The 72089-nt window shown below is 41.2% G+C and overlaps 1 protein-coding gene across 1 annotated transcript; it reads right to left on the bottom strand.

The window, feature by feature from the left end:
* Nucleotides 1–44493: 44493 nt before the first annotated feature.
* Nucleotides 44494–65194, bottom strand: DMRT3 (doublesex and mab-3 related transcription factor 3). Its single transcript, XM_036737444.1, has 2 exons — nucleotides 64690–65194; nucleotides 44494–45461 (listed from the first exon to the last, which is right to left on the bottom strand). The coding sequence occupies exons 1-2, from the start codon at nucleotides 65192–65194 to the stop codon at nucleotides 44494–44496; spliced, it is 1473 nt and encodes a 490-aa protein (XP_036593339.1).
* Nucleotides 65195–72089: the final 6895 nt, after the last annotated feature.

Raw genomic sequence — 72089 nt, 5'->3', positions numbered from 1 at the left:
GGGGTGGGGACCCACGGCTCATAATCCTACTCAAACTGCTCCCAGGCCATGCCTACCTAAGATCCTGCCATCATAACATCCCTCTCACAAGGAATCACAACCCTTACCCCGAATTTTGCCAGACCACTCCTCTCCTGATATGGAGCAGACTGTTCTACACATTTGCCCACTGCCCCAACATCTTACTACTTATTGCCTTGAGTGATAGTAGTCCCTTTTATGGCTCTTCCAGAAGCTTCCTCACTAAATACATTTCTGCTGGTGGAATAAACCACTTCTCAATTCAGCAATTCCTGGTGTTACAGGGCATCTTCCATGTACAGCAATGAGGGGCTATCTGTATTCTCTCCTGACTCCAACACTGACTTATGTCCCTTGCTCTACTAACCACAATAAAAAAAGTTGCCTACCAATCAACCTTTTATTAAACACTGTGTGCCAGGCTAATTAGGATACAAAGATAAAAACAAAACAGGGCCCCTTGGCCTCAAGAGGCTTATATTATAGCAAGGGCAACAATGTATACATATATAAATATGATACAAAATACATACAAAGAAAATACAAGTACAGAAACAAAACCAGGCTCCCTGCCCTCAAGGGGTTTACATTATAGCAAGGGTAACAATCTATACATATATAAATAAGATACAAAATAAATACAAAGTAAATACAAGCAGCCAGTCAAATGGGAGAACTGGGAGAAAAAATTGTCATGAAAATTCAGAGAGAAGAAAGTATTCAGGAAGAGAGAGTGATCAGCAATATTAACTGTTGCAGAGAGGTCAAAAGAGATAAGGACCGAAAAAAAAACGGGGTCGTTGTCAGCTTTGGAGATGGGACAATACATGAGATCAGAAGGCAGAGCACAAGGGCTAGAAAAATGAGTAAAAAGAAAGGAAGTGGAATACTAAGTGTGCTAGTATTTTTAGGGGGTTGAGAAAGGGAAGGGAGATAGATGTAGGATGAATAAGAAGGTAATAGGATCTAGTGGAAATTTTTTTAAGGAAGGGGAAAACCTGAGTATATTTAGAGGCAGCAGGAAAGGAGGTTCCAGTAGATAGAAACTGAAGATTAGAAAGGGAAGATCCTTGGGGGAGCAATGTACTAGAAGAGATGAGAAGGGATAAGATAATGATACATGTAGGGGGGCAGGGGTGACCTCAGACAAGGAAAGACTTTTCATCAGGGACTAAAGGAAGAGTCAATAGGAAGGAGTGATAAAAGGTTTTGAGATATAGAGTAGGACCAAAGAGAGAGCTCATTAAGAATGGCTTCTATTTTCTCAGAAAATTTTGATTCAAGGTCCTCTGCTGAAAAGGAATGGGAAAGAGGGTGGTGTGGCAGGCTTCAGGAGAGAAGAGAAGGTTAGAAACAGTTGCCACAGGGAGCAAAAGAGTCGATTAGAAGAGTAATGGGATTGCCTTCTGGCAACGGAGGTCCAGTTAATATTAGATAACATACATTTGTAGTGGACCTAGTCAGCACAGCTGTGTGACTTCCTCCAGCCCTGTTCAGTTGCACTTAAATAAGTGTAGAGGAGGCAGATCATGGTGGTTTGGCAAAGTGTAACAGAAATAGGCCAAGAATACAAAAGATTTAATAGACAACTGAGTAAAATTGAGCTTGTCAACTATAGTATTGAGATTGGAAAAGAAAGAAAGTGATGCCAGAATTTTAAAGATAAGTTTATGTAGGACAATATCCATAGGGAATATTTATTGTTATATGCAGTATTGTAAAAGGTTCCACAGAGGGATAAAGATATGAAAGATGTCATCTCTATCTTCAAGAATCATATAATCTCTTATTTAGTGCCATTGCAATTAAAGTACCAAAAATTATTTTACTGACCTAGAAAAAAATAATAACAAAATTCATTTGGAAGTACAAAAAATCAAGAATATCAAAGGAATTAATGGAAAAAATGTAAAGGGAGGAGGTTTAGCAGTACCAAATTTTAAAGCTATAAAGCAGTAGTTGTTAAAACTTACTGGCTAAGAAATAGAAAGGTGGATCTATGGAACAAAATAGACATATAATACACAGTAGTAAATTATTATAGTAACTTTGTGTTTGACAAACATAAAGATTTAAGCTTTTAGAATAATAATTCATTAATTGGTTATATATATATACATGTATATGTATATATACATGTATATATATATATACATACTATATATAACAGGAAAACTGAAAAGCATTCTCGCAGAAATTGGGTATAGACCAATATTTTACACTATTTACCAAGATAAGTTCAAAATGGATACATGACCTAGATTTAAAGGGAGGCATCATTGGAAAATTAGAAGAACATGGAACATAGTACCTAACAAACTAATGAATAGGAAATGAATTTATTAATAAACAAGAGACAGAGAACATTGTACAATATAAAATGGATAATTTTGTTTATATTAAATTAAAAAGGGTTTGTACAAATAAAATAAATGTAGCCAAGCCTATAAGGAAAGCACAAAATTGGGGAGGGGGAGTGTTATAGACAGTTTCTCAGATAAAGGTCTTCTATCTCAACTATACAAACAACTCTGTCAGCTTTATAAGAATATGAGTCATTCCCCAATTGATAAATGATCAAAGGATATAAACAGTCAGTTTTTTTGATGAAGAAATCAAAGGTACATATATATAGTCATATAAAAAAATGCTCTAAATCTTATTGGTTAGAGAAATGCAAATTAGAACAACTTTGAGACATCTCACACCTATCAGATCGGCTAAAATGATTAAAGGGGAAAATGACAAATGTTGAGGGGTTATAAAAAAACTGGGACTGTGAGCTGATCTTACCATTTTTTGAGAGCAATCTGAAATTATGCCCAAAGAGTTATAAAACTGTGTATACCCTTTGACCCAGCAATGCCACTACTAGGTCTGTTTCCCAAGGTGATCATGGAAAAAGGGAAAAAATTTATATGTTCTAAAATATTTATGACAGTGCTCCTTGTGGTAGCAAAGAACTAGAAATTGAGGGGATCCCCGTCAACTGAGGAATGGCTAAATAAGTTGTGGTATATAATTGTGATGGAATACTACTGTGCTATGAGAAATGATGAGTTGGTTGATTTTAGAAAAAAAATGGAAAGATTTGCATGAAATAATGAAGAGTAAAGTGAGCAGAACCAAGGCAATGTTGTATACAGTAACAGCAATATTCTTCTAAGGATAACTATGAATGACTAAATTATTCTGAATATTATTAATATTCAAATCAACTACAAAGAACCCATGAAGGAAGATGCTATTCACTTCCAGAGAAAGAACTGATAAGTAGAAGTATGCATGGTTTTTACACATACATACACACACAAATTTAATAATTAGTAAACTAAACTAAAGATGACAACTTTATGAAGAAAAAAAATCACATAACATAATTGAGACCTGACATATTCATAAAATAAAAACCTAAAAGTTAGGTTAAAAAAGATTAGAAAATAATATATGATAAATAACACAGTAGTAGTACAGACAAAATAAGCAGCTGGGTGGCCCAGTAGATAGAGTGCTAGATATGGAGTCAGGAAGATCTGATTTCAAATCTGGTTTCAGATACTTACTAGCTGTGTGACCTGGAGCAAGTCACTTAACCTCTGTTTGCCTTAATCCACTGGAGGAGGAAATGGCAGAACATTCCAGTATCTTTTGCCAAGAAAACCCCATGGACAATATTGGCATGATATGATCCATGGGGTCAAATACAACTGAACACTAGTACAGATAAAATGTCCTATGATGACATTACCTTCCTCTTATTATAAATAGAATCTGTGAAACTGTGTTTTAGAGATTCCTGATACAGTAGAAAGAACACAGGGTATGGAGTTAGAGGAGGTGGTTTGAAATTCTGACTCTACTTATTTATTAATTACATGATATTGGATAAATCATTCAACTTCTCAAGGCCTCAATCTTCTTGTTTTTAAAATGAAGGGATTAAAGGAATTGGACTCTAAGTTCTCTACCAGACCTAATCCTGTAGTACTATGAAAACTATAAAAAGAGATTCTATAAACCATAAAATGAGGCCTCACTGAGTTGAGGATGGAACAATGATGGATGAGTTGGAAGTGGGTGAAGTTGATAGCTGGGCTTGGAAAGGTGATACATAGACCTAGGACTCATCTGTTATCCTAACAGTTCCAATGATCTGAGAGACAAGGCTCCCTGAGAGTATCAGAGGATCATAGATTTAGAGGCTAACTAGCTCAACTCCTTAATTTTATAGAGGAGAAAATGATGCCCAGAAAGATTAAATGATTTACCCACCATGCCATAGGTAGTAAGTTGCAGAATCAGTATTCAAACCCACATAACCTAAAAGGATGAATGAAAGATTTATTAAATGATTCCTATATGCAAGGCACTGCACTAAACAAAATCCAAATCCATCACTCTTTTCACTGTAGCACAATGCACACCTCATAGGGAAGAAGTCCAAAATTGAAGAGAGGTGGAACAGGTGCCAGGTACATGTATTAAGGGGGTTACACAGACTGGACCTGGATCAGGCTGAAGCACTAGCTTAGAGACAAAGAAACCAAGCTTGCTTCACCCAAAGGGAAAGCCAGTCTTAAAATGAACATGCAGCAAAAGGAGTCACATACTGGAAAGATAGGTTGAGGCTAGTTTGTGAGGGGCATCAAATACTAAACAGAGAATTGAGCATTTTATCCTAAAAATAATAAGAAGCCAATGGACTTTTCGTTGAGTAGAATGCTGGCATAATCAAACCTATGCATTAGAAAAATCACTTTGGGAGGCTGGAAAGGATGGAAAGGAAAGGGAAGAGAGTTGAGGCAGGGAGACCAATTAGGAGGCTATTGAAATAATCCAGGTGAGAAGTGATAAAGACCTGATCTAAGACAGTGGTCATATGAGTACACAGAAGGGGACAGATGGAACAAATGTTATAGAGGTTGAAAGAACTAAAAGAATGATGATGCTTCTTTTTGTATCCCCAGCACTTAGCACAGTGTCTGGTACACTGTGCTTATTGATTGGTAAAAATGTTTATTGACTGATACAAAATATACATTTTTTTAAATGATGCCCTAGACAGAACTGGAAAGTTCAGAAGAGGGTTGGGTAAGGGGTAGGTGGGAAGTATATAGAATGTAATGAAATTTACCTGTTGATATTTACTACCTGTGTGACCCTGAGGAAATCATTTAACCTTCTGTAATGGTAATATAAATGGGAATATCGTTCCCATCCATTAATAGGCCCATGTGACCTGCTTAAGTCACATGGAAGCCTAAGTCACAAGAAGCCTGTAGTGGAAGGAGCTTGCTGAAATGGTAGAACAGCAAGGGGTGGAGCAGGAAGGGCAGAGGAGGAAGGGTGGAGCAGAGCTGAGAGGTAGCAGTAAGAGCTGGGAGAGACACAGTGTGAGTTGCAGCTTGGAGAGAGAGGTAGTCAGAGAGCCGCAGTTAGCATGAGTGAGAGCCAGGGAGTGATTTTGCTTAAGGGAGTTTGTTTGTGGGAAGGCCCTAACAGAGGGAAGTCTTGCAGATGGTGGTGCCCCCTGCATTACTAATGTGCATAGATTTCTTTGTTGCTATGATGCATTTGGTTTTCTGGTGTTGGGATTCAGCTTTCTGGTGTCTGAATAAATGTTTTGGTCCTGTATTCCATGTGGAGAGTCTGTTATATTTTGCGACTCAGAACTACACCAGCATATTCATAGCTGCTGTAGGCACTGTTAGTATCTCATTGGTGCTACACCTTCCTATGCCTCAGTTCCTTGGAAATGGAAGATAGAGTAGTATCTTTGAGGACAAGTAAGAAGACCAGTTTGACTGGCCAGTAGAGCTTGTGAAGGAAAGTAAAGAGTAATACATCTGAAAGGTAGGTGGTTATGAGGCCTAGTTATAGAGGGCTTCTGATGCCAGGCAGAAGAACAAGTCAGTAAAATTGAGGCTCTAAATCCATAATACTATTATCATCTGAGATAGAGGAGGGGATTCAGCAGTCAAGCCTTTTCCTGCAGTTATCAAAGTCCTCCTCCCATGCCCCATTGTGACATGAACTGTCAAAAGCTAAAGCTGAGTCTAAATCCTGGCAAGTTCTACAATGTGAGAAAGATCTTAATTAGTATCTGACCCACAAACTATGTATCCTTTCTGAAGACCAGGCTACATACACTCATTCCTAAGAGGCTCTTTGGGACAGGCTTAGATTTTGCTTGGATAATAATAATGACAGTAATCAACTGTCTGTGTGTGCATATATATGTATACACACATACATACACACATATAGATAGATAGCTCACTTTAATGACTTCAAAGTGCTTTACATATAGGCTCTCATTTGAGTTTCACAACAATCCTCTGAGGTTGACATAGGATATACCCCCCTAATTCAGCCTAAAAGCTTCATAGTCACTGGATCAGAAATCCAATAACCCAGTTTCAAGTTCTGGGCTTCCTACTTATTTGTTCTTCTGCCTGGCATTAGAAGCTTTCTAGAGCCAGGCCTCATAACCCTCTACCTTTCAGACTTGTTACTCCTTACTTCCCTTCACAAATTCTACTGGCCAGTCAAATTGGTCTTCTTACTTGTGTTCAAAGATACCACTCCATCTTCCACCTCCGAGCCTTTGCTAGCTGTCCCCATGCCTCCACATTTCTGCTTTAAAATTCCTTATTTTCTTGAAGACTCAGCTTAAGAACTACCATCTACATGAAGCTTTTCCTGTTCCCTACAGCTCCCCAAGCCCTACCTTCCCAAAATTACCTGGCATTTCTTTTGGATACATTTTGTGTGGCCTTATTTATATAAGTGTGAATTCCCAGATAGAATGTAAGCTCCACAAGGGCAGACACAATTTCATTTTTATCTTTGTATCTACAGTGCCTAGCACAGGCAATAAATGTTTGCTGATTGATTCATCGATGTGTGACCTTGGAAAATTTACTTTGCTTCTCTGTGGCCTCAGTATACTCATTTGTAAAATGGGAGATTTAAACTAAATAATATCCATAGTCCCTTCCTGCTCTAAATCTCATGATCAGTTTCTCCATGACTGGAGAATAGTGCCCAGAGGTAAGTATTTTTTCTGTATTTTTTTACAATGTCTGCATTGTTTTCTTTCATGATATAATAGAGCACATGGAGAAAATGGAGCTGGATTTCTATTTGTAAAGCTCTGCTAAGCCACTAGTGAAAACAATAAAACTTGTTCAGAAAGTCTTCCCTCTAGTGGTTAAACATTCCAATAAAACTTGTTCAGAAAGTCTTCCCTCTAGTGGTTAAGCATTCCAATAAAACTTGTTCAGAAAGTCTTCCCTCTAGTGGTTAAGCATTCCTTCCTGAGTTCCTGATTCCCGTCTCTTTCTTTCCTTTTTTTTTCCGTTTACATCACTTTATACATGTGTAATTCTCATCAACACACTGGGTAGGGAGGCTGATGAGGTGTTCTGTGATTGCAAAGAGATTTGTAAATCTTCAGGACAGAAAAGCTACTTACAAATGAAAATGATCACTCAGAACATAGCCAGAAGAGACATTTGTGGGATCAGAATACTTTGAATTTGTAAATCCCATTCCATCCAGGCATTTCCAGAGACTTTTTAAATGCTATCTGGTGTTGAAGATTTGTTTTTCCTTCAATTTGGGGACCCCGTGGTATCTTGATGCTTGAAGGACTGGACGTAACACATTTCCATTTTTGCAGACAGAGAAAATGAAGTAGTCCACTCAAGCTACACAGATGTAGCTAGTGGGAGGGGAAGATAAAGTAGATAAAATGCTTGTCCTAGAATCAAGATGACCTGGGTTCAAATCCCACCTCAGACATTTATTAGCTGTGTAATTTTAGGTGAGTCACTTAAGTACTCTCTGGCTCCTCACCTATAACAGCACCTACCCAATGGGGATTTGGGGGTGATTAAAAGAGAGAACCCATGTGCTTCACAAACGTACTTTGTAAACCTTAAAGTATTATGTAAATTTGATTATCGCTAGTGGCAGCATCAAAATAATAACCTATCAGGCTCCTGACTTCTAGGTTTGGGGCAAGAGAAGAGATCAGAGAATACTCAAGCATTTTCTAGTGACCTGTGTAGGACAACTTAGCTTTTTTATATTATTCTAACAGTAGAAAGGAAGGATACAATGTGATACCATGGAAAGGGTGTCGAATTAGGAGTTAGAGAACCTGGATTTGAATGCTGACCCTGCCATTTATTATTACCAGTGGCACTGGGCTTCTGGGAGCTTCAGTTTCCTTAGCTGTAAGGAGGGTGGGCTTTTAAGGCTCTTAAGATTCTTTTTAGCTCTAAATCTATGTTCCTATGCTCGATCTTATATTAGCCAGTACTGGAAAATATATCTAGAAACCTGGCATCAAAGGGATTTTTTTGGTCTTCTTTGATTACCTTTGGTCTCCCCTGACTACCTACATAAGACAGACTAATGAGGTCGAAGCTGCCCTTCTTGCCATAATTCAGTTTATCACTGGTTGAACCAAGGAAAGAGCTCATGTCATTTGATGACTATCAGTCACTGTCTAATCCTTAGACCACCCAGGGTAATCCTCAATGACTGGAATTCACAGTGACCCTTCGGGAGAAATCCAAAGGTCATTTCATTTTAACGGTCATATATGACTAAGCAAATTGTGATCTATGCATGTATTGGAATATCATTTTACTAGAAGGAATGATGAATATAAAGGATTCAGAGAAACATGGGAAAATTCCTGTGAACTGATCCAAGGGGAAGTAATCAGAATAATAATGTTATACACACACACACAGACACACACACACACACACACACACACATGCAGCAATGGCTACAGTCATGCAAATAGAGGCAACATCAAAAGATAACCAAATTCAGGTTAAGTACCAGGACCAATGTTGATTCTAGATGACTAAGCTTAAAATACATCTTGCTTTCTGTGAAGAAATGGCAAACTATAAGAACAGAAAGTTACATGTTGATTGGTATTGAGTCATTTCAGTCGTGAGTCTTTGTGACCTTTCCTTCTCCAGTTCATTTTACAGATGAGAAAACTGAGGCCAGCAGGGTGAAGTGACCTGCCCAGGGTCACATAGCTTGTGTCTAAGGCCGAATTTGAACTCAGATCTGCCTGACTCCAAGGTCGGTGCTCTATCCACTGCACCTTCCAGGTGACATACATCGTCAGTTATAATTTCATCGAAGACTAGACAATTTTGTTTAACTTTTACTTTATGTAAAAGTCCTATGGGAGATTGTTTATTGTGAAGAGATTTATGTGTCAAAAACATGATATATCCACAAATAAATATAAATTGTAAAATGTATATAAAATGTCTATGTCTTGCACTGCCACAATCTGTCTCCATTTCAGACTTAATTAGAATTTGATCAATCAATCAGCATCTATTAAGTATCTGCTCTGTGCTTGTGCCAGGCCCTCTGCTGGGCACACAGGATGCAGAGTCTCGGATGGCAGGACTTGGATGCAGCACTGACCAAACCGTTAAGCTCACTTTCCTTACTGTCATCGCATAAGGATTGGGGGGGGGGGTCTTCTGCTCCATCTTTAGAAATATAGCATATCCTGCTCACTCAACCCAGTCTAAAGCTAGAGAGCGTCTAGAGGAAGGAAATTTGGGTTGGTAAAGGGCCTTCAATTAATGTCATGTGAACATCAGTTGAAGGAACTGGTTGTGTTTTTCCTACAGGAGAAAAGGCTAAGGGAGAACATGATAGCCATCCTCAAGTATCTGAATGGCTGCCATCCAGATGGTGGCATAGAGGACAGACCATTAAGTTTAGAACCTTGAAATTCTGAGTTCAAATATGGCCTCAGACACTTATTAGCTTTGTGACCCTGGGCAAGTCACTTAACCTCTATTTGCCTCATCTGCTGGAGAAAGAAATGCCAAACCACTCCAATATCTTTGCCAAGAAAACCCCATATGATGTCACAAAGAGCTGAACATGACTGAATGATTGGACAACAACAACAAATTTGGTGTCAGAGGTCAGAACCAGATAGAAGTCACAAAGAAATTGATTTATCTTTAATATAGCTTCCTAACAACTGGAGCTATCCCAAAGTACAATGGATGGACTGCCAATAGAGGTGTGTTCCCCCTCCTTGGGGTTCTCTAAGCAGAGGCTGCATGACTACTTGTCAGGAATGTCATGGTGGGGATTTCTTTGGTGGATGAGTTGGACTGAGTGGGTACTTAGGTCCATTCCACCTCTCAAATTCTTTGATTCTGTACTCCTCCTTGTAGTAAATCATGAAGGCGGCAATCTTCTTCAGTAAAAAAAAATTAACTAGAGGCAGGGATGCACAAACTATTTACAAGTGAGATAATAATAGGCATATGAAGAAGACACAAAGACCAAGATGCTACCATTCACTCACTCTGACCCACGAGAGTTTTCCAGAGAGCTAATAGGGGCTAAAGAATTCATGATTTCCTCCTTGGAGAATGCTCTTAGCCTGGGAGCTCCCTCTAATAGTGACAGAAACTCATCTATAATTTAGTAGCTAAGTCCTGGGGAGTTGCTTAAGGCACATAGATAGAGGTTTAGTGACTGGCCCAGTGTCACACAGCTCCTAAGTATGTGAAGCAGAATGTAATACTTCCTGAGAGATCTCACAATTCCAATATATGTAATTCACCATAACAGTAACTATTATTTATTATCTCTTTCCCAACTCTTATCTATCTCCCTACAGTTTCTATTTCCCTATCCAAGCTATCTCAAGAAAAGCAACATGAATAGTGACAGTAGATAGAAGTAGTAGATAGGCTGCCTCAGAATTAGGAGAACCTACATTCAAATCTCATCTCTTACATACACTAGTAGTGTGGCCATGGTGAGTCACTTAATTTTTCTATACCCAGGTAACTCTCTAAGACTAAAGGCTGCAGAAGATTTTTCTCACTAAGCATTCACTAAACAAATGTCCTAATCCCATACCCTCCCTCACCAAAAAAAAAATCTATCTCAGAGCTGAAGTTTGGGGAAAGAAGATAAATATACATGTATATTTATTATTATATATTTATTATATATTATACATTTATACATGTATATTTATACACATATGAGAGAGAAAGACAGAGAGAGAGACAGAGAGAGAGAGAGAGAGAGAGAGAGAGAGAGAGAGAGAGAAGAGGAGAGAGAGGGAAACAAACATTTATTAGATGCCTCCTATGTGTCAGGCACTGACATCTCAATTTTCCCCCTCACCAGATGACTTGCTCCTACCTCTGGATTGGCATCAGTGAGCAGATGTGGAAAGATATTCACATCTCTATCTGTGGCAAACCATAGATAGCTCTACCTATCAATCTCAAATCCCTTGATACAATATTTCAAGGTAAGGTGGCAGCTAGGAGAACGCTGCTGCCAGAATTCAAGTCATAACAGGAATCAGATGTGGGAGGGCCTAAATTACCTATTAGTCCATCAACAAGCCTTTATTAAGCACCTACTATGTGCCAGGAACTGTGCTAAGTGTTGGGAATAAAAAAAGGTAAAAGACATATAAACAACTTCGATAAGATATATATAAGATACACTGGAGAAAATCTAACAACAGCTGGCATTTTAACAATTTAAGGTTTGCGAAGAACTTTGCGTAGACTATACCACTGGAGCTTCACAATAACCTCATGAGATACATGCTATTGTTAGATCCAGTGCACAGAAGAGGAAATTAGAGCTGAGACATGTCCTAGCTAGGCTCACTGAGCTGGTAAATGTCTGGCACAGGATTCAAACTCAGGTCTTTGTGACTCCAGGGCCAGCATTTTGTCTTTCATGCCACAGTCACAAGGAGCAGAACGATACCTCTATCCCATCAGAAACTACATTTCCCTTGAAGCCCAGGCCCCAGGAATCAAATCTAGAAATAGGAAGCCAAGACCTCGGATTTCTGAAGAACACAATGCTGGCAGTGAGGGGAAGAGTAAGGCCTAGAGATGGGAAAGAAAGGTCACTGGATCGAGAAATCATGTAAATGCATGGAGGTTGAGGTATGACTGAAGAAATCACCACAGGTATGATCAATTTAATAGGGGAGATTTGGGAACTTGCAATATTAAAAGGTGAGTATTGAAAAGGCCACTGAAGAGACAGCAACAGCAGCAACAGGACAAGAAGAGGAACCTGAGAATGACTGAATACATAGCAGGGAGACTGAAAGTCTGTTTTATCACAAATAAGGCAATTAGAAGACTTTAGCTGAGCAGTTCCTGATTGGTGGAGAGAATTGACTTCGTCGGCCAAGACCTCCACGGGAAGCTATTGCTCTTTAGCTCCCTCTCGTGGCGGAAAGAGGTCTAGTTTTTCATAAGGATTTCTGTGCCCACCCCTGTCCCGAGAAGGAAAGGCAGAGGGAGATTTGTCTGCTTTGGTGTCCTGGTGAGCTAGCAGCTAGTTGCTGAGAGCTAGCTCCATTGTGATTGGACAGTCCAGCTTCCAGGTGAGGAAATAACTGGCTGGGTTGGGCCGATCTGCATAGTCCAGAGATAACCAATATGATGAGTTTTGATGTTCCCTTACTTAAAGAGAACTGCTATTCACATTAAGACCTGACACTTTGTAAACACCTTTTAAGGGTGATGATAAATTGAGAGAGCTTATAATGCCTATGTTCAGATGACCTGAAATGTGGTTAGGATCAAAAGCAGTAACCAGAGAAGCATCTGGTGCAGATGTTCCTGAATAGATCAATAGCACTGAAGCCTAATATGCAGAATTGTGGAGCCCTCCACAATCTTGCCCCAACCTATCTTTCCAGGCTTACGGTACATTCCCCCTCCTGGACTCTGATCCTGTCAAACTGGCATTTTCTTTGTTCCTCAGGCATAACATTCCATTTCCTGCCTCCATGTATTTGCATTAATCATTCTCCATTCATGCTCCCTCTTCATTTCTGCTTCAAAGAATCCCTCTCTCCCTTCAAGAGGTAGCTCAAGCACCAACTTCTACATGAAGCCTTTCCCTGTCCCCTCAGTTGCTAGTGCCCTCCCATTCAAACTATACTGTAGTTAACGACTTTGTATTTATTTGTATTTATCCTCTTTATTTTAATTCTATGAATAGTAATGCATGTTCTTGATGTTTTCCCTATTAGAATGGAAGCTCCTTGGGAATAGGAATTGTTTCATTCTTTGTACTTGTGTCCATCGACAATGCCTACCACATAGTAGGCACTTAATAAATGTTTGTTGATTAACCGACAGATCATTTGACAGGTGCATGTACAATATTTAGTCCTTCAGGGTTCCAGAGGATTGAAGAATGTGCAGAGCAAAAAAAGAATCACATTTAGAGTATACAGTGTTTATACTGTCAAATGACAGAGGGGAGAGAGAGACACAGAGAGAGAAAGACAGAGACAGAGAGAAAAGAGAGAGAGAACAGAGAAACAGAGACAGAGAGACAAAGAGAGAAGGAGGAAGAGAGAGAACAGAAAGAGAGGAGAGAGAGAAGGAGGGAGGAAGAGGGGGAGGGAGAGAGGGGAAAAGAGAGAGGGGGGAAGAGGGGGAAAGTAGGGAGGATAGGGGAAGGAGGGAGAGGGAGAGAGAAGAGAAGAGAAGGGAAGGGAAGGGAAGGGAAGGGAAGGGAAGGGAAGGGAAGGGAAGGGAAGGGAAGGGAAGGAAGGAAGGGAAGGGAAGGAAGGGAAGGGAAGGGAAGGGAAGAGAAGGGAAGGGAAGGGAAGGGAAGGGAAGGGAAGGGAAGGGAAGGGAAGGGAAGGGAAGGGAAGGGAAGGGAAGGGGAAGGAAGGGGAGGGGAGGGGAGGGGAGGGGAGGGGAGGGGAGGGGAGGGGAGGGGAGACAGAGAAAGCCAGAAACAGAGAGAGAGAGACACAAAGAGAGAGATAGAGAGACAGAGACAGATAGACAGAACAGGTATGAATAAGAATGGATTTTAAAAAAAAATAATAGACTCTATATATCCTCAGGTTAGTCAATTCCCATCCTCCTTGACCTTGGAGCAACTGTTGACACTTTGACTACCCCTGTCTTCTTCCTCTCTCTTCTCTTGGTTCCTCTTCGCCTCCGTCCTGTGTTCATCCTTCTCAATGTCTGACCGCTCCTCAATCTCTTTTGCTGGCTCATCATCCATCTCCTCCCCCTTAAGCTTGAGTATACCCCCAGGCGCTGATTTGGCACCTCTTCCCTTATCTCTCTACATTCTTCCTAGGTGACTTTATATGTTTCAAGAACCCGATGATTACTTTTACATAAATGACTCTACGTCCTATATAACCCTACCTTTTACTACTGAATTCCAGCCCCATATCTCAACTGCTTCCTGGACTTCTCCATCTGGGCATCCTACTGATACCTCAAGCTTATCATGTCCAAAATAGATCTGATCACTGTTTTTCCTGAACCTATCTCCCCTTCAAATTCTCTATTTCTGTTGAGGACACCACCAGATTCCCAAGCACAGTCACCCAGATTTGTAACCTCTAAGTCATATGATGTCACATATTAATCACTTATCAAGTATTGCTGCTTCCACATGTCCAATATGTCTTGCATGCATTTCCATCCACTTTGTTCAAATTGCCACATGCCTCACCACCTCCAGTTCAGGCAATGGGTGATAGAGGTGAGGGAGAAGGGAAAAGGAGGAGGGAAAGAAACAAGCATTTATTAATCACCTACTATGTGCCAGGCACCGTGCTAGGGATTTTACATATATCATCTCATTTTTATCCTCACAAGAACCCTACAAGACAGGGGCTCTTATTATCTCCATTTTACAGTTGAGGAAACTAAGGCAAACTGAGATTTAAGAGACACAGCAAGTAGGTGTCTGAGGCCAAATTTGAACTCAGGTCTTCTTGACTCACCCAGTGTTCTATCCACCGAGTCAGCTAACTGCCCCATCACAACTCCTGACTATCATAATAACCTCTTAATGAGTGTCTCTGCCTTCAGCCTCTTTCCTCTCAAATCTATTATTCACAAAACTGCCAAAGTACTGAGGCAAAGGTCTGGCCTGGTTATCCCTGTGCTAAAAAACCTTAACTAGCTTCTAGGATAAAATATAAACTCCTGAACTTAGTCAGGAGCAGATAAGTTCATCTGGAATAAGAACTGTGGTCTTTTATTCAGTGACCTATATACAATAGTTAATGTTTATTCAACCAAAATCGAATGGATTTGGTACCTGAGATCTTCCACAGTCTGGCTCCAGCTTACATTTACAGCTTTATTTCATCTCATTCCCTTTCACATGTTCCTTGTAGTCCAACTGGAACATTAGCTGTTGCCCAAACTCTACATGCCATGTCCTCTATGAGAAGTTCCCAACCTTCTTCTGTCCTTGTACCCCTTGGCTTTCAATAAATTTTCCCATGCCCCTCATATAACATGAAAGAAAATTAATTCTAGGGCTTACTGTACATATGTGCATAAGAAATAGGTTAATTTTCATGAAGAAATTTTTATTCAATATGTAGCAACATTTTAGAATCATAAAGTTGTCTAATGTTTGTCAGAACACAGCCAAATAGATTAGTGAGTAAGACTCTTGTTTCTGATTCTTGTAAATCTACAGCTTTATTCTTGGAATAGTTTTAAGGGGTTTTTTTGTTGGGGGTGGGGTTTGAGGCAATGGGGGTTAAGTGACTTGCCCAGGGTGACACAGCTACTAAGAGTCTGAGGCCAGATTTGAAGTCAAGTCCTGCTAACTACAGGGCTGGTGCTCTATCCACTCCGATATCTGGCTGCCCCTTATTCTCAGTATAGTTTTTGAAAGAGATACCCACATAGCAGGTCAGCCTCTAATTTGTTTCTTGCTTTGTACTTGATTGAGAACAGGACTGATTCACAAGAGAAGTTGTTATAAATGAAATTCATGATATGTGAGAATATCCCCATAGGATGATGCTTCTCCAAACGTACAGCAAATATACTATAAAAAATTAGCTGGGAATCAATTTCAAAATAATAATCAAATATCTAACGAATAATGGCTAACTTTTATATAGAATTTTAAGGGTTTGAAAAGCACTTCACAGATACTATCTCACTTGATCATCCAACAGCCCCAGGAGGCACTATTATCCTCCTTTTAAAGAAGGGGAAACTGAGACAGACGGAAGCTGTGTGACTTACCCAGGTCCAAACAGCTAGCAAGTGTCTGAGACTCACTTTGAATTCAGGTCTGATCTGAATCTAAGTTTAGCACTCTATAGTAGCCTTGTATATACTACATGTATATATACATATACATACATATATACACACACACACACATACACACACATACATATATACATACATACTAGTGTGTGTATATATACATATATACACATATATACATACACACATATATATACATACACACATACATATATACATACTAGTGTGTGTATATACACATATATACATACACACACACACATATATACACACTAAGACACCTAGTAACCTCAAACAAAATTAAAATATTTCCCCCCATCTGCTTGGCAAGCTTCTCATGTCCCCTAAGGTTCACACACTGGGAACTGCTATGCTATGATGTGTATCATTTCCCCCAAGCCTACAATATACTCCCTCCCTATCAGATTCCCTATCTTCCTCCAATCCTCTACAAAGCTTTCTCTGATTTCTCCAGCTATTAGTGTTCTCTCCCTCCTGAAATATTCTTTCAATGCTTCATCTGATCTCTCCTTTATCCCCCATCACTCCCTACCTGGTATTACATGCATCTGTACACAGGTTGCATCTCCATACCCACTGGCTGCCCCTTATTCTCAGTATAGTTTTTGAAAGAGGTACCTACATAGCACGGTCAGCACGGTCAGCATGGTCAGGTTTCTCCCTTTGGACTTGATTGAGAACAGGACTGATTCACAAGATAAGTTCTTATAAATGGAATTCGTGGTGTGTGAGAATGTCCCCATAAGATGATGCTTCTCCAAAGGTACAGCAAATACATTATAAAAATTAACTGGAAATCAATTCCAAAATAATAATCAAATATCTAGCAAATAATGGCTAACTTCTATATAGCACTTTAAGGTTTGAAAAGAGCTTTACATATATTATCTCATTTGATCATCCAGCAGCCCTGGGAGGCATCGTTATCTTCAATATTCTGTCTAGCCACAAGTCTGTGATCTTAAGCTGTGTGACCATAGAGGAATCACTTCAGACCTCATAGGCTTAGTTTCTTCATCTGTGAAATGGGGATATTTCACTCCATACCTCAAGGAGTTGTTTTAAGGATCCATAGACTCAGAGCTGGAAGGGACCTTATAAAGGTATTTATAAACTTTAAAGTACTTTGCAAATATGAATTATTATTATTAGCCCTGCACAGCGGAGTTCAAGGAAAACCCGTTCCAGAAGGGTAAGGAATGGGACAGATCCCTATTTAACCCCCACAAAACCTGCTCCCCAGCAAGGAAAGATGACAAAGAGATACCTGGATGGTGTCACACACTCTTTTGCATTTTTTTCTTTCAACACTATTACCAAGCAGGCATGGTATTCAAATAAGCCTGAGAAACCCAGGCAGAGCTTTGAGTGTTTAAGCGTGAGGCAAAGAAACCGACGGATTTGGTGAGAAGCGGCGACTCATTTGAGAATCATGAGTCCTCACCACCGCTGCTGCGTCAGTGGGGAATAGAAGCTGAGTTAGGTGCTGTGGTAATGTAACCACTAGATGGCGCCATTGCCTTAAGGACCAGAACAGATTCATGGTCCTCATTCATTAAGAGCTTTGCTGTAAATTAATTCAGCTCCACTTTCAAGCAATTTGCAAACGAAATCAAAATCACATGCATAAAAGGAATAGTCTGCTAGAAGCTTCACAGCCTGTGTAGGCCAAGAAAGGTGAAACCTTTGACTTTGGGGCCAGTGGAACAAGCTCAGAAAAGTCCCCTGCTTTAGGGCTAAGTGAGGCCAATTTACACAATGGCCGTGTTCCTGAAAAAGATCATAGAATCCCAGAATGTGAGAATTGGAAGGGACCTCAGAGGCTATGTAACCTACATAGAAAGTGCTTGATTAAATGCTTGTTGACTGACAATTAGATCATGGCTCTAAGGCTTGAAAGGACCCTAGAAAGCATCTAATCCTGTCTTCATTTTACAAGGAAGGAGATTGAAGCTCAGAAAGATTAAGAGATAGTATCATACAGATAGTCTAAGTGGCAGAGCCAAGATCTAAAAACAAATCCTGGGGGCAGCTAGGTGGCGCAGTGAGTAGAGCACCAGCCCTGGAGTCAGGAGGACCTGAGTTCGAATCCGGCCTCAGACACTTGACACACTTACTAACTGTGTGACCTTGGGCAAGTCACTTAACCCCAATTGCCCTGCCTTCCCCCCTCCAAAAAAAATAAAAATAAAAAATAAACACAAGTCCTACTGTTCCAGAATCTTTGATCTTTCTGTTGAACCACAGTTTGAATGTGAAAGCCTGAAATGATCCCTCTTGGGCCCAGAGCTCTGTATTAATGTTTACAGTCAGCACCACCTAGCTGCCTTTCCTTATTTAACAGATGAGCGTCTGAGACCCAGAGAATGTAAGTGACCTGTCTAAGATGACACAGGTTGCGAATGGCAGAGATGGGATTCGAACCCAAGCCCCCAGTTGGATCTTTCTACTGCACCACACTGCCCGAGGAAATAATTTCAGAGGGTCAGTAGATAGAGCAGAACCAGAAGAACATTGTACAGTTACAGTTGTGCCAATGACTGATTTTAATAGACTTGGCTCTTCTCAGCAACACAGGGACCTAAAACAATTCCAAAGGACTCGTGATGGAAAATGGCATCCACATCCAGAGAAAGAAATATGGATAATTCTGAGAAGCAAAAAAAAAGAAAATGTCTATTCATCTTTCTAGATGAGGAAAATGGACCCTAAAAGGACTGACTTTCCCAAGGGCCTGCTTGTAGCAAGAGGCAAAGCCAGGATTCAAACTCAGCTCCTGTCGCTCCAAGCCAATGGTTCTTTGTGTTACACCACATTGATGAGATGTATCTACAAAGGGATGCTTTGTGAATCAAATCTTATTTTTACATGCTTTGTACTAATTGAATTCAGTATAAATAGCTGGGTGGGTCAGTAGATAGTGTTGGGCCTCGATTCGGAAAGACTTGAGTTCAAATCCAGTTTCAGATACTTACTAGTTAGTTGTGTGACCCTGAGCAAGTTTCTTAGTCTCAGTTTAACGGGGATAACAATATTGTAATAACAATTTAGATGTGAAGATCTTTGCCACCCATTAATTGGGCATGTGACCTGCTTATGTCACAGGAAGCCTAAATTACATGTGGTGGGAGGAGCTTTCTGACAGGAAAAGGAAGTTATGTCACAGGAAATGCTGAGAAAGAGCAGTTAGAGCTGAGGGAAAGAGCAGACAGGTGCTGTGCTGTGAGTGTGTTTGTGGGAAGGCCCCAGCAGGGAGGCGGAAGGTTATGGGATGGCTTAGCTCTTTGCTGTGATGTTATGTTTTAGATTCTTTGCTGTTATTATAAAGTGGACTTACTGGTTCTGGAATTTGCTTGCTGCTTGGATGGGTCGGACTTACTGGTTTTTGGGACCTGGTTCTCTGGTGTCTGAATAAATGATTTACGTATTCTGCCTTCTATACAGAGAGTCTCTTATATTTTGCGATACAGAACCGCATAGGCATATTGACAATTATCATCTATATTGTGATTATTGCCTTGCTAATACAAATAGCACCTACTTCACAGACTTGTTGTGGGGATCAAAAGAGATAGTCATTGTAAAAGCTAAGTGCGTAGCACCGTATGAGCACCATAAAAATGTTAGTTATTATTATCATTATTTAAATAAATCCTAGGCTGGATTCTTTTGTAAAGCAAGTATTCCTGAATTATCTTATGAATCAATCACATAATGAATATTTGCTCTTAAATCCAGCTCTACTGAAGTTACTTAAGTTATTTTAGTTACTTAAGTTATCAAGTACTTAAGTTATTGTTAAGTTATTTAAGATACTTAAAGTGAGGTACACATACAGCGGCATGATCTGCACTAAGACTTTTGGGACACTCTGTTTAATATTTCCCGTGTGCCATAACAACTGTGAGAATAAGCCGTGGTCAGGGCACGGCAGAGGTTAAGAAGCAAAACAAAGTAAAGAGGTCACGTGTTATCCCTGCCGCTCTTTACTAACACGATCTAGGTCCGCAAGATTCCTCTGTAGATCGTAGAATTTATAGCTGGAAAGCATCTTAGAGGACATCCATTCCCAAACTCGAATTTTACAGATGAGGAATAGCGGATAGAGCGCTAGAGTTGGAATCAGGACAGCTTGGGCTCAAAGCCTGTCTCTGACACTCCTGAGATCATAGATTTGGAGACACAAAAGGACCTTAAAGGTCATCTAGTCCATCTCCCTCCTTATTTTTGTTGCTGAATTGTTTCAGTCGTGTCAAACTCTTCGTGACCCCATGTGATGTTTTCCTCGCAAAGATATTGGAGGGGTTTGCCGTTTCCTTCTCCAGCTCGCTTTACAGATGAGGAAACTGAGGCAAACAGGGTTAAGTGACTTGCCCAGGGTCACACAGCTAGTAAGTGTCCAAGGCCAGTTTTGCACTCAGTTCCTCCTGGCTCAAGGTCCGGTGCTCCTATCCACTGAGCCATCTGGGACCAAACAGAACAAGTCCAATCCATCCTCACCATGAGGGAGGGGAGGGAATAAGCATTTATATAGTGCCTACGAAGTGCCAGGTACTATGATAAGCCCCGCCTAGCTGCCTTTCCTTATTTCGTAGATGAGAATCTGAAGCCCAGGAAATGTAAGTGACCTGTCTAAGATGACATAGGATGCAAAGGGCAGAGCGGGGATTTGAACCCAAGCCTGCTGATTGGAAATCCAGTGCCCTTTCCACTGTACCAGACTGCCTGAGGAAATAATTTCTCTTAGCCTCAGGCAGCAATCTGAAACTGTAAGGTATAAATGATAGATGGGGGTGGCCAAGAACTGGAAATTGAGGGGATGCCCCTCCACTGGGGAGCAGCTGAGCAAGTTGTGGTATGTGAATGTAATGGAATAATGATGTGCTGTAAGCAATGATGAGCAGATGGATTTCAGAAAAACCTGGAAAGAGTTATATGAACTGATGCTGAGTGAGGGGAGCAGAACCAGGAGATCATTGTACACCGTTACAGACACAGTGTGCAGTGACTGACTTCGACAGACTTGGCTCTTCTCAGCAATGCGAGGACCTAAAACAATTCCAAAGGACTCATGATGGAAAATGCCATCCACGTCCAGAAAAAGAAATATGGAGGCTGGATGCAGAGAGAAGCAGACTATTGTTCTGTTTTTGGCTTGTTTTGTTTTATGTTTTTCTTTCTCATGGTTACTCCCACTCATTCTAATTCTTCTATACAACATGACAAATATAAAAATATGTTTAATAGGAATGTATATGTAGTGCCTATATCAAATTACATGCTGTCTTAGGGAGGGGAGGGGGAGGAAATTTAAAACTTCTGGAAGTGAATGTTGAAAACTAAAAATAAATACACTTATTAAAAAATAAATGATAGGTGAAAATAGGGGCAGGAGTGGATGGTAGGCATCAAAGATTCTTGACATTACCTCCGTGTGCTGACATATAAGGAAGAGAGTCCCAGTAGGACAATGCCTCCAAACGCCCCCATGTGGTTACAGCCATATATATTATATTATAGTATACTATGCTATGCTATGCTATATTATACTATACTATATTAACTATACTATACTATTGTATTATACTGTATTGTACTATATTATACTATGTTTATATTATATTATATATTGTATCGTATCATGTGTTATGTTATGTTATGTTATGTTATGTTATGTTATATTGTATTGTATTATGTTATGTTATGTTATATTATGTTATGTTATGTTATGTTATGTTATGTTATGTTATGTTATGTTATGTTATGTTATGTTATATTATATTATATTATATTATACTATACTATACTATGTTATGTTATGTTATGTTATGTTATATTATATTATATTATATTATATTATATTATATTATATTATATTATATTATATTATATTATATTATATTATTATTACATTATATTATTATTATATTATATTGCCATTGTGGTGCCTCAGACTTCCTGTAGTACTTTGTTCCCTTCTCATGCGTTTATCCCATAATACTAAGTGTATATGCCTGTTCCCCCTTCCAGGCTGTGATCCCTACCAGGGCCAGGGCCGTGTCCTAACTAAATGATGTCCTTCTCCTGTTCTTAGTACAGAAAAGACACAAAAGTTTGTGTGGCAGGAACAGGGGCATTTCATTCATTACAGCACAGTGTGGGGTAGTAAAAAAAAGTAGTAGGCTTGGAGGCAGAAAAGCCTTGGGTTCCAGTCCTATGTTAGACACTAGATGTGTAACCACAGACACGTCATTTAGTCTCTCCTGGCTTCATTTTCCTCATATATGAACTGATGATTATGACGCTCCTAGAGCCTACAATCGAGATGACTCATGTAAAGTACTGTGTAAACCTTACATCACCATATATTTTTTGCTGATATCAGGAGCTTTTATTATTAGGATTGTTCGGCTCTCCCCTCAGGTCCAACCTCATATCCTGAATTATTCATAATTTGAATAAATCTACCCACAGCACCCCCTAGAGGGACCCGGGGAGAGTCCAAAGGAATAATGGGAGGGGGAGGCAGGCCCTAGGAACTCTACCAAACCATAAACACAGGTAGAAGACACACCACCTAGACGCTAGCAGAGAAAGAATGTCAAACTACGAAGCCACCATGGTGGGGCAGGGATTAGAAACAGGGGTGGGGAACCTGCAGCCTCGAGGCCACATGTGGCCCTCTAGGTCCTCAGGTGCGACCTTTGACTGAATCCAAACTTCTGTTCCAGAACCTGTGAAGTTTGGATTCAGTCAAAGGGCCAGACTTGAGGACCTAAAGGGCCACATGTGGCCTGGAGGTCACATGGTCCTGGAATCAGGAAGTCCTCTGTAAAAATAGGAACAAAAATAGCACCTATCTCCCAGAATTGTTAGGAGGACAAAATGAGACAATATTTGTAATGTGCCTCATAAACCTTAAAACTCCATATCAGTGTGAACTATTATTAATGGCAATGGAAACATATTTGGAAGTTGCGAGGGGTATACATATATCCTGACCTATGGGATGACTTTTCCGTGGAGCCAGAGGGGCTGTATGAATCATCCTGCAAAGGCAGGCTTCGGAGGGAAGGGCCCTGGTCTGAAGTTATGATTGTGCAATATCGCAATATGTCATAGCAGTTGTAATATGCCAAGGGCTCTTCCCTGCAGGCCTATGACAGAGAGCCGGACTCCTGGGAAAGAGAAAAACCGGCGTCATCTGTTGGGAGCTGAGGAAAACTGTTGTTGGGATGAAGTAGAGAAGGTAATACCGCTCAAAGTGGTAGAAAAAGACCAGCGTCATCTGCTGGCACATTACAGACAGAGCGATGCTCCCCAGGATGCCAGAGAAAACACAATGGGCCATGATAATGGGAAGTGATGACCATGCTTCCGGGAGCTTCAGGTAACTGCAGATAGAGACACAAGCAAGGAAGTGGCTTCATGGAAAGGAATCGTGTAGCACGGGGCCAACACAGATCAACCTACAACTTTGATATGAGATATATAAGAGGGATCTACAAGAGCAGCAGCATTTGCTGGGAGTCCCAATATTGTGACTGTAAGTGACTGCAGTTATAGCAGCCTCTAGGGAATGTTATTTATTTTTGTTGTTCAGTCATGAGCCCATTTGGGGTTTTCTTGGCAAAGATACTGGACTGGTTTGCCATTTCCTTCTCCAGCTCATTTTACAGATCAGGAAAGTGAGGCAAACAGGGTTAAGCAACTTGCCCAGGGTCACACAGCTAGTGAGTATCTGAGGCCACATTTGAACTCAGGAAGATGAGCCATCCTGACTCCCAGCCACTCTATCCACTGCACCACCCAGCTGCCCAAAGTTATTTATAGGTGAAGATAATAATCACTCACAATCCCTCTTGGTTTTATTTGACCTAAAAATAAAACTTGTTAATTCTCTGAGCTTTGTGAACCACGTTCTCGCAAGTAGAGTTACTAGGCAGCTAGGTGGTCGGCAGACAGAGCACTGGGCCTGGAGTCAAGAAGACCCGAGTTCAAATCCAGCCTCAGATACTTACTAGCTGTGTGACCCTGGCACGTTGCTTAATTTCTGTTTGCCTTAATTTCCTCAAGTATGTAGTGGGGATCATAATAGTACCATCCTCACATAGTTGTTGTAAGGAGCAAATGAGATATTTGCAGAATGCCTGGCACATCATATTTAAATGCTTATTTGCTTCCCCTTCTCCTAGAGTTTAAGCAGGTGGCAAATGGATAGGGTTCTGGGCCTGGAGTCAAGAAGATCTGAGTTCAAATCCAGTTTCATACATGTACTAGCTGTGTGACCCCGAGCAAGTCACTTAACCCTGTTTGCCTCACTTTCCTCCTCTGTAAACTGAGCTGGAGAAGAAAATGGTAAAATGCTCGAGAATCTTTGCTAAGATAACCCCAAAAGGGGTCACAAAAAGTCAATCATAATTGAAAAAAAACTAAACAACAACACCCTAGAGTTATAACAACACCTTGAGTGATATTAAATAGTGTTTATCTCAAAGGGGGCAATAAACCCCAAAATTGAGTAATCCCCTAAGGCCCTTCCTGTTGTGGGCTAGTCTATGACACAGAAATCACAGCTGAATTTATTATTTTTAATTGAATTAAATCTGAACCAAGGGAAGTCGAGTCATAATCGGGCAAAATGGTGACTTACCTCTGATTGTTCTCCTACCTGCTCTTCCTGCCAACTCTTCTATCTCCTGATATCTCTAGATCCTCAAACACAAAGTGTCCTCACATTGGATGCTTTAAAGCTTCTCTCTTCTGTGTCCTACCAAAGCCCGCTTTCTTTGATTATCATAGGAATTTTGAGATTTCATGGGATTTTAGAGCTGAATGGGACCTTAGCAATCAGCTAGGCCAGTCCCTTCATTTTATAGATGGGGCCAAGAGAAATTCAGTGATTGACATAAGGTCCTATAGCTAGAAAACATCAGAGTCAGGATTAGAAATCAGAATTTCTGACTCAAGTCCAGCTTTCTTTCTACTACACCATGCTGTGTCAAAAGTAATGATCTATGGCCCCAAATTATTCTCTTAATGTATCCCACTTCACACTGCAATGACCAAAACTCACATTACCTCAATGGTATGAGCTTTTAGAAGGAAATCAATGTGCTTAAATTGCTTTTTAAAATAGTTTCATGTGTTAGCGCTCCCAGGAGTATTTAAATTTTACCAGAAAACCAAAGGAAAGTTAAGGAATGTTTCTGGTTAAAACAGAAGGGTAGATCTCCAAATTTCAGAGCCCCAGGTAAATCTCTAGTTACCTTCCCTCCTTATGGCTCTAGTTATAGATATGAATTTTTTAAAAAGCATATCAAAATGAATAAAGATCGAGCCTCAAAGCCAAGAAGACAAGGAGTTGTGTTCTGCTTCTGACACAAACTGACCATGGGACCCTGAGAAAGTCACTTAACCTCTCAATGCTCTAAACAACTCTCTAAGACTAGAAGGTACAGAAAAGATGGTGACCTGTATTGGTATCCCTGTCCCTGTCCTATCCAGCCTCCTCCTTACATCTCTCCTAGGTGCTAGAGTGAAGCATATATGTTGGATATAATTGATTCCTTCCATCCATATAATTCCATCAATTGCTGTACCAAAGTCCAACTTATCACTCTCACCCAGTTACTGGGTCTAGATCTCCTTGAGAAGGCATCTGATTTGAGCCCAAGTTTTCTCTCTCTGAATTCAGGACATAGACAAGGAAATCTGACTAATACCAGGCATTGGTGAAGAATCAGGTAAGTTAAAACTCAGCCTGTTTCAATGATAAGCTGTGAGCTGAGAAAGAAAGGACGTTCACATTGGGATCAATACCTTGAAGAAAAGACCCAAAAGGCCAGTCTCCATGTCTCAGAGAACAGACAGGACCTCACTCTTCAAACCATGTCCCAAATATCCCCACACAGTGAACTGCAATGTATTCAATTTATCTGTCTTTGAAAGATGGATGGCTCCATCAACCTGGCTGGAATTTGATTCTGTGGCTCTGAGTACTTCATATCTAATGCTAAGTCCAATAACCACCTCTCTCATACATTCAGCTACGAATTGTTAGAGTGCGTTGTATGATTTCTTTCTGTGTTAAGCTTGGGTCAGGGACATGTTCGAAGCCATATGCTATTCCAGGCATCTGGGAAGGGAATATTCATTGCCTTGCCCACAGAGCTTGAAGAGATGATGCTGTTTATTTGAAACTGGTTCTGGCTGGGGCTAGGGTCTAGAAAATACACATGCTGGAGGGCAGGGTCACTGTTTAACTTCCTCTTTGAAGGTGCAAATATTGCAAAAGGCAATTAAAGTTCCCCTCAGGTACAAAATATAATCAGTTTGCAAATCAAGCTGATGCCAAGTCACTGTAGAGATTCAAAATAATGTCAGCTTACTCCCAAACACAGACTTGAATGTCTGGAACAAACCATTCTGTCCTTTGTAGTGGGGAAACATGGCCACTGAAATCCAAAGGGGTGGGGTGAGATTCATTCTTGTGCCTTTCCTTGGTGAGGACAGTCTGGGAGTGCCTATCACAGCCCAAGATCTCTCAGGAAAGTTGTAATAATCAAAAGGAAAAGAAAAGGCAAGGGTAGTCGAAAGTGCTATGAGATCATGTTGTCTTTCTTTCACTGTCAGATGTCAACAGTCAGTCATAAAAAATTAGGCATCACACCTCGTGGTGGCACTGTTTGGCCACTCCAGAGATTCACAGATTTCATAGCTGGAAGAAACCTTTCCAAGACCACTCCACTTTGTGACAGGGCTAATTATTAAGAACTGATTCCTTAAAAGGAGCCAAGATCTGCCTCTCATCAGTTTCTTTCTCCTTCTATCCCCTGGTACCAAGCAGAATAAACAGAATCTGTCTTCCAAATAATGTCACCTTTCAGATACTTGAAGAGAGCTACCACATCTGCTCTCAGCCTTTCTGCTCTAGGCAAAGTCTCCAAAACTTTCCCAGGACATAGCTTTTAGTCCCCTCAATATCCTGATGATCTTCCTCTTGACATGCTCCAGTTGTCAATGCTATTCCTGAGATGTGGCTCTAACAATTGAACTCCAGATGTGTTCTAGTTAGGGCAGAGTACAGTGGGTTACTTGTTTACCATGGTGGAGAGGAGACATGGGGAAAGGGAGTCAGGCAGTAGAGAACAAACCCAAAGAGGCAAAGGGCCTTGGCATAATCGCTCCTGGCTAAGACCCCTAGCACTAGCTGCCATGTGAGCTCGATCACCATCACACCAGGGTGGAGAAGAACCCTTTTCTTCCCCACCTCTCACTGGAATCATATCTTTTGACCTGGTCTTCTAATGCTGCTAGTTTTCCACTCTATTGTTGTGGTGAAAAGTAGGAGTGAAATTGATTTGATTTAAAGTCAAATTCAAACCATAAAATTCTTAAAGAGATGATATAATGTCAATAGGCTCTATTCCAAATGAAAACATATCCATTTAAAATTACCTTAAAGTCACACCATTTCCAAGTGGCAAGAGTCAGGATTGGAACCCAGGCCTTTTCATTCGAAGTACATTTTCCACTATACCCATAGAATCCCCAGCTCCCATTGAGCTATCTTTACTATTTCCACCTCTTTGACCCAGTTACAAGAGTAGTGGGGACCTTTTTCCCCTCTGGAGGCAATCAGCATTAAGTGACTTGAGCAGGGTCACACAGTTAGTAAGTGTCTGAGGCCAGTTTTGAACTCAGGGTGTGGGGGGGGCTGGGTGTGGGGGGCGGAGTGTGGGTGTGTGTGGGTATGTGTGGGTGGTATAGTGAATACAACACTGGGCATGGAGTCAGGAAGATCTGAGTTCAAATCCAGCCTCAGACACTTACTACCTGTGTGACCCTAAGCAAGTCACTTAACCCTACTGGCCTCAGTTTCCTCATCTGTAGAATGAGATAGAGAAGGAAATAGTAAACTGCTCCAGTATTTCCAGTGGCCAAGAAAACCACAAATAGGGTCATGAAGAGTCAGATACAACTGAAAAGACTAAACAACAAAAAATGTGCTAGGCACTATGCTAAATGCTGGGAAGACAAAAAGCAATCCCTATCTTCAAGGAGTTCACAATCTAAGGAAAGAGACAACACTCACACAACTATGTACAAACAAGCTTATCTACAGGATAAATAGGAATTATCAATAGAGGGAAGGCACTAGAATTAAGAGAGACTGGGAAATGTCAGATTGGCTAAAATGTCAAAACAGGAAAATGATGAAAGCTGGAGAAAATGTGGGAAAATTGGGACATTGTTGCATTGTTGGTGGAGTTGTGAACTGATCCAATCATTCTGGAGAGCAATTTGTAACTACGCCCAAAGAAATATAAAAATGTGCATACCCTTTGACCCAGCAATGCCACTTGTAGGGCTGTATCCCAAAGAGATCATACAAGAGAGAAAAGATACATATGTACAAAAATATTTATAGCAGCTCTTTTTGTGGTGACAAAGAATTGGAAATCAAGGGGATACTTATCAATTGGGGAGTGGCTAAACAAATTGTGGTATATGAATGTAGTGGAATACTGTTGTGCTATAAGAAATGAGGAACAGATGGACTTCATAAGAGCCTGGAGAGACTTATATGATCTGATGATGAGTGAAGGGAGCAGAACCAGGAGAACATTGTACACAGCCGCCGACACACAGTATCTGTGGTGACTAACTTTGATAGATTTGGCTCTTCTCAGCAATGCAAGGTTCTAAGGCAGCTCCAAAAGACTCATGATGGAAAATGCCATCTACATCCAGAGAAAGAATTACAGGGTCTGAATGCAGATTGAAGCAAACTATATGCTCTCTCTTTTTCTTATTTTATTTTATTCTTGGTTTTGTTTCATCTTTCTCATGGTTCATTTCATTGGTTATAATTCTTCTTTACAACTTGATTATTGGGAAAATAAGTTTAATGTGAAGGTATGCATGGAAGCTATATCAGATTGCATGCCGTCTTGGAGTGGGGGGAGGGAGGGGAAGAAAATTTGGAACTCAAAAACTTGTGGAACTGAGTGTTGTAAACTAAAAAAAAATTAATTTTTTTTTAAAAAGGGAGACTAGGAAAGACTTTCTGTAGATGATGAGATTTTAGCCGGGAGGCAGAGATGAGAAGCAAAAACATTCCAGGCATAGAATATAGCTGCCTGGACTCAAGAGATAGAGTGTTTGGTTCTAGAAAACAAGGGATGCCAGTGTCACTGGATTGAAAAGTACCTGGTTGGGGAGTGTTAAGTGAAAGACACTGGGAAAGGTAGGGGAGGCTATGTTATGAAGGGCTTTGAATGCCAAACAGAGGATTTATATTTGATCCTGGTTGGTGACAGGGAGTGACTAGAGTTTATTGAGCAGGAGAATGATATGGTCAGACCTGAACTTTAGGAAAATCACTCTGGTGTCTGCATGGAGGAAAGGACTGGAGTAGAGAGAGACTTGTGGAAGCCAGATAAACTGTCAAGTTGTTGCTGTAATGCAGATGTGAGGAAATGAAGGGCTGCACCAGGGTGGTGGCAGTATCAGAGGAAAGGGGTTGTATTCAAGAGATGTTGCAAAGGTGAAATCGACAAGCCTTGGCAATGGATTGGATATGGAGGTGTGAGACACAGCAAGGAGCAGAGGATGGCACCTAGTGTGAGTCTGGGGGAATGGGAGAATGATAATGCCCTTGACAGTAAAAATTCTTATAATGATAATCATAATCATAATTCTAAACTCGACACTTTGGAAGGGGGGAAAGTTTGGAAGGAAACATTTACCACTACACCCATAGCTACATACCACATTCCCAGATAACTAAATACAGGACATGTAAAAAATAAATGCAAAGTAATTTTAGGGGTGGGTTGGCTAACAACTGGGAAAATAAGGAAAGACCCTGTGAAGGAGGTAATATCTGGGTTAAGCCTCAAGTGTCTAGGTCACTCAGGTAATAAATAAATAGAAGATCCAGGATTTTCTTTTTTTTCTAGTAGCAAAGTACTGGAGGAAAAAACAACCATCAATTGGGCAATAGCTAAATAAATTGTGATGCATGAATGTAATGGAATATCACAGTGTTATAACAAATGATTAATACGATGAATACAGAGAAGCATGGGAAGATTTATATGAACTGATGAGGAGTAAAGTAAGCAGAGCCAAGAAAATAATATACACAATGACCTCAGCAGATCCAAGATTTCAACACAACTCTGGCTCTGGATTCCAACATGTTTTCCATTATACCATGATGTTTCTCCTAAATTCTCAGCATGTCAACAGGAAAACTCAGGGAAGTCACCTGTCCTATCACCCAAAATTTCCCCCTTACCCAGCCCCCACTTCTCATAACTTTTTCAGAAGGGAAGCTGATCTAATTGAAAGAGCATAGAGTTCAAATCCTGCCTACTTATTAGCTATGTATTCTGGATGGCCTTTAATTTAATTGATCAGTGCTTGTAAGTAACCACCTCCTTATTTGAGGTTCCACTACTAGATAGATTTATGCCTGTAAAGTGATGAACCAAGCCCCTGCATTAATTGGATATATTTGTTACTTATTATATGCTCAAATTGCTACTGTAACTCTCATTTTAGAGAATTCGCTTCTGAAATAAAAGAAACATTTGTGTTAAGTATAGTCTAACTGTTTCTTTTTACATGCTAAGGGTAGCCTCCTTTGAAGCAGATCACCTACAATCTCTCAAATGGACTACTAGAAACCTTACTGGGCTTCCCTTCCCAGCTCTTTTCCTCTCAATCCTCCTTGTCCCCCACCAAGATAACAGGAGCTTCTACCTGGGCCATGCTCAGCATAATTATTAAAACCTGCACTGGGCAGACTTTCCACTTCCCAAGATTACTAAATGTTTGTCATCCTTAGGCTAAGTATGAGAAACTGCCCAGCACTAGCATCCTATCTGGATAACAACCACTTGTGTCTAAGGCTGCTAAGTGTTAAGGAATGTGCCAAGGCTGAGTTGTCCAAAAGACCAATCATAAGTTCAAAAGGAATGTCAGTGAGTTCGACCACATGTGCCATATGTAAATTGTCCTTTGTTTCATGCTTCCTCATCGAATGAATTTGACCCTAATGTAAGAATTCTTAATTATGGCTCTATGGGTCAACATTCTTTCCACTGAACCCTACTGACAATATTAAGATTCATGTGGTAGTTTAGGCATATAACTTTTCACATGGACTCCCCTACAGTAAATGTATGCTATATATATAAATGTATATATTCAACATATGTATACATATTCATCTATCCATTATTGGTGCAATTATTCATCATGTATATTTATCATCTTATAATTATTCATCCTGTGTCTAATGTCATCAATGTAGGGAGTTCTTCAGTGAGGAAATTCTTAAGCTACTGTACCTTGGTAACTGTTCTGCAACTTATAGTCTTAGAAAGTAGATTGGAGCACTGAAAAGTTAAGTGACTTGTCCAGGGTCATACAATCAGTATGTGAGAAATGGGACTTGAATCCAAGTTGCCCTAATTCCAAGACCAACTCTCTATTCACTATGTTATACTGCTTCTCCTGGTGTTACTAGTAAGATTATAACTGACCAAGTCCAAATCTGAGTGGATGAAAAGATTGCAAAGCAGTATTGGGAATAGCCACTTACTGTTGTGTTAGGTCACTAGGTCTGGTGATACTTTATGACAGATAATATTAAAGGATGCTGGTTTACTTTATTTTACCATCATTGTATATTGTTGCTCAGGCTGGGTATATAGAAAGTGAAGGTGGGCTGGTAAATAGGTAAATATTTGGTACTAATAAGTATTTACCAAGCTAAATACCAAGCACTGCCAAGGTCCTGAAAAGTGACCCTAACAACTGAACTTCATACTCCAGATGTGTTCTGGCTAGAGCAGATCACAGTAGGTTACATGTTTGCCATAGTAGGGAGAGGACACGGGGAAGGGGAGTCCGGGAATGGAGAACAAACCCAAAGAGATGAAAAGGGCCCTGTAATATCATCTTGTGTCTATCCCCTCCATTGACACAGATCAAAAACATTTCATACCTTCTCAAATGGCATCATGGGTTTCTGTGGCCAAAAATGTTATCACCTTCAAATAATGATCCTCTCCAAAGTTAGCTAGGCTGGTCTTCAGACAACAGAATTACGGTACATCACCAGCCCCACAAAGTTTCTAAAGTTTCATTGGATATGCCAGAGTTTATGCTCCCCTGGAATAACCTCAGAGAAATATGGTCAGCTCCACAGGAATCCAAATAGGACTTCAGGGAAATGACATGGGATATGTACATTTTATTTATTGGAAATATCAGGTACTGGGCTAAAGGGACTTTGAATGAACCACATTTGATCTGGTTTGGATAGCATGCTTTGTTAAGTAATTAAAAGGCATTAATCATCTTCCTCCTTCAGAGAGTATCCATGCAGAATGGTGCCTACCTTTTGTCAGGTGATTTGGCTTAACCGTTTTTCTTTCTTTCAAGGAAATGTTGGAGGGACTGTATATCTGGAAATGATTGTAATATGTTGGTGTTATTATTTAGTTGTTTCAATTGTGTCCCACTCTTTGTAACCCCATTTGGGGTTTTCTTGGCAAAGATACTGGAGTGGTTTTGTCATATTTTTCTCTTGCCCATTTTACAGATGAGGAAACTGAGGTCAACAGGGTTGAGTGACTTGCCACACAGGTCACACAGGAAGATGAGTCTTTCTGACTCCGGACCTGGCCCTCTGTCCTCTGTGCCACCTAGTTGTCCCAATTGTGATACTAAAGACATTTAATATTAAAAGTAAAAAGGAAAGGAGCACTGAGTAATTTTAGTGAAAAAAGCACTAAATTTAGAATAAGAGGGCATTGAGGGAGGAAGGGTAGCACCTACTGTGTGCCAAGCACTTTACAAATATTACCTCATTTGATACACTTCTGGGGACAGAGCCAAGATGGCAGAGTAGAGGAAGCAGCTGAGTTCTCCCAACACTCCCCTCAAAATAACTTCAGACTACTTTAAAATTAAAAATAAAACATTAAAATAAAATAAGTTTCAAATAAAATAAAAACAACTTTAAAATTAAAAAAAAATTAAATAGCCTCAAATCTAATTCCGGAGTGGCAGAGATAAAAGACAGAGACACAGGGACAGACAGAGAGAGACTTTTCCAGCCCAAATCAACTTAGGAGGTCAGAAGAAGAGGTCTGTGACAATGAGGTGGGGGCTAGCCTGGAGCCCACATGGCAGCAACACCAGCTACGGGCCTTGGAGGTGGCAACAACAGCAGCAGCAGCTTTAGAAGCCCTCAAACCAGAGACAGGAAGGGAATCAGCAACCGGTCAGAGATCACAGAGAACTCTTGTGCTAGCACTGGCCACAGGACAGAGTACCGTTTAGCAGCTCCATTGTCTATACTCACTTCTTGATCAAAGTTTCAGGCTGGAGAAGAATACTTGCTCTCACAAGGGATCAGGAGCCCTGGGGAGCAGCACTGCTTTCTGTCACAAGGGAACAGCATCAATTCTCATCCAAAGAGAGCAGACCGCACCTCTCCCCAGATCACACCTCCCTGAAAGCAGTGAAAACTCTCAAACCCCCAGAGCTAGTTCTGGAAACAGCAGTTTGAAAGAACCTGAAGCTAGGGGGCAGTGTTACCTCCCCAGTGCCCCAAGTCCCACCCCAGGAACAGAGTCCAACTTTAACATAAAGTTTAAACTCAAGAAATAGGCTGGGAAAATGAGTAGAAAACAACAACAAAAATAAAAGAACCCAATTATATAAAGCTACTTTGCTCACAGGAAGATCAAGGCACAGAACCAAAGGAAGATAACAATGTCAAAAGAGCTATAAGCAAAGCCTCAAAGGGGGGAAAATGTGAATTTGGCCTAAGTTCAACAAGAATTCCTAAAAGAGGTTAAATTATTTTCAAAATAAAATAAGAGCAATAAAAGAAAAACTGGGAAAAGAAATGAGAACAAAGGAAGAAAACTATGAAAAGACAATTAACAGCTTAGTAAAAGAAGCACAAAAAATACTGAATAAAATAAAACCTTAAAAAACAAAATTGGTCAAATGGAAAAAGAGGTATGAAAATTCACTGATGAAAATAACTCCTTAAAAAAGCAGAATTGGTCAAATTGAAAAAGCTCACTGTATAAAATAATTCCTTAAAAATTAAAATTGGTCAAGTGAAAGCTAATGACTCCATGAGACATCAAGAAACAATAAAACAAAGTCAAAAGAATGAAAAAAATAGAAGAAAATGTGAAATATCCCATTGAAAAGAACTTACCCAGAAAATAGATCAAGGAGAGATAATTTAAGAATTTTTCAATTACCTAAAAGCCATAATCAAAGAAAGAGCCTAGACATCATATTTCGAGAACTTATCAAGGAAAACTGCCCCAATATCTTAAAATCAGAGGATAAAATAGAAATCGAAAGAATCTGCTGATCATCACCTAAAGGAGATCCCAAAATGAAAATTCCAGAGTTCCCAGATCAAAAAGAAAGCACTGCAAGTATCCAGAAAGAAACCATTCAAATACCATGGAGCCACAGTCAGGATCACACAAGATTTAGTAGCTACCACATTAAAGGAGCCGAGGGATTAGAAAATGATATTCCAGAAGGCAAAAGAGCTAGGATTACAGCCAAGAATAGCCTACCCAGTAAAACTGAGTATAATCTTTCAAGGGAAAGAAATAGATATTTAATGAAATAGAGTTTTTAAGCATTCCTGATGAAAAGACTGAAGCTGAATAGAAAATTTGACTTTCAAATACAAGACTTAAGAGAAGCATAAGAAGGTAAACATGAAAGAGAAACTATAAGGGACTCGAAAATGTTCAATTATTTACCATTCTATCTAAGATGATACATGTGACTTCTAAGACCTTTATCGCTATTAGGACAGTCGGATGAACTCTACATTGAAAGAGGGCACAGGAGTAAGTCAGTTATGTTGGGGTAATCTAAAAAAAAAAAGATAGGTGAGAAACATGCCCTGAGAGAAATGGGAGGGAACAGAAGAATAGGGGAAATTATCTCACATAAAAGAGAGAGGCTTTACAGTGGAGGAGAAAATGGGGGTGAACAGGCAATGCTTGAACCTCACTCATATCTAAATTGGTTCAAAGAGAGAAATATATACATATATACCTACACGTATACATAAATGTATATGTACTCAATTGGTAATAGAAATCCCCAACAGGGATATAAGGAGGGAAAGGGGATAAGAGATGAGGGGTTGATAAAAAGGGAAGGTGGATAAAAGAAGGCAGCAGTCAAAAGCAAAACAGATAGGAGAGACAGAATAAAAAGAGAGAGAGAAAGATAAAGAAAAGAAAATAGGATGGAGGGAAATGCCTGGGAATGGAATGAACTCACCAATAAAACAGAAGCAAATAGCAGAATGGATTAGAAACCAAAATCCAACAATACATTGTTTAAAAGAAACACACTTGAAACAGAAAGTCACAAATAGAATTAAAATTAGGAGCTGGAGCAGAATCTACTGTGCTCTAGCTGAAGCAAAAAAAAGAGGCAGGAGTATTAATTATGATCTCAGAAGAAGCAAAAGCAAAAATGGACCTAGTTAAAAGAGATAAGCAGGGAAACTACATCAGGCTAAAAGGCACCAAAGATAATGAATTAATATCCATACTAAACATATATGCAAATGGCATAGCATCCAAATTCTTGAAGGAAAAGTTAAATGTTTACAGGAGGAAATAGTAACCCCCTCCAAAAAAAAAGGAGATTAAAATTTACATTCCCTTTGGACAGAGCACCAGCAGGTAAGGGTGTGATACCCTATGCAGAGAGGGAAGGAAGGAAGGAAGGAAGGAAGGAAGCCTGTGTCACCCACCTGAAGTTTGATCCCTAGTGAGCAGCTCCTCCTCTATTCACAGAGGTTGTTTGGCCTTTCATGCCCAAAGAGGACCATGACATCAGGGAGCCTTTTTTTTAAAGTACCTACTATGTGCCAGGCATTGTGCTCAGCACTGGGGATACAAAGTCAGTAAACAGCTGCCCATATTTGGTTCATAATATCTATGAACCTTAGTTTCCCAATCTACAAAACAGTCATGATAATATATGAACTAATCTCTCAGGAATGTTATGAGTTAAAGCACTATATAAATGTGTTTTTAGAGATGACTGATAGCGCAGTAGATAGAGTGCTGTGCCTGGAATCAGATAGACTCATCTTTCTGAGTTCAAATCTACCTTCACACACTTATTAGCTGTATGACCTTGAGCAAGTCACTTAACCCTGTTGGCCTCAGTTTCCTCATCTGTAAAATGTGCTGGAGAAGGAAATGGCAGACCACTCCAGTATTTTTGCCATGAAAACCCAAATGGGGTCATGGAGAGTCGGACAAGACGGAAACAACTGAACAACAAAATGAGGATAATAACTGCCCCTCCCCCACCTAGATTGTTATGAAGAATCAAATCAGATATTTGTAAAGTGCTTAGCGCAGAGCCCGGAATAAAGTAGGCTTATTTCCTTTCCTTCCTTCTTATAAAGCAACTTTTACTACATGTATTTTCATATGTCTCTATATTCTCTCTCTCTCTCTCTCTCTCTCTCTCTCTCTCTCTCTCTCACACACACACACACACACACACACACACACACACACACACAGTGGAAAAATAGTTTTAAGAATTTCCCACTAAGGCTTTTGGTCCAATTGATTAGTTGAGTCCATTCATATTTCTAGGCCTCTGCCAATCATGCAATTGTGTTGATGGACTTTGCTGGCCAGTTCTATCAAAAGTGAGGGTATCAATTTTTGCTGGGGCTATCCAACTACCAGAATAGTGGGCAAAGGCTGAAGCAGTAGCCCCCAGACTTTTCTCCTTACACCTATCCGTAACCAAATCTGTTATGGCCTAATTGGCATGAAAAGAGTACTTTCAATCCTAAGGCCTAAGAGGGAACTAAAGACATGGAAACTCAGAGCCGGAAGGGCCCTAATCTATCCCAAACTGTACTTGAGTGAGGTCCTCTCCTCCATAATCCCTGACAAGCAGCCATGCAAGTGTCTGTCTAAGGATCTCCACTAATGAGGAACCCACAACTTCTCAAGGTAGTACATTTCACTTTGGGACAATTACAATTGTTAGGAAGATTTTCCTTATGTAACCTCAGCCCTCAAAACTTCAGTGAAAGCTACACTCAGTTGTAAACTATTCTTTGAATTCTCATCTATTTAAAAACCACAGTTCATGAGTACCCGTCTGACATTTCCCTTTAACTAGACAAACTAGGAGGCACATTAATTCGAAGCAAAGACATTTAATTAAACAGAATTGAATATTTGGGTTGTGGAAGGTAAATTCTTTTCATTATTTACTGTGTCCCTTGAAGCTAACATTGGTACCATGGAGACTATCCTGATCTTTAACTTAACGATTCTGGAGGGGCAGTGTAGAGTTGGAGATCCTTGTCCTACATTCCTGTAGACAGACCCAAATTACTGCCTCCCTCTTACATTTATATCAAACTAAAGTTTGCTTGCCTGTATCTGCCCTCTGCCCCAACTACTGCTCTTAATTCTGCCCTCTGGGGCCTAGCAGAACAAATTTAACTTCCATAGAATGGAACTCGTTTTCTAAAATTATTAAATTCGTATAAAGGAGTAATTATCTCAGAACAAAAAATGACCTTTAATTACTGTAAAGACTTTCCCAGACCATTTGTTATTCTTTTCTTTACTACTTAACACAGCCAATGCTCTTTTCAATCTATCTGTTGACTAGCTAGGGTTATTGCTGGTAGGAGGAGACTCTAATTTTCACTGGCATTGCTACTGTGGCTTAGTAATAGATTGACCCTAATTCCAGGCCCCACTTTCAGATATTTCCTCAAATCAAAAAATGCCCCTCATGCCACCCCCACCTCCCAATCCCTTATCTCATTCTGTCTATCCATAACATTGGGTCATGATTCTAATTTGGGAAACACTGCCACAAAACAACCAAGAATTGTTGCAGAACCAGAACTAGAACCCAAGTTTTCTTATTCCTACCCCCAATGCCCTTTCCATAAGAACACATCGCTTTTCAATTCTACTGATTTTTTTTCAGAATCACAGTGGAGCTCTGGCCTTAACCACATAGTCATCTTGGGCAAACTCCCTAGAATCAATTACTAAGTTGGTGCTTTTTTATCTGATCCGATTATGTATCATTCATGCAAAAAAAAAATACATGCTACTGTGGGAATGTTAAAAGTATAATGTTGAATTAGCCCATCAGGAAGAGAAACAAAAGCCTCTTCAGAGAATTCTATGTCCTCCAGGATTGAGGTTTAGGCAGGATTCATTTAGAAATAATTTTTCCCCCAGTAATGACAATATTCACTAGCACATAAGAAATGAAATTGAAGAATTGATCTTACTCTTCAAATACAGCATAGCTTAGATATTAAAATTAACATATAAATTTAGCATCAATCTTATTTTTGACTCATGTCTTCTGAGTAAATGCCCATAAAGAATGAATCACTGAAACAGGATTCAGGAGAATCGAATTCATTTTTTAAAAGTGTCAGTTCAGATACAAACAGTCCCTGTTTTCCAGGCACCCGACAAATGTTCCCATGATGCTCCTAGGGACTTGTCAGTAGGGCAAGCTTAGAGCCTTGAAGGCCTCTCCGCCGAAGAGAAAGCACAGTAAGAATATTTTTTCTTCATCCTGACTGCCACTCCAACGTCCTCTCCCTTTGTTTGTAATACCATTTAAGTCACTTAGCCTGTCTGCCTCAGTTTCTTCATCTGTAAAATAAGGATATTAATAGCACCTATTCCCTAAGGTTGTATGAGGATATAAATAAGATAGTATTTGTCAAGTTTCAAGTTTTGCAAACCTTAAAACATTATATAAATGCTAGCTGTTATTATTATCACATTGTTAGCATTTGAAAGCAAAAAGCTCTTTGCCAAGACAAACTGGCCCAAAAGCATAGAACCCCTTAAGTTTTGCTACAGGTAGTTTTGTTACCCTCTTAAATTTTGCTCTACTCTGTCAACCCCTCTTTGGATTTCTATGCAATATAATAAGTTTTTGTACTGCCTTAGTATGTACAAAAAGCTCCTTACAGCAAAGAGCCCTGTGAAATAGCATTGAATGTGTTTATTTCCATTTTACAGATGAGAAAATTGAGACATCAAGAGGTTGTGACCAGCTCGACTTCACACAGCTGTAAAATTTAAGAGCTGAGACTCAAACCTAAGCCTCCAAATCCCGCACTCTCTGCAATACCCATCGCTCACCCTTTGTCTTGGCTACCATCGTGTGACTAATAAGTGCTTCCCTTCTGAATGCACCCCAGCTTATTCTTCTTTATTCTCCCATTTTTTTCATCTTATAGAGTATGAAGTTTTCTTAAGGTTCAGAAATCAGACAAAAACTCTTCACAGGTGTCCTTAGGAACCTTAGAAGGAGGGAACAATGGGCAGCCCCAACAATCTCATAAGCCTATTAGGGATAATTAGGCTTCACAACTCTCCCTGTGGGAGAGAGAGGGAAATTTTAACCCAAAGAAATAGTTATGCATTGAGGGCTGGAGATGAGGAAGGGAAATAGGAGCATTGTATAGGCTGTTATCCAGCCATTGACTGTCATTTCCAATATCCTTCCAATAAATGGCTCACTTGTAATCAGCATGGATGGCTTAGCTGCTCAGGACACAGATTGCTAAAGGGTATTTACTTTTCTGCTGATGGGGGAAGGGAGTTAAATCTTTTCTTTGAAGCACTTATAAAATCTCTACCTCTTCACTCATGCTAAGTCTAAGGAGGAAGAGTAAGGAAATGATAATAAGGGAAACTACCTAGGGAAGAAAGCATTATTGATAAGTAACAACCCACAGTTATATTAAACTTTGCTAACAGCAACCCTATAAGCTAGGATCATGAAAGCATTGTTATCTGCACTTTACGTATGAGTACACTGAAGCTCGAAAGGTTAAGTGAACTTGGCCATGATCACATACAGCTAGTGTGGGGGTCCAGCTGAGACATGAGCTCACATCTTCTGATTTCAAGGATGGCACTCCTTCCACTATACCATGTTGCCTCTCAATACATCCCCATTCCCCCAGCAGCCCTGATAACAAAGCTTTCACTGTATTTTTAATAGAAAGGGGGGGATCCTCATTTGCAGAGATAAGTGACACTAGGAATTCATTTGCATTCATTCTAGGAATCTAGAGAAGACTGCAGCTGAAACCATGAGGCAGTGTCCATACCCAAATGAAAAGTGAAAAAATTGCAGTCATCCAGATGCCTCCTCCACCCAATGTGAAATGCCTACACATATGGAAACAGATCAGTGACATCATTTTTCATTTCCCATGAACAGGTTGGACAGCCATATCATTGAGTTATTTCTCCTCTCTAAGCTTCATTTTCCTTATCTGTAAAATGAGGGGGTTGAACTAATCATCTCTCAAGTCCAGCTCTAACATTCTAAGATTCTGTGGGGGAGAACCATCAATTGAAAACACGCACAAGCAGGGACCAGGGGAGATGTTCCTTCTACATGGCCTCAACACACCTTCATCTAAGTAGAGGTATGTAGAGCCAAGATGGAATCAAAGAGGTTCTGCTCCCTCTGGACTGAGGCTGAGTGTTAGAGCTACCAGCATAGAGGTACTAGAACTCTAAAATCTTTATTCTTTCACATGGATCTCATTTCCTTTAATGGAATGAGTGAGAAATGTTTTCCTTTGGTCAATTAAATATTGAGATTAAAGATATACACGAGGTGACCACTAATCAGTTGTTTCTCCAACAGCTTAATGATAGTCAATCAGATTGACCATGTATTGATCCAAATCCACTTTTAAAGGAAGACAGATGCAACAATTTGTTTTTCAATCCAGTATAATTTGTCTCAGAGCAGGGGTTCTTAAACTTGGTGTCATGGATTCTTTTGTCAGTCTGGTGAAATATATTATGGACCCATCATAATATTGTTTTTAATAAACTAAGATATATAAGATTACAAATTAAATCAATCATATTGAAATAAATTACCATAAAAAATTTTAAACAAGTTCACAAACCCTATGACTGAGAAGAATACAAGTTTAGAAGCCTTATGACTGAGAAATATATCCATTCTACATTTTTATACCTTTAAATACCTGTAGCTAATTCTTGGTCCATCATTAAAGTTTCATATTAAAGAAATATGTGCAAATTCTTTAAAGCAGAAAACTAATTCCCTTTCACATAGGTATGCCCCTGGCATATTCATTTTGCAGGTAGGCCCAGAAATTAGCCAAAGATATAGGAAAACTCTCTTTCCTATTGACAGTGCTTCACAGTTTGGACTAGATGGCCTCTAAAGTGCTTTACAATTCTAAAATTCAGTGAATCTGAGATATTTAGCAGCTACACAAAACATCTGGAATTTTGGTCATTAGGATGTGGTCCAAGTGAACTTGCACATTAATACACTCATATTATGTTCAGAATAAAGAACAATATTTGCCTTTCAACTTTCAGGAGTAGATATGTGTCTTAGTTAAATGGAACAATTCATTGAGAGCATTAGAGCAAGCAGTTAGGTCTTTCATTTATTTTCTCGAGGATTTCTCGTTTCAAAGGTGTCCAACAGGAAAGAGTTCCTTGTTTGTTCTAAATATTTCTTTTCCATAAGTAGTGTTATGCAAGCAACATAATAAAGAACCATACTTCTTGAACCTGAAGGGAATTCTCTGACTGCCTTCCATTCCACCTCTGGTCAACTGTATATGGGCTCATACTGAATCCATCACCATATCCTAACAAGGGTGACACTGCTTCCTACTATACTATGCTACCTCCTTCAGCAGTCCTGATAACAAAGCTTTTACCATATTTTGAAGAGAAAGAGAAAAAATCCTTATTTGCAGAGCTAGAAACAGAGACCCTGATAGGATTTTGCCCTGCTCCAGGGCCACCTTTATGTTAACAGGTTTCATGGGGTCTGTGAGTTTGGATAGGAAAAAATATTTTACTTTATTTCCACTAACCTCTAACTGAAATTTAGCATTTTCCTCAATTGTTCAAAAACATTATTCCAAGAAGGGTCCATGGGTTTCACCAATTTACCAAAAGGGTCCATGACACCCCCAAAAAATTTAAAACCCCTGATCTAAAAGACGGAAAGAGTAGGCAAAAGAATCTGTTGGTATGGGCTTAGCCAAACATAATTTCTTGAAAATTCCATTTTTAAAATATCTGGATAGTCAAGGTTTCATACCTACACATTCTCCAATATTCAGATATACAAATGGAGCTGTGATCTCACCAATGTAGGTATTCCCTCCAATAGTGCAGATCACCACCCATCCATGCCTTCCCATCCAATCTTCCTGGAAGTTCACCATGGGATACTACCCAACATGGTGGGCGCCTTCCTCATATATATGAATACACACATACACACACACACACACACACACACACGCAAGTAAACAATTTTTCAGTGTGGCAAACTTTTATAGTCCTGAAACTGAGGTACTGGGCTAATCTCATGGCTCCATGGCTCTACCAAATATAAACAGTTCCAGACAATATCATGATGTAGTAAAAAGACATTAGACATATTGTCAGAAGCTCTAGGTTTGAGGCTTTGCAACTTACTGCCTGTGACCTTGGGCAAATCTATTTCTTTCTCTGGACCTTAGTTCACTCATCCATAAAGGAGCCTAGGCTAGATCAGGAGTTCTTAACCTGGGTTCTGTGAACTTTTTAAATATTTTGATAACTATATTTCAATATAATTTTAATAGAATTCTTTTGTAACTCAATGCATTTTATTTTATGCACTTAAAAATGTTATTCTGAAAAGAGGTCCATAGGCTTCATCAGACTGCTAAAGGGGTCCATCACCCACAAAAAAGTGAAGGACTCCTGGACTAATGACCTAAGATATCTTGGAACTCAGCTTTCTGAGTCTGTGTCCTGTTTGGTTGGTCTGTGGCTTGAGTTATGGACAAACCCACTTGTAAAGAATGAGTTGCTTGATTTGTAAGGGATTCCCTTTAACAAACCCAATCAGTCAACAAGCATTTATTAAGTGCCTATTGTGGTAGGGGAAACCATGTGTATATACTTTGTACCTAGGAGACTCTAAATTAGTCATTTTTGGTGGAAGGAAAAAGGGAAGGAAGGAAGGAAGGAAGGAAGGAAGGAAGGAAGGAAGGAAGGAAGGAAGGAAGGAAGGAAGGAAGGAAGGAAGGAAGGAAAGGAGGGAAGGAAGAATGGAGGGAGGGAGGGAAGTAGGGAGGGAGTGGGAAGGAGGAAGGAAGGAAGGAAGGAAGGAAGGAAGGAAGGAAGGAAGGAAGGAAGGAAGGAAAGGAGGGAAGGAAGAATGGAGGGAGGGAGGGAAGTAGGGAGGGAGTGGGAAGGAGGAAGGAAGGAAGAGAATTCTAATTCTCTGCTTTTCTTAGTGTAGCCCTCAACTGTTCTTCATAATTTCCAGGCAATATCTCACTGAATTCAGACTAGCATTCATTCCCTTCCCTATGTTGTTAGCTGGGCATGACCTTTAAACCAACTTCCTATCTTTAAAGATGTACTTCCCACAGGGATAAATGACATAAACCGAGATCATCTCCTTAGTTTATTTTTTTCTAGAGTCCTTAGCATGCTACATTAACCTGACAATGCTTAATCTTGTGTTCATTTCACAATACATTTCATGCAATCCACAGCTTTAATTGGTTTTACATCGACATTACACATGTTTCGATCTAGCCATGTGAAAAGAATAATTCTTAATAGTGTTTGTCTCTAAAAAGTGTCCAAAGCTTAAATTAGCACATAAGCAGTTAACTCTATTCTCAAGTGCAGTCTCTCTTTTAAAAGCAAGAACGATTTTTTAGCATAAGAATATAATGTTCCTGTTAAGTCCATTTGTGACTGAACCACTTCCTTTCCGTGCCTTATGTCCTGAGGAATCCTCTCTTACAAAATTGCATTCAAGTATATTATTTAATTTAACATTCCAGGTTGTCTGAGTTAAGGGAAAATGGGACTTTCCATCCCATCTAAATCTTCCACAGTGCCAGCTTTCCCATGCCTATTCTTACTTAGCATTAGAATCTCCTTTACAATCAACATTTAGCACTAAAGCCACAGAATATAGCTTTTTGGCATTTTCCAGTGAAGTGCAAGAAATTAAATAAATTATGTTTTTATTGCTAAGGTATAGTATCAAGCAAAGTCACATAATTAAAGGAGCGTTGGACAGTAAGCTTCCCTCTTCATGGCGCCCAAGAGTTCAAACGCATTGTAAATACCATTTGGTTAATCACCTGTCAGGCACCACTTTAGGAGGACGTATTGAGTATTCTAGAGTCTGAGGAATCAGACCTTTCATCATAGTCATCCTCTGTGTAAATAGGCTGCTTTGACACAATCGGACATCCATCATCGGGGATTGAGATCCGAGGATCTTCGGGCGTGCGAGTGGGGAGGACGGGAGAACTGCGGAAGACGCCGGTAGAGTTACTGGAGAAGGGACTGACGTACTGAGACCTCAGCTGGTACTGTTGCTGCAGAGTCATGGTGTTCCACAAGGTGACATCATTGGGCAGAAAGGGGCTGGACTGATTTCTTGCCAAAGTATTTCTCAGCATCAGGGGATACCGGGGCGGCTGGGGAAAGGGGTGCTGCAATGGGACCGCCAAAGGATTGGGCACTACATTGCTAGAATCGGTGGAAAACCTCAGTGTGTCAGGAACTCTAAAGGCAGACCCCACAGACCACTTCGAAGAGGAGATAGGGTAGGAACTCAACGTGTGCTCAAAAATGTGCCCGTTGGAAGGCAAAACGAGGCTTTCCGACTCAGCAGAAGTTCGGTCCCCTCCAGTGACTGACGACCTGCTGGATAAGAGGACCTCTACTGCACTCACTAGGTCGCCCCCGCAGCCCTTCAGGATCAGCTCAAGCACTGTTGGCTTCTGGTTGGGGAATATTTTTTTTAACACTTCCAAGGGCGGCCTGTTGGCCTTCAGGCTAAAAGGCAGAGAGACAGTTCCCGATGGGCCTTCAATCAGGAGGTGATTTTGCTCAGAATGGTACTTGGGACTATCGGGCCGGCTCTCTGTGGTGCTGCCATTTTTCTGAATGGCATAGCCACCTTCATCCACTGACACGATTTCTGGGCTCTCTGGGGTGAAGCAATTTTTACTTTTTGTCACATCTGGGGAGCTCCTCTGGTCTGTGTCTTTGTCACTGTAGACTTCTGAAGTATTGTCGGCCGCACTGCTGTCCCCTAGGCGCTCTTCAGTCATATCTGAAAAGCAGAGAACAGCTGGGTTAATCTTTTCCTGATGATGTTAAAGAGAAACAGACGTGCCTGATGCAAGGTTTTTTTATGGCTAGGATGGACTTCCCTAATTTTCTTGGAAAGGTAAACTCAACTAGAATGGTTCAGTAAACACTAACAGAATAAAAAAAAAATTGGCCCAAAGTGACAACAGATAGTTAGATACCCCCAAGCAGAGACCAAAATTCAGGTTTCCCTCTCTCTGTGATAGGCATCCCCAGAAGTCTTCCCGCTCTGGATAGAATAGCTACATGATGTGTAAAGAAGAAATTGATCCATATAACCAGCAACTCAATCCACGAAGGCAGTTCTTCTGGTTTCCAAGGGAGTGGTGGTACAGGAAGATAAACTATAAAGGTTATAGACCAGGGCAAGGCAAGAAAATGAGCATAAGCTGACCTACTCTTTTTTGTTTCCAACATGAGGTTCTCAGCAATAACCCTGTAACATAATGGGCTAGTTTAGTGTTAACATGCCCAAAGAAAATACATTAAGAATACATAATACAAATTTCCTCAAGGCAGCTGTGGTGTACCTGTAAGAACTCTGGTCTTAGCATCAGAAGAAGTAGGATGTCAAGTCTAAGAGCTGACCCTTACTAGCCAGGTAAGTCAAGTTCATAGGATCATGAGTAGCATAGATAGCACATGGATCTAGAACTGGAACCGAAACTGAAACTGATGCAAGATTTTTTTTTTATGGTTAGGATGGCCTTTCCCTACTTTTGTTGGAAAGGTAAACACAACTAGATGGGATATGGTTCAGTAAACACTAATAGAATAAAATAAAATTTGACCCAGAGTGACATCAGATAGTTAGATACCCCCAATCTGAGAGCCAAAATTCAGGAGGTCTTATGAGGAAACTGAGACACAGAGAAGAGATTCCCCCACCGGAGTAAGTGGCAGAGGTGGGGTCCTGGGACTCCAAGTCAGTGCTTTCAGTTTTCTCATCTACAAAATGGAGATAATACTTGTCCAATCTACCCCCACAAGGTTGTTGTGGAGGAAATGATTTGTAAATCTTAAGGTCCTGTAGAAATGTGATGTGTTTTCTCCAATAGTGCTTTTGCCTCAATGACTTCCCTGTGAAACTGGTCACTTGCTACGAATTTCTGTTTATAGCTTTTTCCAACTGATTGGATCTTTGTATTTGCACAGTGGCTCAGCAAAACATGTTGCCATGAGTTAATATTGTAACCAATAAACAAGTGCTTTTAACCAGAAAAAAATTAGAAATGTGATGTTATTCAATCTACATCAAGCTATCGTGGGTACTGGTTAGCAGAATGCTTCATTAGGTTCTAAAATGTAAAATATTAGCTAATATAATCCTATAGAAGGAAATAGAGGGAGGTCTGAGGTTTACCGAAACCTTTCTTGGGTAGCCTCTCAAGCTACTTGCAAAAATCATTTGCATACAATAAGAATTAGAGAGCAAGTAAAATTAGGCTAGGAATGATGGAAGGGGGTCAGTTGGTTTCTTAATTAAAAAAAAAGTTGAAACCATATAAAAACATTTCAAATTATTAATAAGTATAGATATGCAAACTAAAGCGACTCAAGATTCCACCTCAGATTTGATGAAATTGACAAATGTTGGATGGGCTGTGTGGGAAAGTAGGCACACCAGTGCACTGTTGGAAGAATTGCTCCAGCAATTCTGGAAAGTAATTTGAAATTATGCCCCCTAAGTCACTAAGCTATGCATATATCCTCTGACCCAGCAATACCACTTCTAGGCATATACTCCAAAGAGATTAAAGAAATAGGAAAAGGACTCATATGTGCAAAAATATTTAGAGCAGATCTTGTAACAGTAGCAAAAAAATAGAAATTAACAAGGTGCCCACCTATTGGGGAACAGTTAAACAAATTATGGCGTGGAAATGTAATGGAATATTATTGTGCTATAAAAATTATAAAAAGGACAATTATAGAGGAAATGCAGCCCTCTCTGAAGTGATGCAAAGTATACATTATAAAGAAATTTAAAGACACTATATAAAGACATCATAAAGAAAAACAACTTTGAAAATTCTGATAAATATATTAAAAAACCCAGATTCCAGAAGACTGAAGGGAAAGGAGACAACCCTTCTCCTGAGAGAGAGGTAATAGACTTAAAATGTGGAATGAAACATACATTTTGTGGCATGGCCGATATGGGAAATTGTTTTGCTTGTCTATGCATATTTGTTACACAGGTTTAAATTTTCTCTTTTTGTCATCGTTGGTCAGTGACAGGAAAGAGAGAAAATAAATGCTTGTTGATTGACTTTTTAAAAAAGAAAACGAAGTTGAGGAAAACACTTTGAAAATTGGACATCATTCTATAAATGCGAGCTATTATTACTGTCATTGGAAGCATGTTGGATCGATTGCCAGACTTGGGAGTCGGAAAGGCCTCGGTTCAAACCCCACATCTGACACTGACTAGCTGTGTGACGTCAAGCAAGCCACTTCTCTAAGGTTCAGGCAATGCTCTCAAGTTCGAAATTATAGATAAATTGTAATCTACAGAAGTGGAAGAACTCCCAGCACAGACAGGGGCTTGCCATAATGACAGAAGTAATACTAGCTGTAGGAGCAGCCCTAGTAGTGGTAAGAAAAACATTTTGTGTTCACCTTTTTCAATAAAGTTTGGATAGAAATGGTCCCGAATAAGCCACTATCGTGATATTATTATTTTAAACTTAACGTTCTGTGAATTCTTGCACAGATGGCTAATTTTGGTATATTTTGAATAAAAATATTAAGATCAAGCTCGTCCTCCGGAGGGGCTCTGAAGCCATCTCTGATAATAATGCCAGTAACAGACAGAATGACAGAGACGATGTGTATATCGGTCTGTTCACAACTGATTTTTTCTGTGGGTAGGCATTTTTTTTTTATTTTTCCAATTTATAATCTTGAAGACTTGCCCAAAACATTGACAACGCTTGCCCAGGGTCACATAATTTTTGGATCAGAAAAACACAGCAAGAAAATGGCTAATAGGATGTCAAAACCCAAGATAAGTAGGGGAAGAGCAAAAGAGAACTAGAGTAGAAAATGAAGAGAAAATATTTGGATGAAGATGAATGGAAGCAGAAAAAGAGGCTATCATGTCAAGAGAGTCTGGAAACAAAAACCCAAGAGATGATGCATTTGGTAAATAAATCACAAGTCTGGGATAGAGACATAATATAGTAAGGATAGGGAGGGGGAGCTTCGATTATTTTTAGTTTTAATTAATTTACTTATTTTTAGTTTTCACCATTCACAACTGATTTTGATCTCCTCTCTTAGGTCTCCATATTTCTATATGCCTACATATATACATACACATATAGGACAAATATTATTATTATTATATCCTTCTCATCTTTATGTTGGATGAAATTCAGATAAAATAGGCCATAGGACAAGTCACGGTCCTACCACTGTCTTTCATCTTTACTATTCAATGAACAGTTGCACAAGAGTGCATAAAGTGATTGATATTCACAATTGAGTGAAAGTATTGGGATGCAAGGTCATTACTGTTGTAGATGTCACCATTATTGGCCTACATCATAATATCCTGAAGAACGAGTATCTTCTTATGAAAGGATATATGTTAATTAAACAATTGTGTCAATTATTCAAGGGCCACAGGATAGTGATACTGTAAGAATAATGATAATAATTGACATTTAAAAAGAGTAGGGCAGCTAGGTGGCACAGTGGATAGAGCACCAGACTTGGAGTCAAGAAGACTCATCTTCATAAGTTCAAATCCAGCCTCAGACACTTACTAGCTGTATGACCCTGGGCAAGTCACTTAACCTTGTTTGCCTTAGCTCCTCATCTGTAAAATAAGCTGCAAAAGGAAATGGCAAACCACTCCAGTATCTTTGCCAAGAAAACCTCCAAATGGGGTCATGAAGAGTCAGACAGAACTGAAACATGGGAGAGATTTAAAGCTTGAAGTGTCCTTTGCAAATATTACCTGATTTGAACATAAGATGACTTTTTGTAAATTGTTCTGTAACAATTTGTGGAAAACACAAAAGCATTTTTTTCAATTTACACTGAAAAGTACAACGGAAGGAGTGGAGGGCCTGAGTCTGAATCCTAGCTCTGTTTCTTAACTATTACATGACCTTATGCTAGTTACTTAACCTCTCAGGAATTCAGTATCTTCGCTTCTAAAATGATGGAGTTGGATAAAATTGCCTCTGAGGTCCCTTTCCAATCTGAATCTGTGATTGTAAGAGTCTCATCAAAGCTATTATTGGCTTATAAAGAAACCCTCAACAGGAGTAAATCAGTTGCGGTGTATTAAAATAGTAGCCAAGTTAATACTATCAAATAATTCCAAAGAGCAAAAGGCACAATCTTCTCTAGGAAAACTATTAGAAAGGAGAAGCTGTGATTGGCTTGTTTACAATAACACACTATGACTGTCTTTTATGCTGAAAGAGTGCTTTTTTTTGAAAGTCATCTTCAACTACAGAAAAAATATTAGAGCCTATTGAAAGGCAACATGACATACAGAATAGAGAGTTGGCTTAGAACCAGGAAGACCTGGGTTGAAGTCCTGATACATATGGACTGTGGGTCCCTAACCTCTTGGTGCCCCCATTCAATTCTCCAAGGCTATAAGTTGCAGAAGAGTTGCTGATCTGCATTAATAAAAAGGGTTTCCACACTAGGAGTTCCCTATTCCAATTAGATCATGTTACACAAAAAATTAGAACATACTAAATATGAATTGGAACATGGTAGCTATGATGATATACCATCAAAAACCAAGGGCAACCCTCTCTTTATCCACTGTGGCATGCTGCCTTTCTCATGATGTAAATATAAATATAATTAAATAAAGATATAAATATTTACACAATAAAATTTCATTAAAGCACTCCCTTTTATAAGTTCACATATTTTGTGCTCATTTCTTGGGTTTAAATCCTGCCTCAGATACTTATCAGCAACGTGACCAAGTCATTTAATGTCTCTGAGCCTCAGTTTCCCATCTGTAAAATGAAAGGGTTGGATTTGATGGCATTTAACATTTCTTCAAGTTCTAAATTCTATGATCTTATGATCCCATAACTATTAATGTTCTCCCAGTACGGGACTTACCTAAGTATGATTTTTAAATCCAACAGTCCCTTATAAAACACAACGGAAGGAGATATATGCTGCATATATGAATCTACCATCTCTGACATTGATTCTGCGTTCCATGATGCTATGTTCCTAGTCCACAAGAGCATGCCTTCACAATAAAAATCCAATACACGTACTCATCCCAAAACAAATTTCAGAAAAAAACTGGTTAGATACATAAAAGCCAAGATTGTAATGGTGATCTCCTTGGCTGCTCAATCACAAACAGATCTAGGGTTCGAGGGTTCTAGGAGTGGCTTTGGTACATTCAGTGTGTAAAACAAATTGGTAAAAAGGCCTGACATTTACCATTCCATGGGAGGACCCTCATAAGTTGGTGTTCCCACTAACGGCTAATACAGTATTTGAATTCAGTGTCCTTGTTTCAAAAAGAAAAAAAAAGTCTACATTCTTAATCATCTGTGTATAATTTCCATTTTCAGGAGTCCTAACTCTCTACATGAAATGAAAGAGCTATTTACCATATTGCTGTCATATTTAACACAGGAGAGCCCTGATGATGTCCTAGGACCATACTGAAATGAGCCTGAGATATCTAAGGGACACAGTGAATAGAGCGTCAGGCCTGGAAACAGGAAAACCTGAATTCAAATCTCAACTCAGACACTCACTACATATATGACCCTGGGCAAGTCATTTAACCTGTTTGTCTCAGCTTCCTCGACTGTAAAATGAGGATTTAAACAGCATCTTCATCACAGGGTTGGTATGAGGATCAATGATACGTAGTATTTGTAAAGCACTTAGCAGACTGCCTGGAACAAAGTAGGTTCTCTATACATGCTTATACCTATCTCCCTACACCCAGCACCAGATGTGACCTCTGCTCATTGGAATTTGGAGGGAGGAGAATCAAGTACCCCATACATTCCTCAGGTAACTATGTAAATGTAAACTTTATCAAAATTCCCCATACATGGGAGGCAATTTTCTTATTTAACCGTGGTGGCGGTTGTTTAATTGTTTCAGTCACGTCTGACACTTTGTGACCCTATTTGGGTCACAGGAGTGGTTTGCCATTTCCTTCCCCAGTTTATTTTACAGATGAGAAAACTGAGGCAAACAAGGTTAACTGACTTGCTCAGGGTCACACAGCTAGTAAGTATCTGAGGCCAAATCTGAACTCAGGTCTTCCTGGCCTGGCTCTCTATCCACTATACCATCAACTGTAGCCTTCCTACTATTATCATCAACAACAAATATTTGAGTACTCGCTATGTGTAGGATGCATGACCCTTGACCTCAAGCAGTTTACAATCTGGTTAGGGAAAGGAGAGATGGAGGGGTCCTTGGTATAAGGAAAAGAGCATTGAGTCTATGGTCAAAGGAACTGGGTTCAAACTCTACCTCTGACATTTACTACCTGTATGATCTAGAGCAGGCCATCGGGCCTCAGTTTCCTCCTCTGGAGAATGAAAGTTATGTCCTAAAGGACTTTTGAAATCCCTTTCAGCTCCAGGTCTATAAGCCCAGAAAACCCTAAAGTGCTCACCAAAATATAGAGCACCATGTTGTTTTGGAGGGCAGGGGGGATTTAATGCAGAATTTGAAACTGGAGGACCCAGATCCAAATCCTGGTTTTGTCTCTGATCTATATGACCTTGGCTAAGTCACTCAACCCCTTTATTCTTCAACATCCTTTTATATAAAATTAAGAAGTTAGAGTAGATGGCCACAAAGTTTCCAGCTCTAAATCTATGATCCTAAGTACCAAACAAACTGTATATATCATAAGAGCAGGAAGAATTTAGAGAAGCCTGAGATGATTCTTCCTATAGAAAGAAGCAAAGATTTTTTTCTTAGAAAAGTATAAGAACAATGAAGGAGGTTAAAGTTCAGCTAGTTGTGTTTTTTTTAAGAGTTCCTAAGAAAAATATGTGTTTTTTTCTTTCTTATGTAAATCGCTCATGTGGAAAGAAAGTTTGAGAAAAAATTTACCTACAAATTCATTGTTTTCCATGGAAAATTTCAACAAACATTCTCCCCACACACCCCAACCCTGTCTCCACACACTGAAAAAAAGAAGTTAAGTTTAGAAAATATTATGCAAATGGGAAGTAAATACCTGTATTTTACTAGAATTCTATCTGAAACTTCATCTGAATGTTATAATGTATGTATATACCCTCCAAGGAAATGGAGCTATTCTTAAAGATTGTAAAAGCTGTACCCCAGATGTAGAAAAGTATGAGCATGATTGTACACCTATAACATATATCAGGTTTTTTAACTTCTCAGGGACGGGGGAGGGCAAAAGAAAGAGGGTGGGATAAAATTTGGAATTCAAAACTTTTTAAATATGTTAAAAATTGCTTTTACATGTAATTGAGGGGGAAATGAAATATTGTTAAAGAAAAGGATGAGCGACATTAGCAGGATAACAGCATTTTCCATTTTTGCCCCACATATTTTCTTTGAGTTCTGTAGGTTAGTAAACAGGGGAATAAGCACCTCTATGCACAAATATATCAAGCTGCCTTCTGAGTTCCTTTTTTTAAAAGTTTAAAAGTCATTCTTTATCCACAGAGATGATATTGCTGCTGTGTTCAGTGGAGCATAGCCTTTCAGATGTTTTTCAAATAGTGGTGATGGGTTTGTGTTGATCCATCCACATTCTCTCATCTGGTCTCCCTTGAGACTAAGGACATATAATTGCAACACAGCTGACCAGTGTTAAGGTTGCAGCCAACAGTTATGAAACTGCAACTGAGTTCCATGGACTTGACAAGCTCAAATCCCCTGTATTTGAACCAGTTGAGCTTGAGTTATCTATAGAATTAAGAGAATTACATAGGAAATTGACAGGGCACTCTTAGGGAATCCCTCTAGATATTTCACATCCTAGGATGCCTCTATAAATTCCACCAGGTAAGCCCAGGCATATGAAATACCCATAAAACCCCAAGGCTGTTGATGCCTTGATGTTGGGGTGGGGAAGGTGGAATATTTGAACAGAACAAAATCAGCCCTGAAATTATACTCTTTCACCAAGGATGACTGCTACCCTAGACATTCATTCCTGATGGGTTAACACTTCAAGAATACTGTCTCACTGCACATTTGCTGCATTATGAGAGACAGAATGGTCTAAGAGATAGAGAGCTGCTTTTGAAAACCAGGAATATCTGGGTTTAAGTCCTGCTTTTTTAACATACTGATTGTGTGCTGACCTGCATTAGTAAATGGAATTTCCTCACTTGGGAGTTCCCTGTGACAATGAAATCACAGGTTCAGTCTCTACTTCCGTTTGCTATGCTACAATGCCTAATATCTGTGCTATCATTGTGCCTAAACCAAATGCACATTAAATTATTCTCTTGTAAATATTATAAGTAATTTCAGCATTAACTTTCAGGATGTAGTGACAGAAAATTGAATAAAACATTTAAATCAAATTTCTTGATTTCCACTGAAGTTTTTCTTAAGTAAACTCCCTGGGTTAGGGACCTCATAGAAATCATTTTAGCTTTAAAAATCTTCTGGATTTCATTCAGCACAAAGGTTGAGATGAGAGCAATCAATGGGTATAAATTTAAAAATTAAAAATTAGTAAAATGGAAATAAAAACCATGATGACAAAAGGAGAGGAGTGAAGATTAAATTGGCAGCCCTATTGTACCTATAGAAAAGGTATTCTGTCTTTGAAGGAAAAATGAAAAAAACAACAGTCTGAACTCCAAATCTTCTCTCCATACAACACTACACATCTAGCTACTTTAAAATAGCCTGACTTTTGACTGAATCCTTCATTTTAAGTCTAAATGTTTTTCATTGTCCAAATGATGACACATTGGCCTTTTGATAGATATAGATTTGTAAGGGAAATGTGCACATAGATCTTCCTTTAAAGGTAAACTTTTACTGAGGATAATACTTTATATGCCTTGTTTCCAACCTGTTAAAGCTTTATAAAATAGGTAAATAGATGTGCCCCAAACCAGTCTCCACCTACAAGGCTATTTGACTAAGAAAACAACAAAAAACCCAGCCACACCAAATGACTGCGTCAGGTTACAGTTTGTAAAACTCAAACTTTCTTCAGAGGATTTTTCCTGCTTTAAACCTCAAACCAAAAAAAAAAAAAACCTTGCTGGTATTTTTTTTATAATTGTTTCAAGGTGTTCATTTCAACCATCTTGAAAAAGTCCAGAGCATATTTACAATAAATTCTCCATTTATATGCATGAACAGGAATTTCTCTACCACAAAATGCAGTATTTTTATGTCCTATATTCCATCAAGTCTATACAAACATGCCACCTTTTAAGTTCCAAAGGAAAATGCAAACATACAGGTACATACAATAATGTTCCTTCACTCAAAAGTCAATGGCCTTTTTTCTCCTTGAAATCATATCAAGCAGCTTAAAATGCATATTGTACTTTCCTCCTCACTTGAACACTCCTCTCAACAGGAGTTCATTTAAAAACAACAACACCCCTGCACATGCATGTCTAGCGGGGATCAATCGGGTGCAACAGACAAAATGGGGTTTTTAGCAGTAGAACTCCCTAGCCTGACTTCAAATAGAAGCTCAGTCCTTGTTAGGCTTTTTTTCTTTTTGATAACAAGAATCACTATGGGAAATAAGCCTCATATTAGAGGTACTATAGGAGCTGGCCTTGGAGCCACTGAGACCTGAGTTTAGTTCCAAATTCTGATACATACTGTGTTACTCTAAACAAGTCACAGTGCTCAAGGGAATTCTTTAAGACAAAGATTCTTAACTTAGGGACTGTGGATTTATTGTTGGGTTTTTTAAAACATATGTTTGTAAATACATTTCAATATAAATGCAATGCCCATGTATTTTATTTTATACATTTAAGAACATTATTCTGAGAAGGGGTCCATAGGATTCACTAGACTGCCAAGGGGACCCATGATCCAAAAAAAAAAAAGCTAAGAACCGCTGTTAGAAGACCACTAGTTGCAGAGAAGATGGTGAGCTGCACTTGTTAGGGAAAGCTTCCTCATTGGGAAGTTCCCTACATCAGTGAAATCACTGGTCCAGTCCCTATCACCTATCCTAATCTTTCCAGAAGATGAGAACAACTATCCAAGAGAAAATGAAAAGTAAACAGTTCTCATTCCTTTTTTATGTTATTATAAGAATAGCAGCCTTGGTGAATTTTAAAGGAAAGGATGGCTCCTGACACCCAATATTGACTAATGACCCAGCCAAGGAATGGCTTGGAATAACAGACCTTGGAAAATCCCAAACACAGTGCATTCCCAGTCATGCTGCTCAAAAGTTAAATTCCAGTGTCTGTCCTCTCTTCCTTTAATCTGAAAGAGACATTTTTCAATGAGCAGCAATTAAGGGCGGGCAGGGAGAAGTACTGAAGAACCTATCTAATCATCAGAAAAATTCAGAGCTGTCTTTTTTTCCTTCCACTTTCTAGTTAGTTTCTTATTTGCTGTCACTTTTCCAGTAAGAGAAATATGATGTCTGCCCTTAATTCAGTAGCCAGGCTTTGCCCCCCTGCAAGTAAATTTCACCTGGTATAGACTAGAGATATGAGGTGATTTTTAAACCCTCTACAGCATCATTTTTAATGGGCAGTTCTACTGATGCAATCAATTTTATTATTGCTATCACCTCAAAAAACAGCTTCCAGTTGAATGGCCAATCTTGTTCCACTAAAAAAAACTGAGGAAAAGGAAGAAACAGAAAGACAGGAAGAGAGATAATGTAAGAGAGAAAAGGATATAAAAGAAATGAGGAGTAGAATGGGGAGGGGAGGGAGGGAAGGGGGAGGGGAGGGGAGGGGAGGGGAGGGAAGGGAAGGGAAGGGAAGGGAAGGGAAGGGAAGGGAAGGGAAGGGAAGGGAAGGGAAGGGAAGGGAAGGGAAGGGAAGGGAAGGGAAGACAGTGGATTTTGAAGAGCTATGTGGAAGGAGTATTAGACATGTTTCTTGGCCCAGAGAACAGGACTTGGAACAATGGGCGAAGATTAGAAAGAGGGAGCTTTACAATTGATGTAAGGCAGTGAGGTGACACAGTGAATAGAATGCTGGACCTGGAATCAAGAAGACTTGAGTTCAAATCCAATCTCTGACACTTACTGGTTGCAAGACCCTAAGCAAATCACCCAACCTGTTTACCACAGTTTCCTCATCTGTAAATTGGGGATAATAATGATAATGACATCGACCTCCTAAAGGTGCTGTGAGAATAAAATAAGTTAATTTTTGTAAAGCACTTTGCAAACCTTAAAGAGAGATGTGTGTGTAAAGATATACATACACACATATGTGTAAGTTTGCATGTGTATGTATGTATGCACCCGCTAGCTTTTACTAAGAGAACTATCTAAAAGCCAAATGAAGTCCGAGCAGCTTAGTGGGTTCCTCCCTCACTAACGAGAAGTCAATAACCAGTCTACGATAGTCACTTGTCAACGTTGTAGAAGGGATTCTTGTGCTGATTTGTATTGGGCAAGATGATCTTTGAAGAGCTTTCCAATTCTGAGATTCTGTGCGATTAGGAAGGGAGAAAACAAGGAGAAAAATATCAACAAAGGAAAGAAAAGAAGAAAAAAAAAGGAAGGGAGGGAGAACCGAAGACAAATGGCTCTCTCCTGGGGCTACTTCCTCCTCCCCATCTATGAAGAAGTGCAACATTTCCAGAAAGGGGCTGCGAGTGCTCCGATGAAAGTGATTTATGAAGATTTACTTCTTTTCCCCCTGTAAAGCTGTTAGTAGAAAGTGCTGACTGGCTGGCAGGGAAGAATTTCTCATCAATGCTCTTTGATTGTATTTTGCAAACAAAATGCCTGTTGCTTGGTAACATTTCACTTGAGCCTGACCTTCCCCGAAAGTTATTGCTATCAGATTCGATTTACACTGTCCTCCTGTGATTACTGTAATCTTTTAAACCGAGGAGTTCATCTATCAGGAGAAAGAAAAGTTGGGTATATGAGTCAATAGCAATGCTATCCGCCAGATTTATAGCCTGCTGCGAAGGGGCGGGGGCGGGCGGGGGGTGGATTTATTTCTGTTTCTCTTTCCCGGATAGGAGTAGAACCAGAGTTTCTAAGATACAGGAAATTCGCTCTTCTTTCTTCTTCTCCTTCTCCAACTCATCCCCTATTCTCTGCAGTGTGAGAACAGGCTCCTTGATAGCATTTCTCCCCGCCCCCCCTCCATCTTGCTATAACACCAAAGTGATGGTGGGGTGGGGAGGAGAATTGTGGGGTGAAGACGAGCAACTCACACTCAGCGTGTTCTGAGAAGTTGTGGTTACAAGACGAGCCCCTCTATTTCAGTGGGATGGCTCAGCAATCGAAATTCAGGAAAGAGTTTATTACAAGGGGAAGGATATATTTGTAAATGAAGATGGTGAAAAGAAAAGCCGAAAGAGAGGAAGAGAGAAAGAAAAAGAGAAAGAGAGGAAAAGAAAGAAGAAAGGAAGGAAAGAAACAAACGAAGGAAGGAAGAAACGAAGGAAGGAAGGAAGGAAGGAAGGGAGGAAAGAAGGAAGGAAAGAAGGAAAGAAGGAAGGAAGGAAGGAAGAAAGGAAGGAAGGAAAGGGAGGGAGGGAGGAAGGAAGGAAGGAAAGGGGGGAGGGAGGAAGGAAAGAAAGAAAGAAAGAAAGAAAGAAAGAAAGAAAGAAAGAAAGAAAGAAAGAAAGAAAGAAAGAAAGAAAGAAAGAAAGAAAGAAAGAAAGGAAGAAAGATAGATTCCGGTAGGGTAGCGGAACCGAGTTGAAGGCGGGGGAAGAGTATCTCTTCAGCAAGTGGGTGCAGCTTCTCCATAAATGCAATGTCCTGCCACTCCACCCCAACACACACGCATACGCTGAACCAGACTGAGGAACCCAGATACCTGGGACAAGAAAGAAAAAATGGAGGGAGAAAGGGAGGACTATCATAAGTGGCAAAATTGCTTCAGCTTTGAGTGACCTTGCCTCCAACTCCCATAGATAGAAAAGATTATTCTAACCCCAAGTGATGCAGAAGGCAGCTCTGAACGCGCGGCTCTGACTTCCCCCACCTACTTACAGCAGAGATCCGGGTATCCTATCCCCTCACCCCATAGCCAGATCCCGCAGGAACCAAGATTTCCGGAGAGACAACAGCCAACCCATCCTCAGTCTGGCAAGCCATCCACACTTTGGTGCGGTGAGAAAAGAAAAGCCCTGGACTTGAATTCAGCAGACCTGGGCTTGGGGGGTTGTGTCCTTATTTTTCTGCTACCTAGCAGCGTTTTAACTCCGTGAGAACCATATCTCCTCCGGGAGTCACTTTCTCCTCAAGTTCTAAAACATCATCTTCACTACTTACTTACAGAAGTGATGTGTGAAAAACACTAAATTAACACTAATTGTTACTTATTCAACAAACATTTATAAAGTGATTCTCAAACTCGAGGGGCTGGGAATACGAAGAAAACCCGAAAAATCTTTGCCCTTAAAAAAACTTACATTCTACAACTGTGTATGTTTGGATATAGATGTGTTTATCTAAAGCGACATAGAAAATACATACATACGGATATGAATGTAAAGACCTGGGTCCAAGTTCCATTCTCTGCCACCCTGGACAAGTCACTTAAACTCTTGGTGCTCCAAACAACTCTCTAAAACTATAGAGGTGTCTATCTGCATTGGTATCCAATTAAATTAAATTGGTGTCCAATTACATCCAATTAAATCGCAGGTTCCATCCCTTATCGATCAAGATTTAGCTCTAGCCAGATTTTGGCATGGTGATTAGAGATTCAGCCTCTGAGTCAGGAAGTCCTGAGTTCAAATCCTACCTCTGCCAAATACTGGCTGTTGCTTTAGGCAAGTAAGGACCTCAGTGCCCCAGGGAATTCTCTAAAACTATTAGATTGCACTATCTGATACAAGTTGGAGAGTTCCTTATACCAATGGTCCCCTCCAACATAAACAAAAAAGGATACAGACACACCTATCTCTTTTCTCTTGGGTTTACCAAAAAGATATGTATAGAGTTTGTGTTATATCTGGTTCCTCTTGAGCAGCTATGTGGTAGTGCTTTGAAAGGAATGATGATATCAATAGTAAAGGAAAATCTATACCTACCCTGTATATGACTCCTCTCCAAATATTTTTAAAGCTTAATTTTTAAAAATTCAAATTCTCTTCCCCATTTTCCTGTTCTCCTAAATTACCTGGAAGGTTGGTTTCACCTATCAGTACCCATAATAACTGATTTTAATCTGCAGATGCCATACTCTAAGAAAGCTCCTCCCTTCCACCAAAAAAGGAGGGGAGGTTGTATATTTCTGAGGTTCAAAGATCAAGCACAGAGAGTAGAAAGAAAACCACTCTCTGTTATTTGGTCCTCTTCTTTCCTTAATCTCACAAACACACAAGAGGAAACCTTTTCACAGAGATAGAAACCTTCCCTCACCCAATTTTTTTAAGAAACTCCACTGCACCACGCAGATCAGCTTTTTAAATATTTCTTTCCATTTTGAGGAATTTTATTTCCCAAATGTTCTTAAAGAATCTGTGTGTGTGTGTCTGTGTCTCTGTCTCTGTCTGTCTCTCTCCCTCCTTCCCTCCCTCCCTCATTCATTCTCTCTCTCTCTCTCTCTCTGTCTCTCTCTCTCTTCTATGTCTCTGTTTATCTTGGCCTCTATGACTTTCTTGCTCTCTGTGTAAAACTGTACAAGTTAAGAGGGAATTCAAATAGATCTCCCCATCTTCTCCACTCCAGAGTTCTTCCTTCTCTCCTAGAGAAGGGATGTGGGAGCTGCCTAATTCAGACAAGATAATGGGGGTAACACAGAGGAATGTGTAACCTCAGCATCTCACCTTAACCAACTCTGACCCTTATCTTTGCTTGCCTCCTGACACCAAATCCTGAATGGCTGGCTCAGCTGGTTGAGTTTGTTCATTCAGACACACTAACAGCTGGTTTTTAAGAGATCTGTGAAAAGCTTTTTCTTTCTTTAAATTCAAAAAAAATATATTATATTTTACTTGTGGGTGAGGAGGGTGGGACGAATTGGAAGTTAAAGGGCAGGAGATTAAGTCAAATAAGTTTCTATCCTGAGCTCATGAATCTTTAACTCTGTCAAAATGTAGTAATTCAAAAATAACAAAAAGTAGGATCATGCAATATTAGAGCTGCAAGAGACGTTAAAGATCTAGATCCAAATCTCTCGTTTTTGCTGATAAAAATGAAGACCTGAAGAGACTTACATAAGGCCACATAACTGGCAGATCCAGAACCCAGGTCCCCAACTCCCAGTCCAAGACATTTTTCACTCTACGTTGCCTCTGAAGAGCAAGAGGAAGAGTAGAAAATGGCTCACGCTTCGTGGGAAAAATGAAAAGCAAAAAGAATGCCTATATCTGGAGCCTGACGAGAATATTAAAATTATCCATTTAACCATCTAGCCAGCACCAAACATAAAGCTTTGAAGATAACAAACCTTGAAAAACGCTTGCTGAATTGAATAATAAACCACAGCGGAAGGGGTACCCAAAGTACTACTGGTTGTATTACAAGCAGCAATACCTCTATGTGATCTCGGAGGTAGAATTAAGGGAAGAAGTCTCTTCTGGCTACAGAAATGGGGTTTGGCACAGAGGGAATACAGCCATTGAACTGGGAGACTTTTCTTCGGTGGTGCCCTGCAAATGTAGTCTTTTAACAGCCTTGCGCCTTTCTCAAGGAATTGGAGCGGGGGGAGAGACTCAATGTGTTTGTTCGCTTGCATTTGTATCTGATAGGGGAAAAAAAAATGCTTCTTCCCCCACAGCTGTTCGTTCTCTTTCTAGGGATCCTTTGCCCTGAAAAAAGGACAACTGGGTCTTTGACTCTGGGAGCTGGAAAGGAAGGAAGTAGCAGGAGAAATTTACATGACCTACAAAAGCATATGATATCCTGTGTATCTGTTTGTGGAAAATCTAGCATGTAACTTTATATACTGTTCTGCTATGTTATAAAGATGCCCATGCATATATCAAATGAGTTCATCGCATATATGTACATCATAGCTGTAGACCTAGTTCACAGAAAGATAGATATGAATATATAAGCATATAATGGGCATATAGCACATAAGGATATAGCAGATATGGCCTCTCTGAAAAGACACAGGTCTGGTACATATACAGATGCACACATGTAGCTATATGTGCATATTGCATCTCTTTGTATGATAAATATCACAACAAATATTTTTATCTTGGCATTTCTCTCTGACATATGCCTCAGTCTGGCTTTGTGTATGAAAAAGAGGCCAGAGAATTCATATTCTGATAAGCATAGTAGGAAAGCTTCCTCTTTACTCCCCAGTTTTTTCAGAACTTAGCAAGGGCAGCAGATGGAAAGACTAAAACCAAAGATGTGAAAATGTAAACGCAGTAGTATGACGGTTCAGATGGAAACCAACTCGTTCCTGTCATTATGAAGAATTGTTCAAACAGTCCAACCTACTTCTCAAGCCTTCCTCCCAGGGACACGCAAACAATTACACTTATTGTAGTCACTCTCCACTTCAGAATTTTGACCCTTACTTCTTAGGTTAACTTTGTTAGTCTGGGAGGAAAGGGGGCATGGGGAAGGAGAAACTAAATCGAGTTTTGATTTATTTAGACTGATACTTTTTCTAGAATAATTTAGACTGAGTCCCATAAATTATGTTACTGTAGCTGTTGCTACTTTCTTTCCTGGTTTTTGCTTTTCAATTTTGTACGAAGGTGAGGCTCTTAGAAGCAGTTCCTCTGATCGAAAAAGTCCTCCCCGAGTTTAAAGGGAGTCAATGTGGCATAGTGGGAAGAAAAATGAATTTAGCAGACACGGATTTAAGTCCTGCTTTAGCCACAAACTGCCCATACCCTGGAGAGTTCATTTCCCTTCCTTGGGCCTTGATTTCCTTCTGGGTTAAAATAAAAGGAGTAGTTAAGACTAAATGATTCCAGCTCCATCAAATCCATATTCTAAATTGAACACAGGGAATCCCGATATAAGGAAGAAGATCAGACATCGAGGTGGGTTTGTAGATCACCAGAACCTGCACTCCTTAAGGGAAGATGGGTCTCAGTTACTTCTCACAGTCAGGGCTGAATTCAAAGGGAGATAAACATTAATTCCCAGAGAGGTGGATTGTTGCTCTGGCCTGAGGGTTACTGAGCTAGGGAACCATGAAAATGAAAGGCTAAGGGAAGTTATCACTCAAATGTAATTTCTGTGTCCTGGGCCTTTCAAACTCTCCTGCTTCTTCAAACCAGCAGTAAAACCATCTTTGACCAGAAAAAAATAGAAATATTATCCATAGACAGAGTTAAATTCAAGTCGTTAACTTGGTGAAATGCAACGGTACTGTCCAGTACTAAATACCTTTGGAAAATCTCTGATGAATTTCCCACTCCTTTGTTCATAAAATGATTGGTCCAGTCCCTCAAACAAACTGACTTTAGGCCAAAATGGTTCTTTGCTGTGTGATGAAGTAGAACTTGACCTTTAACACCTGCTCAGTATCTATCCAAGTCAGGACCTGCCTCCAAGGTAATGTTATGTGACAGCCCCTTCTAGGCCCAGTTACGGTGCTGTTGTGTTGTGCTGATAGTTGTGTGGGGGGAGTAAGGAGCAGCAAGTATAGCGCTGGGTTCCCGAGAGCTTAGAGGGCCTTATGATTTCCCCTCCCCAATCCCAGTACAACCCACAGGCATCTCTGAATCTTTTGTTTCCTAGGGCACACCAATTCCTGGAACGCATCCGTTTTTTTCTTGTCCCATATTTTGTCCCAGCGTTCGGAAGACAAGACCTTATGCACAAACTCAAAGCCAGGAAGTAGCAGAAGCTTAAAAAAAAATCAAAAAAAGACTTCACAGACTTTCATCCTGATCTCTGTGAAGAAAAAGAAGCTCGGAGAGGCATTTGGAGAGGCATGAGCAGGGCCGCTGTATGGGGAACCCAGGATGTGCCAAAAGTGAACTCGCAGTCGGGAGAAACCGAACTCAACCACGATAATTACCCTTCCTTTCTGGAAGTGAGGAGGGAGGAAGTGGGAGAAAAGAAAGAGACCATTACAAGGATTTGATCCTTCCTCTCTATCCCCTGTCCCTTCTCTTCGTTCCCTCTACCTTTGCAGCCCCAGGCCACTCGCCAGGACCATCAAGCCTATCGAGTAAATTTCTTTGCTCAGTTTAATATATTAAAAAGCCATCTTCTTCCTGGAAGACCTCGAGAGATGAGAGATGTCAAGGGAGTATATCGAAGAGACTCTAGCCTTTCTGTAGGTGGCTACTTCCTCCCCTCCCCCGCCCCCAAGGAGATTCGTTCTTCTTCTGGCTGTCCACGTCCTTGTCTTTCTCACCCTCACTGCTCCCCACGCCACACTACGGAGAGACCCTACCTGGTCCCTAATGCCATCGCTCCCGAGTTTATATGGTCTCCCGATAATTCTGGGTTCCAGAAACCCCGCATGGAAAGGTTCTGGGTTTGCTGAGGCTTCTATCCTAGTCTCCAAGAGTGTTCGAAAGAGCTACGCCTTCAAGACTCCTCAAACCCCTTCCATGCCCTTGATCCCACTCATCCCTGCTAACAGTACTGGCCCTAAACCGGCCTCTTTCCATTTGTCCCAACGCCTTAAAACCGAGACTTCGTCCGAAGGCAAAAAGCCCGCTAGGGCCCTGAATTGTACGTGGTGGGGTTTTGTGTGCCGCCTCTTTTCTTTATTTTAAAGTCGCCTCTTTGTTTTTATATGCCTGAGAAAGGCTGTCAAGGAGCCAGACATCTTGGCGGCTGATCCTGCTAGGGTTTGAGAACAGGGGGCGCCTCTTGTCCAGGCTCCAGGTGGTTAGGGTCTGGCCGGAGTTGCAGAGTTTCAAACTTTCTCTTCCCCACTCAGCAGCACCGGATCTAAGGGGACGGGAGCGGAGGAAGCAAGCCCCACTCTCCGAGAAGACGAGCGAGCTGTGTCAATTACACCCCCGCCCCACCCAAGCCAACGCAGCCCACCCGGAGACTGGCCCCCAAAGTCCTTCAATTTCCCTCTTCTCGGCGCACGCGCCCGCGGCCACGCACCCTCAGCCCGCTCTGTGCTTACCTGCCTTGGAGAGCTGCCCCTGCAGCCCGGACCCAGGTTGCGGCTCCGAGGCCCAGCGCAGGGCGGCAGCGGCGGCGGCCAGCTCCGCCGGACGGGGCGGCTGCGGCGGCGGCTGCGGAGGCTGCGGCTGCTGCGGAGGCGGCGGCTGCTGCTGCGGAGGCGGCGGCTGCTGCTGCGGAGGGGCCGCGACGCTATCGCCGGGCGGCGGGGGCGGGGGTCCCGGGAGAGCCCGCAGCGAGTCCGGGATGAGGCTCTCCAGGCTCTCGTTGGCCTGCTGCCGGCGGAGCGCCACCTGCGCGGCCATGACCCGCTGCCGCTCGATGATGAGGATGCACTTCTCGCAGGTGCAGTCCTTGAAGCGGCAGTAGCGCTTGTGGCCCTTGAGCCAGGACAGCACGCCGTGGTTGCGGCAGCGGGCGCACTTGGGCGTGCGCTGCAGGGGCGCCCGCGGCGGCTGCGACACTGGGCCGCCCATGTACAGGTATGGGGAGCCGTAGCCGTTCATGCCCCTGGGCTCCCGGGGGAGCTGGCAGTCTGGAAGTGGTGGGGGTGGTGCAGGGGGTACCGGAGGCGGGCAGGGACGGGAGGAGTCCTAAGAGGCAACTCCGGGCGCTCCGGGGCCCTGCTGCGCCCCCCGCGCCCGGGGTGGACGCTCGCCCCCTCGCCTCTCCCCTAGCCCACCTAGGCTAGCAACGCCGAGGCTTCTGCTTCGCTCAGTCCACAAGCTCGGCTCGGCCCGAGGGGTCTCCGCGGGTCTGTGGCCGCCGGGACGCCCGGTCCCCAGCTCTCCCCGAGGAGGAGCCGCGGCGGCTGCTTGGAGAGGGCGAGAGCTCTGGCTGACGTCTGGAGCTGGACTGCAGCGTTCCTGCGCGCTTCCTCGGGGCCGGGCACCTCCCCTCTTCCCCTCCCCCCACCCCTGTCTCTCCCACCCCCACCTCCGGGGTCCCCGTCTCTTTCTTATGCTCCCCACCGCCACCCCCCACCTCTTCCCTCCTTCTCCCTTTGCTCGGATCCCTGCACTGGCACCTCCGTTGCCACCTACATACAGCCTGTCCTCACTCACGGGGGCGCTCCCGGCTCTCTCCCTCCTCCCGCCTGCTGCAGCCTGAGGTGGCACGAACCCGAAAGCCACGGGGGTGCGTGTCAAGGCGGGGAGTGCGGGGAGGAGAAGGAGGGGGAGGCAGAGGGAGGAAAGGCCGGCCCTTCCCTCCTGCGTCCCTCAGTCCCTCCGGGATCGATGTGATGGCGGAGATCTCTCGCCTGCTTCTTCTAGGCACATAGCTCCAGTGAGCTCTCCCTTTACCGTAGAGAGGAAGCAGGACCGATCGGACGTCTTCTCCATTGAGGCCTTTCTAGAAGCAGAGGAAAAGTTTGCCCCGGAAGTTTGGGGATGGCAGAGTTGGAGGGGCGGGGAAGAGAGGGAGAGGGTTGGGAGGAGGAGGGTATTTTGGAAAGTTGATCTCAAAAAACCAACGCTTCTTCTACAAGTATTTTTTTCTTTTGCTCCAGAAGAGAGAAATGAATCTCAGAAACCCTGCTAGGCAAAGGCAAAGAATCGATTAGCGGGCCCGGCTTCTTCAAAAGGGAGAACGAGCTCTTGCAAACTCTGTCCCCACCTCACTCCACAATTTTCAATAAAATCATATCCCTAAAGGCCTATGAACAGCTCCGATGGTGATTTTTTTTTAATTCTGGATTTAACTTTCAAAAAATTGGAGAAGCTGCATTACAGACTAAGCACCCTGGAAAGCTCCCCCCCCCCCAATTTAATTACCCTCTTCTTCGGAGAGGCTATTAAAACAGCCAAATGGAGGTTTCATTTCATCTAACCCAAGTCTCCAAGACCTGTTTTTTGGTTATGGGTTCGGCCCCTTTGCTCCGTTCAGCTTTGAAAAAACTCTCTCCCCTTCTGTGGTGCCCACCCCCAGATTTTCTCTGGACCCCGTCCCGGGATCTTGCACTGACTAACGCCGATCCGAGTCTTGGCCACCACAGAAACTGCCAAAACTGGTTTCGGAAAATGACTCCAAGCCAGGCCGTTTCTGATCCCCATTTGCAAATGTCTTTGCGAGAGACCGGCCAGGCTGGAAGTTTTAAAAACACTTTGCACTGCCGTTAGGGCCAGCATTTCAACACAGTTCGTGGTCGTAGCTAACTTATGGGAGATCTTTTTCAGTTGCACAAGCCCATAAACATTTCAGAGGCTCCCTTTGTGACTCTTCCTGAGAAAAGTGGCTATTTTTTTTCCTCTTGGGGAAAACTGCAATCCATTCGGCTGTCCTGAAAAATGAACACGCAACACATACACTTTCCAACCATGATTACAGTAAACTCCGTAAAATTATATTGTCAGGTGCATTAGTTTAGTGGATACTGTGATTTCACTTTCTGGGAAAAGGCCAATTTCCGAACAAAACAGGGAAATGTGTAAAAGGGTGTTTGCGGGTATGCTGATGTATATAGACAAGCAGGTCCATATACATAAGTATATATGTGGGTATACAATGAGGCCACGTTTTTGTTGAATTGTACATTTATTTATCAGCCTTAAATTAAAACTCATTATCAAAAGTACATGGGGGGAAGGGGGCGGAGTTCTTCCCAAAGGGGAGAAAAGTATAGTGGGTACCGAGGTGTTTTTGTCCCTCACATCCTTTCCCCTTATGAAATACTTTTGTTTATATTCGTTTTCTTTTCCCAAACTTCTCTGGAATTAGAGCTCACACAATACTTTTAGCTTCTTAGGGCGTGGGTGAGAAATGTCAGTCCCTCAGAAAACTAAGCAAATTAGCTTCTGAGCTGCGATTCTGTCCAGCTGAGGTGACCCCAAACACTGAAGAGACTTGCTCTGGAGAAGCCTGGTTTCATCACTCCTCCTCTTAATTTGGCAGGTTTTGTTTCTGTACTGGAGTTGGAACTTCAGCCCTGGAGGGGCATTGATTGAGTTACCACCACCTCCACACCCCACACCCCCGGGAATTCCTTTGCCTCGAATGGACTTGCACGCAGCTTCACTGAAAACCTTTCTACTAAATACACATCAAATACCTCTCAGCCCCAGCCTCTTTTCCCCGCCCCTAAATCGCCCCTCCTTGTCACCCCCCCCAAAAAAAACCACTTAGAGAAAAAGGGAAATAGAGCAGCATTTGGAGTAATAAGGTGCTAGTCAAATACCACCCACTGTCCGCTAGAGCAATGCTAGTAGGTTTAAGGAAAATTATAATAGTCTCCTCTGCTCTACAGCACCCGAAGAAGGGGAGAGCTGGCACAAACCCGCTCCACGTGACGAACGAATTAAAGGAAGAGAATGAAAAAGGTCTTGGAACCTCCACACTGAAATGCCCTGGGTCTCTATATACGACTCTCTGGCCGGCTCTAATCAGGGACGGTTAAGCAAAAAAAAGACCTTCGCTCTGCATTTCTCCAATCCACATCAATTCCAAACAAGAATTGCGATAAAGATTTTTTTTTTCTTAAATCTACGCCAGTTCTAGAGATTTCAAGGGCCAGAGCAAGCCCCTTTCTTCCCCCTATCACCTATCCACGTTTATCTCCTACCATTAAAATTGTCTGGTATTATTTGGTTCAGGGGCCCCTGTTTCACTCGAGTGCACATTGGGGGCTAAGATTTAAATACTCATTTGATATAGTGCAGTAATCCTTTTCTCATATTTGATGGGAATGTTTTCCATATCCCAGTATTTGACAACATCTCCCTATAGGGACAGGTTTGTATTTATGTTGGTAAAATGTCCCCTGCCTGAAAGTCTATTGTAACCCAACACCTGACAACCCCGAGTCCCATTTCTGTTTGCAGAAAAGGTTTATTCAAGCACATAATGGGATCCCAGCAGAAAGCCTTCCAGAACAAGGGGCTATGGTAAACTTCACCACATGAACTCCGTTTCCAGGGCTATTAAGCTTTTAATTGGAAAATAGCAGAGGAAATTTCAAGGTGACTATAACGTGTTAGCAGTTAGTACCCAGAAGAATAGCCGGAGTGGGAATGAATGTGGAAAGCATATGGTCCAGATAACATTTAAGGGGAGAGTGGTTGGTTCCACTAAGTCCAAGCAGCTTATACACTTATGGGAAAAATCATCAAAGAAATTGGAATGGGAGGGGAAGGGGAGGGGGGAGATTAAAAAGGACGTAAATGTAACTTCATTAGACTGAATCCACTCACGTTCTCCTAGGGTGTATGTGTTTAACCACGATTAACTGAGCGGAATTCCAGTGTGACAAGTATTAATGGCTAAAGGGTGGACGATAATGTGTGTGTGTATAAAGAAAATATGTGTGTTTGCATACACGGTAAGGTGCTTTCTAGCCTTATCTAGTTTCTCTCGGAAAGACCTAGGAGCTCTTGGGGGAGGGGGGAAGCGACAATTCGTAGACCCGATTTTATAGTGTCCCAGGCTAATGTAAGGAAGCGGAAAGTTTCTGTTTTGTGGAATTCACATCGCTGCTAATATCCCGTCCTCCGAGAGGAGATTAGTTCACATATTGTCACTTTAACCCCGCACATGGTAACTAACGTTGTTACTAGAGAAGCAGTCATTTGGGACGGTATCCAACCATGAACCCAAAGCATCCTTGTTTTGTAAAGGTTAGGAATCATTTCTCTCCCCCCTCCCCCCGCCCTTCCTTCCCTCCTCTATTTTCCCCTCCCCTCTCTACACACATTTTCGACATGGCATATACTCCCATTTCTCCTGCCTCTCAAAAAAAGATTCTTAGGCCAGTGTCAAATTAAAAGAAAAAAAGATGTATGGTCAGACCCGGGGGGCTAGGATTGGCCAGACCGCCAGTTACTTTCAGCGGCAGTGTGTCCTTGTTTTCACATGATTACTTCAAGAAAGAAGCACATATCCACCCGAATGAACTCCCCGACAGCCTCTCTCACGAGCTAAGTTGAAATTAGTGACACCGAGCCCTCCTCGCAGGGCTGCGGGAGCGTACTAATAATGAATCAGAGCCGGCGTAGTTAACAGCTAGGGAAGCGCCGGCTGCCCAGAAGGAATTACCAAAGGTCAGTGGCTGCTCACCAGTCATAAATATTTTGGGAAGGGGTTTGCGCTCTGCAGGCCGCCTCGGTCCCGAACGATAGCAACGTGTGCCCTTTGGGGAAAAAGCGGGGCCTGGCATTTCGCTGATGGGAGTCCCTTGGGAAATTTAGGATCATCTCCCTGGGTTATTTCACTTTACTCGTCCCCCCGCCCCGGGGGTGGGGGCGGCAGTCACAAAGTAGAAGGCCTAGAAGAGCACGAGGTTCATCTTTCGTGGACGGCCCCCATGAAGCAGCCCCATCTCATAGACCCATATATTTTAGTGGGGAGAGGCGGGGAGGGGGTTCTCCAAGTGAGAGGCACGGGTACACTTCAGGAAGGGTGATCTATTTGCTGTCTTTTGGTGTTTATCTGTCCGTGCCTTTGAGGTCCGTGGAAATGACCGACACCACTGAAGTTGTCGGCTCCCCAAACCTGACTCTGTCTAGCGAATTAGCTGCATTTAATAATCCTCCTTCCAGAGAAAAGGGAATGGGGTGGGGGCGGGAATAATGCAGATGGATATGGAGTTGGGGGTGAGGAAACAGTCAACCTCTGATGAGTGATAGTTACCTATGTGTGTCTCTATCAAACTTAACATGCTCATTTCTCTTCTCTTTGTAAATGTCACCCTCCCTTCCTTCCCAATTCTTCGTTCGTTCGTTAAAAAGACAGCTTGGGAGGAAACGACTATTATGGGAAAAGGAACAGGATGGGGTCTGGTGAACTTTTGATGCGTGCCGTTTTCTTTTTTTTAAGGATGACCTTTTTTTTCTCCCTCTTCTTCCCAAAGGACAACACACAAGCCCGTGCGTGTACACGTACACACGCGCACACACACGCGCACACACACACACACACTTCGCCACAGAAAGGGCCGCGGCTTTTGTGAACGGCTTTTAAAAGAAATGCCTCCCTCCCAGTTGCTTTTGAAGAAAGTGGGGCGAGGAGGCTGGGGATTGCACATGGTAGATTTTCCGTAATTTGAGCAAAACTCGAGGAGACGGAAAATCCCAATTCTCCAATGTCTTCACTCTTCAGGTGTCCGTTTCTTTCTCTCACAAGAGAGACCACTTCTTCCTGAAAACGATTCTCTCCCATTCTTCCTCCCGCTTAAAAACCAACTGGTTTGAGAGCTCCTTTGAAAAAAAAAATCAGGGAAACGATTTCTTCCTAGTAGAAACCACGAAAAATGCTGATAAAACTCCCCCGAACCACCTCTTTGCAGCTCGGCTACCTAAATTAAAACTCCAGGGCCAAAAGGTAAGTCGTGCCTTTTGCTGGGTGTAGACAGGGAGAAGAGGCCCATAGCCCGGGTTTCGAGAATGAAGGAGGCCGCTGCTAAGCTTGGGCTTCTTTGGGAAACATCAGTTGGCATGGAGAGGTTACGGTGGGTTTATCAGTGCCTATTGGTCTCTCATCTTCATTGCACCAGCACGAATTTGCCTTATTTAGATGATAAGCACCATATTGGGGTTAGTGATTTTTAAAATCCTCCCCCTTTCTCTCCCCCACCCCAAACCATCCTGCTCTGTGAAGCAAATAGAGACCTGAATTCTAGTCTGGAATCACCCACTAGGGACTATGTGACTTTGGACCTGTCTCTTACCTCCAGTGATTCCGCCTCGGGGGCTGGGCTAGAGCCCTGGCTTGGCAAAGTCCATTACAGCGCTGGAAGTCTGTACAGACAGCTTCATTTGCCTACTTCTAGAACTCTGTATCAAGATCAGAGAGGCCTGTCCTGGACTGAGGAAGAGCTATGTTCAGAGCGTGCCTTGGAGCATGCCAGCTGCGTACACACAGGCATACAGTTAACATATGTCAGTGCTTTGTGGCAACCCTTTTGAGACTATAAATGAGACTAGTTGTAGATGGGCATTGGTGGAAGGATTTTTCACAATAGAAAACAAAATGGATCTAAAACCATAATAGTTAGCATGTCTATGAGCTTTTAAGGTCTGCAGAGTACTTTAAAGGACAGTATCTCACAACACTCCTAGGAGGCTTAAATATTTATACAAGGCCCCCTCTCCCACCCACCCCAAAGGACCCTGAAAGGAAAGTTCTGGAAAGCAGAGAGCTCCTCCAAAGAATACACCACACTGACTTGATTTCCTGGATCTTCCCAGAAAGAAGCCCCAGGGGCCTGGCAGATAAGTCACTAGAAGATCATTGCTTCTTTATTGATTTTTCTGGGTGTGATCCACCTGGCTAATGGATCCTACACTCTGACAAACGTCTCATTCCTGAAGCAGAAGGTTGGGAACTGTATTAACTAGAGCGGCAGGAAGATGGGACAAAAGTGAACAGGCCCCCCTCAGGGTCATGTTATCCAATTACAATTTTTCTTTT

Source organism: Trichosurus vulpecula, chromosome 9, assembly GCF_011100635.1.
Source record: "Trichosurus vulpecula isolate mTriVul1 chromosome 9, mTriVul1.pri, whole genome shotgun sequence".
NCBI classification, from domain to species: Eukaryota; Metazoa; Chordata; class Mammalia; order Diprotodontia; family Phalangeridae; genus Trichosurus; species Trichosurus vulpecula.
This window is presented reverse-complemented; position numbering and strand designations above follow the sequence as displayed.

Bases quoted from the DNA above. Each gene is read 5' to 3' on its own strand.
- DMRT3 (XM_036737444.1), bottom strand. From the start codon at position 65,194: ATGAACGGCTACGGCTCCCCATACCTGTACATGGGCGGCCCAGTGTCG. The intron at 45,462-64,689 runs GTAAGCACAGAG...TCTGCTTTTCAG, and splicing joins GGGGCAGCTCTCCAAGGCAG to ATATGACTGAAGAGCGCCTA.